This window comes from Rattus norvegicus, chromosome 1, assembly GCF_021556685.1.
Source record: "Rattus norvegicus strain SHRSP/BbbUtx chromosome 1, alternate assembly SHRSP_T2T, whole genome shotgun sequence".
Classification (NCBI taxonomy): domain Eukaryota; kingdom Metazoa; phylum Chordata; class Mammalia; order Rodentia; family Muridae; genus Rattus; species Rattus norvegicus.
Window position 1 is genome coordinate 208,628,228 of NC_141534.1, and position 72,089 is coordinate 208,700,316.

At 41.5% G+C, this 72,089-nt stretch overlaps 1 protein-coding gene, 1 long non-coding RNA gene, 1 other non-coding gene and 1 pseudogene across 3 annotated transcripts; 3 read left to right on the top strand and 1 right to left on the bottom strand.

The window, feature by feature from the left end:
- Positions 1,395-1,741, bottom strand: Olr314-ps (olfactory receptor pseudogene 314; annotated as a pseudogene).
- Positions 6,775-10,726, top strand: LOC148007844 (uncharacterized). Its single transcript, XR_015652704.1, has 2 exons — positions 6,775-7,034; positions 8,688-10,726. It is a non-coding gene; the product is annotated as an uncharacterized LOC148007844 (long non-coding RNA).
- Positions 10,727-18,287: 7,561 nt separating this feature from the next.
- Or13a26 (olfactory receptor family 13 subfamily A member 26) lies at positions 18,288-19,220 on the top strand. The gene is given in 1 exon segment (NM_001000243.1): positions 18,288-19,220. A coding segment is annotated over 1 exon segment (933 nt).
- An 8,035-nt stretch (positions 19,221-27,255) lies between these two features.
- LOC120100392 (small nucleolar RNA SNORA51) lies at positions 27,256-27,384 on the top strand. The gene has a single exon (XR_015655900.1). It is a non-coding gene; the product is annotated as a small nucleolar RNA SNORA51 (small nucleolar RNA).
- The last annotated feature ends 44,705 nt before the right edge of the window (positions 27,385-72,089 follow it).

Genomic DNA, 72,089 nt, shown 5'->3' on the forward strand with positions numbered 1-72,089 from the left:
AAACATTTGCAGGAAGCCAGCCCTGGCAGGAGTCTTCTTTCTTGTTGGTTCTTCTTGGGGCAGGGAAGGTAGAAGAGTATCCACACAGGGTAAGACTTGTTCTTAGGAGATATTTAGGGTTGTTGTATAATAATAAAAAGTTTACATATGTAAGTCTAAGTTACTAAGTTACTGTAGCTTATTTACTGTCTACATCTAAGTTTACTGTGCTACTGTAGCTGACCTGCATTCTGTGTTCCTTTTAGGCCAGGAACTGCAATCTCTGGCATTTAGCATCTCTTCTTAAAACAGCAAAGGATTAAGTACATGGCCTTTGTACTATCTCAGCAGAAACTCTGAGCCTGCTAGTAGGAAGTCACAAGAAGAAAAAGGGACACTTTGAAAAGTGATTATAGAGTTTATTACTAAGTTGTAGAAAGTTTTCAGTGAAGGATATCTAAGGGGGAAAGCAGAGATCCTAAGTGGGGAAGGGCAAAAATTATTCTAAAGGGGAAAAAAGATTCTTCTCTCTTCTCTTTGTCCTCAGTACTTATACATCTTTCAGAATACATGATCACATGCTACAAAGTTTATCACAAGTTCACACAATCAAATCAAAAATTGAAATAGAAGTTTACAACAGAGAACATATATATGCATCTCCATTAGTAGTAATTATCTGGCTAACCATCCATCACCTGTCACAGCTCCACAGGTTCACAGCAGGTTTAAAAACAAAGCTAAGTTATTAGTGAAGTTTTGTATATATAAACCCAGTCAATATTTTATCTTCTGTCCTAGTGCCTATATTAAATCATTAGTTCCATTTTTATGACCTTTGGCTAATCATTCTACAACCTCTTGGAATGTGCTCTGAGTAGGAGAAAATCTGGTTACTATCTAAGAGCAATTAACTGGTGACTCTTGGGAGACTGGCAGAGTTCTCATTGCAGTTTTGCAGAAAAGGACCAAATAGCATTCCCACTCTAAAGGAGCTTGATAATCACTGATATAATTTTAGGAATTCTTATAGGATCATCATTAAGACTTAAGAAGGCATCTATTTGTCTATATAGCATCACTATGAGACAGCACATCTTTGCAGATCTGAAGAGATCTGCTCCAAAGAGGTAGGCTATTACTTAGTGATTGTTATATATTTTTAATAATAACAGGAAAAGCATATGAATAACAAGAATCTTTCCTTAGGTTTTGTCTAATAAGGGTAAACCTGTCTCAGATTATATAAAAATCTGAAGCAGGTCATCTCAGGGAGATCACCTGCAAGATATTAGCTTGTCGCATTATGCTTCTTACAGACCTTGGTCTGAGGTGATGCCTTAGCCTATGTAATCAATGGCATTGGATAGATAAATGAACTCTCTTCCTTCTGCTACCAGAGTTTCTCTCTAATCTTAGTTATCTACAAGGAGAAATAGTTTCTTGAGAAATATTTTGAATTCCTCATTTCTCAGGCAGTAAATGAATGGTTTGATGGGATCACTGTGGTATACTAAATGGTTATGGCCTTGTCAAGGATACCACTAGTTCCCACAGTGACCTAGATGTGGGAATAGAGCACTGTGGAGTAATAGAGGTTGACCACCACCAGGTAGGCAGAGTAGGTAGAAAAGACATAACAATATGTAGGGAGCTGCGCGGTAAAACAAAGATGGCGCCGACATCCGGCACCCTCCTGTGGTAAACAACAGTACTGTGCATGCGCGGGTTTGCCCCTGGCATCAATCTGGCCAGGGCAGTACTATGCTAGTGGGGTGATTCGTGCCCCACCAATCCCTGAAGGACAAGTAGCACGACCACAGCCTGTTGTGTATATAAGGCGAGCGCCTTTGCCACTCGAGGTCCCCGTATCAGCAATGAGGTGGTCCTGCAATAAAGGCTGTTGAGAAGAATCCGACCATGTTGCGTCTTCCTTGCTGGCCGAGGTGGGCGCGACAACTATTTACTTGTTTATTTATTTATTTTTCCTTTATTTACATTAATTTAGTTTCTACCTTGATCACACCTTTCCCTCACCACTCTCCTCCCAATTCCTCCCTCTTACATCAATTCCCACCTTCCATTCTCCTCAGGTAAGGGAGGCCTCCCATGGATATCAACCCACCTTGGTATATCAAGTTCCAGTAGGACTAGGGACATCTTTTATTGATGCTAGATTTGGCAGACCAGTTAGGGGAAAAGGATCCAAAGACAGGCAATAGAGTCAGAGATAGTCCTTGCTTCCTGCTGCTAGGAGTCCCAAATAAAGACTGAGCTGCACATCTATTACATATGTATAGGGAACCTTGGTCTATCCCAAGATTGGTCTCTGGCTGGTGTTTCACTGGCCATGGGTCCCTATGAGCCCAGGCGTGTTGATTCTGTAGGTTTTCTGGTGGTATCCTTTAGCTCTATGGATATTTCAGTCCTTCCTCCCATTTTCCAAAAGATTACATGAGCTCCACCTAATATTTTGGCTGTGGGTATCCATTACTACTAGGTGAAGCTTCTCTGATGAAAATTATGCTAGACTCCTAAATGCAAGTATAGCAGAATACCGTTAATAGTGTCAGGGATGGGCACCCTCTTGTGGCATGGGTCTAAAGTTGGAGAGTCATTGGTTGACCATGCCTTCAATTCTAGATCCTTCTTTATCCCTGCACATCTTGTAGGCAGGGAAAAATGTGGGCCAGAGGTTTTATGGTTGCATTGGTATCCCCATCCCTTCCCTGGAAGTCTTGCCTGGCTACAGGAGTTGGAAATCTCCATTTCTGTATCTCCTATTGCTGAGAAGGCACATTTCTTGTCCTCATCTGAGCAGATTACATGATGTTTACAATGATGAAGCCATAGAACAGTATGGTCATTAAGAAGTTTAAAACACTAAGGAACAGCTCTGAAACTGCTTTCATGATATCATTGATGAAAGTAGGGCTATAGGATACCAACAATATCAATAAGATCTTCCAAATAATTGTGAGCCCAGAAAAGAATCATAGAAGGACAGTGGCACGCTGAAGTAGCTGAGCAGCTCTGAGTCAGGCAAAAGTTGCCAGAGAAAACAAATGCCATTCCAGGTTACTGTACCCTGCAAAACCCTCAGTTAACATAGATGGAGAAACCAAGATATTCCATGACAAAACCAAATTTACACAATATATTTCTACAAATCCAGCCCTATAAAGGATAATAAATGGTAAAGCCCAACATAAGGAGGCAAGCCACACGCTAGGAAAAGCAAGAAACTAATCGACTTGGCAACAAAACAAAGAGAAGAAAAGTACACAAACATAAACGTACATCCAAATATGAATATAAAAGGAAGCAATAATCACTATTCCTTAATATCTCTCAATATCAATGGTCTCAACTCCCCAATAAAAAGACATAGATTAAAAACTGGACACACAATGAGGACCCTGCATTCTGCTGCCTACAGGAAACACACCTCAGAGACAAAGGCAGACACTACCTCAGAGTGAAAGGCTGGAAAACAACTTTCTAAGCAAATGGTTGGAAGAAGCAAGATGGACTAGCCATTCTACTATCGAATAAATTCAATTTTCAACCAAATGTTATCAAAAAAATATAAGGAAGGACACTTCACATTCATCAAAGGAAAAATCCACCAAGATGAACTCTCAATCCTAAATATTTATGCTCCAAATACAAGGGCAACTACATGTGTAAAAGAAACCTTACTAAAGCTCAAAACACACATAGCACCTCACACAATAATAGTAGGAGATTTCAACACCCCACTCTCATCAATGGACAGCTCATGGAAACAGAAATTAAACAGAGACGTAGACAGACTAAGAGAAGTCATGAGCCAAATGGACTTAACAGATATTTATAGAACATTCTATCCTAAAGCAAAACGATATACATTCTTCTCACAACCTCATGGTACTTTCTCCAAAATTGACCATAGAATTGGTCAAAATACAGACCTCAACAGATACAGAAAGATATAAATAATCCCATGTGTCCTATCAGACCACCACGGGCTACAGCTGGTCTTCAATAACAATAAGGAAAGAACGCCCACATATACATGGAAGTTGAGCAATGCTCTACTCAACGATAACCTGGTCGAGGAAGGAATAAAGAAAGAATTAAAGACTTCTTAGAATTTAATGAAAATGAAGGTACAACATACCCAAACTTATGGGACACAATGAAAGCTGTGCTAAGAGGAAAACTCATACCTCTGAGTGCCTGTAGAAAGAAACAAGAGAGAGCATATGTCACCAGCTTGACAACACACCTAAAAGCTCTAGAACAAAAAGAAGTAAATACACCCAGGAGGAGTAGAAGGCAGGAAATAATGAAACTCAGAGCTGAAATCAACCAAGTAGAAACAAAAAGGACCATAGAAAGAATCAACAGAACCAAAAGTTTGTTCTTTGAAAAAATCAATAAGAGAGATAAACCCTTAGCCAGACTAACAAGAGGACACAGAGAGTGTTTCCAATTAACAAAAATCAGAAACGAAAAGGGAGACATAACTGCAGAATCAGAGGAAATTCAAAAAATCAGCAGATCCTACTACAAAAGCCTATATTCAACAAAACTTGAAAATCTGCAGGAAATGGACAATTTCCTAGACAGATTCCAGGTACCGAAGTTAAATCAGGAACAGATAAACCAGTTAAACAACCCCATAACTCCTAACGAAATAGAAGCAGTCATTAAAGGACTCCCAATAGTGATAAAAACTGCATGGTATTGGTACAGAGACAGACAGATAGACCAATGGAATAGAATTGAAGACCCAGAAATGAACCCACACACCTATGGTCACTTGATTTTTGACAAAGGAGCCAAAACCATCCAATGGAAAAAACATAGCATTTTCAGCAAATGGTGCTGGTTCAACTGGAGGGCAACATGTAGAAGAATGCAGATCGATCCATTCTTATCACCCTGTACAAAGCTTAAGTCCAAGTGGATCAAGGACCTCCACATCAAACCAGATACACTCAAACTAATAGAAGAAAAACTAGGGCAGCATCTGGAACACATGGGCACTGGAAAAAATTTCCTGAACAAAACACCAATGGCTTATGCTCTAAGATCAAGAATCGACAAATGGGATCTCATAAAACTGCAAAGCTTCTGTAAGGCAAAGGACACTGTGGTTAGGACAAAACGGCAACCAACAGATTGGGAAAAGGTCTTTACCAATCCTACAACAGATAGAGGCCTTATATCCAAAATATACAAAGAACTCAAGAAGTTAGACCGCAGGGAGACAAATAACCCTATTAAAAAAATGGGGTTCAGAGCTAAACAAAGAATTCACAGCTGAGGAATGCCGAATGGCTGAGAAACACCTAAAGAAATGTTCAACATCTTTAGTCATAAGGGAAATGCAAATCAAAACAACCCTGAGATTTCACCTCACACCAGTCAGAATGGCTAAGATCAAAAACTCAGGTGACAGCAAATGCTGGCAAGGATGCGGAGAAAGAGGAACATTCCTCCATTGTTAGTGGGATTGCAGACTGGTACAACCATTCTGGAAATCAGTCTGGAGATTCCTCAGAAAATTGGACATTGCACTACGTGAGGATCCAGCTATACCTCTCTTGGGCATATACCCAAAAGATGCCTCAACATATAAAAAAGACACGTGCTCCACTATGTTCATCGCAGCCTTATTTATAATAGCCAGAAGCTGGAAAGAACCCGGATGGCCTTCAACAGAGGAATGGATACAGAAAATGTGGTACATCTACACAATGGAATATTACTCAGCTATCAAAAACAATGACTTTATGAAATTCGTAGGCAAATGGTTGGAACTGGAAAATATCATCCTGAGTGAGCTAACCCAATCACAGAAAAACACACATGATATGCACTCATTGATAAGTGGCTATTAGCCCAAATGCTTGAATTACCCTAGATGCCTAGAACAAATGAAACTCAAGACAGATGATCAAAATGTGAATGCTTCACTCCTTCTTTAAAAGGGGAACAAGAATACCCTTGGCAGGGAAGAGAGAGGCAAAGATTAAAACAGAGACTGAAGGAACACCCATTCAGAGCCTGCCCCACATGTGGCCCATACATATACAGCCATCCAATTAGACAAGATGGATGAAGCAAAGAAGTGCAGGCCGACAGGAGCCGGATGTGGATCGCTCCTGAGAGACACAGCCAGAATACAGCAAACACAGAGGCGAATGCCAGCAGCAAACCACTGAACTGAGAATAGGACCCCCGTTGAAGGAATCAGAGAAAGAACTGGAAGAGCTTGAAGGGGCTCGAGACCCCATATGTACAATGCCAAGCAACCAGAGCTTCCAGGGACTAAGCCACTACCTAAAGACTATACATGGACTGACCCTGGACTCTGACCTCATAGGTAGCAATGAATATCCTAGTAACACCAGTGGAAGGGGAGGCCCTGGGTCCTGCTAAGACTGAACCCCCAGTGAACTAGATTGTTGGGGGGAGGGCGGCAATGGGGGGAGGATGGGGAGGGGAACACCCATAAGGAAGGGGAGGGATTAGGGGGATGTTTGCCCGGAAACCGGGAAAGGGAATAACACTCTGTGAGGAGCTGTCCGAGGAGCTGTCCTCACAGAGATGTGAGGAGCTGTCCGAGGAGCTGTCCTCACATATGTGAGGAGCTGTCCTCACAAACTCCATTACAAGATGGCACCGGCATCCGGCAGAACGCACCTAGTAAAAAGGGCAATACGCAGGCGCCTGGTAACGTCCCTACTCAAAGGGACACGTACGTTTTGGTACGTCATCTGGCATAATTGGCAGCGACCAGTCAGAGAGTGACACGTCCTAGGCGAGGATAGTTTCCTATATAAGGGACTGTTATTCCTCACTCTCCGTCTCCGCATTGTAAGCTTATGCTCTCCCTCTCAAGACGCATTAAAGCTTTTCTGTAGTAGGATCCTGTGTGTGCCGCGTCGTTCCTGCTGGCGAGACGTAGCGCGGGACATCTGGTGCCGAAAACCCGGGAAAGACCTCACCATCGTCAGCACCTTCGGAGATCCCTTGGCGACAAGGAGGATTCAGAACTGCAGGTAGATACGTTCGGAGAGGCAGCCCTCTCTTGGACTTTGGTCTGGGGTTGTCACCGCCTTGGGAAGGATTTGTTGAGGCTATAGTATTTGTCCTGGGAGCCACACTATTCTTTATGTTCTGTTTTCACCGTTTTCGCTGTTAAAAGGACGATCACAGCAGCTGAAGGCGCGTCTCAGTCTCTCGTATATAAGTGAGCTTCGCGCAGCTCCCTTTTACCTTCGATTTTGACTGTTGAGGAACGAGGACGCGATAAGGCCGACGTAGATAAGCGGCACCGTCCGGGGAGGCGCGTGTAAGACTCCCGTACATAAGAGAGCAGCGTGTCCGTCTCTACCCTTTCACCTCACGCCTTGTCAGACGGACGTAGATAAGCCGCCGGCGTTCCTGGCCCATCATGGGATCCTCACAGTCTGTGGTCACGGCCTTGGAAACAGTGTTAAAGCAGAGGAACATCAAAATTGGAGGAGGAACACTTAAAAACTTTGTGAAGGAGGTGGAGAGGGTGGCGCCTTGGTTTGCCTGTTCAGGCTCGTTTACGATTGCCTCATGGAACAAACTTGGAAAAGACCTTGACAGAAAATTGGCGGAAGATGATCTGCGCCTAGGGACCAAAGCTATATGGAAGCTGGTTAAGAATTGTTTAAAGGATGAAACGTGTAAGGCAGCAGTAGTAGAAGGACAGGCCACTCTCGAGGTAGTCCGGGAAAGTCTGTCAGAAACCGAACGTAGTGAGAGGTTGGGCGCGCGCAAGAAAAAAGACGTCCAAAGAAAGAAAAGGTGCCCTCCCGGTAAGTCCAAAGACAAGGGAGCGTTGAAATTTTCAGATTCCAGCACTTCCTCCTCTACACATAAACCAGGAGGGGGAGCCAGCCTATACCCTGTGAAAGAGCTAGAAGCGCTGAACCTCGACAGTTCTGAAAGCTCTGAAAATAAAACCTTAGACTCAGAGGAGGAGGCTGAGTTAGATGAGGAAGCAGCTAAATATGAGGAGGAAAGATATTACCCAGATGAATGTAGGGGAAGTAATAGAAGCCTTCTAGCGCGGCCGCCACCAACGGCGCCTCCTCCATATGAGACACGCTCACGCGCCTTCTCACTAGTCCCCGAGAGGGTGAGAAGAAAGCTGAGTATGAAATTTCCTATCTTTGAGACTCCGGAGGGAGGACGGGTCCATGCCCCTGTTGAATATAATCAGATTAAGGAATTAGCGGAATCAGTTAGAAAGTATGGAGTCACGGCCAACTTTACTCTAACACAACTCGACAGGTTGGCCATGACAGCATTGACACCAGCTGATTGGCAGATGATTGCTAAGGCAGCCCTTGCCAGCATGGGCCAATACATGGAATGGAAAGCGCTCTGGTATGAGGCAGCCCAAACACAGGCCAGAGCAAATGCTACGGCCTTAATACCTGAGCAACAGGAATGGACTTTCGAACTCTTAAAAAGGGTTTAAGGCCACTGCTCTGGCCCTTTTTACCTTAAATTTTTTAAATCTTGATGAAGCTGGACAAACAGCGGCTGAGCGACATTGCTCAGAGCCCAAGAGGACAAAAGAATTAGTCAAATGGAAGGATGTATTAACAAATGAATGGAAAGGCCCGGATCCTGTTTTAATAAGATCCAGGGGAGCTGTCTGTGTTTTTCCACAGGACAATGAAAATCCCATATGGATCCCAGGACGACTTACTAGGAGCATCACAGCAAGTGATCAAGAAGGGACTGGGACTCCTGCACCTCCTCACTCTTCTTCCATGGATGCCAGCAACGGTGCAGGGCAAGCTACGATGGGGAATAATGTCAACCTTTCCACTCCCGATGCCGGTGATGTACCACTAACAGGGATTTAGGGTTGGCCTATTTACCTAAGGATCCACAGGTTGAACGACTAAAAGAAAATAGGACTATTCCCCTTAAGGGCAGCCTTTGTTTTGGCATATTCAACAAAACATCTTTTGATCTCCCTTGCATTATGTTATATAATCAATCTTCTGCTTGGTTAAGGGAGGCCACATGGGGAACTGGTGAGGAGGACATTGTGGCTAACGCCACAGTTCTCTATGGTGGTGGCCTTACATTGGGTTAATGGTAGCTGCACTGATCTTACGCCCATAGCGATGCTACTTGGAGGAAAGGGCGAAAAGGGACGGTTGTCATTTTCCTGGACGGGGAACATCAAACCTGCTGCCTCTGTCTGGACAGCTACTCATATAAAATATCGCAGTAGTTACCCGCATGCCTCGCTTTATCCCGATCCCTGTTGATGCCCCGGGGACCATGACCTTATTTAGAGGAAAAAGAGATTTTGGTACTTCTGCAATTATTGCTGGCATTATTGCTACGACAGCAGTCGCTCCCTCGGTTACTGCCTCGGCATTGGCCTTGTCAAATTCAGTACAGACAACCCAAACTATCAACGATTTATCGGCCACCATCTCTGTGGCTCGGGACAGACAGGCCTCAGCCAATACTCAGATATAGGGAGGCCTTATGCTTGTCAACCAACGTATAGATCTGGTCCGAGAGCAATTAGACATTCTATGGCAACTGGCCCAGCTTGGCTGTGAGCAAAAACTCCCAGGCCTTTGTGTCACCTCCATATAATATGACAAATTTACCCGATCTGCTAATCAGTCTAAGAGTCTTTCACAGCATCTGTTACAGAATTGGACCTCGGAGTTTGAACAGACACTTCGGGAGCTGAGAGCGACCATCATTCAAATAAATTCTACCCGACTGGACCTGTCTTTGACGGAGGGATTGTCGTCCTGGATCACCTCAGCAGTCTCTTATTTCAAGGAATGGGTGGGAGTGGGACTTTTTGGAGTGATCCTCTGCTGTGGATTAGTGTTACTCCTCTGGTTGCTTTGCAAATTGAGATCTCAAACAAGAAAGGACAAAGTAGTGATCGCCCAGGCGCTTGTAGCCCTTGAACAAGGAGCGTCAGCCGATATCTGGTTGACCATGCTCAAGCAACAGGTCGCCGGCTGGACAGCTCTTGCACTCCTAGAACCTCGGTTCATTGCACAGGATTAGAGTGTCCGGCTTGAGCAGCCCATGAGGGGTGACGAGCTTAGCATCGCACAGGGAAGTTCTACCAAATATGCTCCCTGGAAGGCATGTCATATTACATGAGGGTTTCTGCCCCAGTTTTCCCTCCCTCGAAAAATGGCAGTGCGACGGGTCGGGAGTGCCCTGGGTCCCAACAACAGCCTAAGGGTATCTCTCTTGTACAGGTTCGCCAGCTTCGTACGAGGATATGACCTCTGTCTTCACCCTCCTATATCTGGGTGTCCTGTTTGCTTAAAAAAAAAAAAAACAGAAAGGGGGGAGATGTGAGGAGCTGTCCGAGGAGCTGTCCTCACAGAGATGTGAGGAGCTGTCCGAGGAGCTGTCCTCACATATGTGAGGAGCTGTCCTCACAAACTCCATTACAAGATGGCACCGGCATCCGGCAGAACGCACCTAGTAAAAAGGGCAATACGCAGGCGCCTGGTAACGTCCCTACTCAAAGGGACACGTACGTTTTGGTACGTCATCTGGCATAATTGGCAGCGACCAGTCAGAGAGTGACACGTCCTAGGCGAGGATAGTTTCCTATATAAGGGACTGTTATTCCTCACTCTCCGTCTCCGCATTGTAAGCTTATGCTCTCCCTCTCAAGACGCATTAAAGCTTTTCTGTAGTAGGATCCTGTGTGTGCCGCGTCGTTCCTGCTGGCGAGACGTAGCGCGGGACAACACTCGAAATGTATATAAGAAATACTCACGTTAATAAAAAAGAAAAGAAAGAAAGAAAGAAAAAGAGAAAACTGTGCAATAAAATATGGTTATTGGTTTAATATTTAAAAAAACAAAATCAATAATATTTCAGAAGAGGTTTTCTCTCGTATTTGTTTGTGTAGCTATTTTTGTCTTACTGACCTTGTACATTATGGTTTCTGATTTTGTCTTGGATTTGGAATATCTGTCCTTATTTCTTTTATTTCTTCGTTTTTGTTCATGTATTTGTATTTTGTTTGCTTTTATGGGTTTTTTTTTCTTAAACAGACCAAAAGAATGGTCATGGAATGAGGTGGGTGGGTAGGGAGGATCTAAAAGAAGTTCACTGAGGAAAAAGCCATAATCACAATACAATGTGTGGAAAAATTAAGTTGCATTTAGAACTTGCAATTGAATTGGTTTTCTTAATAAAGTGTTAAATTTTATATTTATCTTTATTTTGAAATTAATCTTTGGTCATAACCTTTATGCCTTGCCTCCCACTGTGAAAACCTTCTATACAATGTTCTGTCACTCTTTTCCCATTTCATGGCTACTATCTATATTCTAGTTGTTACTGCGTGCATATAAGTATACATAAATGTATGCATTTTCCTAAATATAAATTCTTCTGTCTGCATATGATAACTGTATAGAGAATCTAACGGCTGAATAAATATTTTTAAGGTTTAAAATTGAAGCAAACAATGCAAGTGCTGAGGCAACATTAATTCTTTTTTTTTCTTTTTTTTTTCTTTTTTTTTTTTTTTGTTTTATTAACTTGAGTATTTCTTATATACATTTCGAGTGTTATTCCCTTTCCCGGTTTCCGGGCAAACATCCCCCTAATCCCTCCCCCTCCCTTTCTCTATGGGTGTTCCCCTCCCCATCCTCCCCCCATTGCCGCCCTCCCCCCAACAATCTAGTTCACTGGGGGTTCAGTCTTAGGGGAACATTAATTCTTAACAATATATAGACAGGACTGAGTGTAGGGAGAGGAAGGGAGAGGTAGACCATGCAAGATTCTTAGAATAAACCCGCCGTGTGTATTTCTGAGTCAGATGAAGATATCTCAGCAGAAGACAGAGTAGTCAATTTGTATCCTGGTGAGACCTTCCATACAGGACATGGTAACACCAATGCACACACAGGGTTGGTGGCAGGGAGAGTGTACAGCAGGAGCAGTTCCTACCAACGTAGGACCCACAGTATATGACTCCCCTGACCATTGTCCTCCACACAAGTCTGCAGGGAGCTTGGGTCATTAAGTCATGAGTCTCCTTTAATTGATCCTAAGAGCTTTCTCCTTCAGTTTCTATCCCAGGAGGCACCAGGACAAGCACCTGCCCCTGGTCTCAGGAACGACAGGTATTCCTGAAGGTCAGTGACCTCTATACAAAGGAAGACAGAGTTTCAGGGGGACGCTAAAGGCTTGCAGCTTGCAGAAAAGAGAGCTTGTGCTCAGCATAGTGTGCACCTTTGTTGGAGTCATCTGTCACCTGAATTCGCTGTGACAGAAAAAGGTGAGTTAAATCCTAAGTTCCATTATGTGTCTCTTCTGTCCAACAATAGAGCTCCAAAACAAAAGACTCATGAACCTTAGGACTAACTTTAGTCCTAGTGTTTGCATGTCACCATTAAGGGACAACAACTTATTTTCTTAGTGAGTCTCCAGTTTGAAAAGAGTGCTGGTTCAGGTGTCGGAAAACAGAATATGATTTTTAAAAAAAACTGATTTTTGTATCCTGCCCACCGGAAAACCAGCAGAATGTCTAGCATCTAATCATAATCAGAGAGTTTATTCACACCTGTTACTTTTGTCTTATGTTCCTGTCTATTCATTTATCACCCACAGTGCTCACACTAATTTTAAAAAGTAACCAGCATATTTAGATGGAACCTAAGATATATACAGATGAGTAGACTGGACTTGGACATTGTCTTGTTGGTCTGTGATATCCACAGAGAATGGTGAGAAATGCCACAGAAGAGATATTTCTTACCCTGTTGTCCAGAGTCCACTGTTCAGGGACAGAAAATGACCTGCAGCTTCCATGGAATTAAAAACACCAGAAAATGCCTGATGGTGTTAGCCTCGTTCTGTCTGCCGCAGGATAGGGCTGGCATGACTGGGAGTCACCTAAAGAAAAAAATTACAACTATCTAATATTAAGTATAAAGAATGGCCAGATGAAGGGGTGAGGTCTGTGATAACAGTGATTGAAGTGTAGATGCTTTCTCTGCCTGTTTTTGTCCTGACCTATGTCTGCAGACACCAGTTCATGACCCTAGTGAGGATCCTAAGCAGCTTTGCTCCTGGTTGAGGCTAAATATGTTTCTGAATATTTTCAAGTCAACCTTGCTGAGACTGGCTTACATGTAGTCATGAGAGGCTGTCATGAATTTGCTCCAACAAACTCCCCATTTGGATACTAGATTTTCCCATGTCCTCTTAGCCTCAAATGGTCACACAATAAATTTAAATAACCAGGAAGGAATTATGATAAGAGAGCTTGGGTAGACAGAGCTCATCTTTCTGATTTACAGTGTATATGGTTGAGCATTTGGAAAGTATACTAATTTTTTCCTTTGTGTAAAAGAATCACATCTGACTAAGATAATAGTGTCTGCTAGACCCATAGAAATTACAAACATCAAAATATTGCTTGATAAACACAGGGCATAGGAAAAGACTAATTATTGATTCATAGTTTTACAGAAATGTCATTCTCTCCCATGTTGTGCATGCAAATTATCCCACAGAAAATCTGTGCATTTGGTGGTTGGAGACTCCAGTATATAGCATGACATAGGTGACCAGTCCCAGCAAAATGGCCGCCATTGTCCAGCAAAGTAATCTCCCACCAATGTCTTCTCTCTGAAGTTTATTTTCTATGATAGTACAAGTCCCAAGGCTCCTCTGTGAAACTGCAGGGAATGCCTGGTTTTACCCAAATAAGAAGCACCAAGACTGAAAATCCAATGTTTAATCTAACTTTTGCCCATCACAGACTCATGGTCCTGATTTTATAATTTCCTCCTATTTTTATTTCTTCAAGGAAAAAAAACCCTCAAGTTTGCTAGTCAGTATCAATATTCACTTGGAAATCCCAGAATCGGGCCCCTGTCTAATTTCACTCGTTGGTCCAATTTTAGAAGCTTCAAGGTTCATGAACAAGAGCCCTAGTGGTGTCTCTGTCTGTTAGAGCAGGGGACCCTTATTTATGAGTACATAACGGTGTCTCTGTCTGTTAGAGCAGGGGACCCTTATTTATGAGTACACATGCATCATGTCACTGCAGACTCTTACAGGTTGTCACCTCTCTGTCAATGCCAAGGACATGAACCAACCTTAGTCCTTTTGCAGGTTTCTCAGGCTTCGGACATTAATTGCAGTTGTTCTGTTCTTCCTTCTACGTGTTCTCAGTGGACTGGAACACGGTATTTTTCAATGTGCTTTTTACAATTATAGTCAGAAATTTTGGCACACCTGCTACAGAATCAGTGGGGTTTTCTTGTGTTTAGTTCAGACCTGTCTGGTGCTGTACACACTCTCATGACTTCTCTAGCTGTTGTAAAGTGAATGCAGGAGTGTGCGTGCTGCCATTGGATCACTCATGTGGCAAAGGTGCTGTGTCTCACTGTCCAGAAGACATGTCTCCTCCAACCTCTCCAGTAACAATCCTACTCCACAGAGGTCGCACTCTCTCCCCTTGTCATTGGGGTCTCCTCTCTTCACCGTAACACACCTGCCTCCAATTACACTGGACATACATTTCATTTGCTCTAACACACTTAAAACACTTTGAAGGTAGAAGCCAAGCCAAGGCTTCAATTAAGGTAAAATAAATTTACAGTTTCAGTGTACAGTTAAGGAAGTGATTTGAACTCTTTTTTGACCATGTGATGTGCTTTATAGAATCCTTCCTTTCATGTAACCCAGTTCAATGAAGATGCAGAACATATTCATGATCCCAAAAGTCCTCTACAACTTCTCGTTCAGGTCACAATAATTTAGAGGCATCATGATATGCATTTTCTGCTGCAGGTCAGGTCTCTAAGTGCATTTCCCTCTACACAAAATCATACAAGTTCATTGTAATCATTTAATCTTTGGGCACTATCTATATTGTTGTCTGTTTATATTTGGCTTTTCTCTGATATATTTCTATGACTTGGTACATGAATAAAGCTACCATGAGTGGTGTTGATCAATGTTATTATTTGTAAGAGAACATCACTGTATGTGTTGATAGGAGATGGGTTGATATTTAAATATGTTTGTGTGTATTCCAAGTAAATGTTTATGTTTCTGTAACTTTGTCATCTCTGTCTCCTCTAGGTTTGATCTCCTCTCTTCTTGTTGTCTCTACATACATAAAAGATGACTGCGGAGTGTTGTCACTCCACCATGCAGAGCCCTAGAACTTACTTTTTTCTGTTTAAATGGACTGATTACCATTGTCTTATCTTGCTTAACACTTTCACATCTTTGACATTTATTATCTTATTAATCATTATTCTTCTAAGATAGAGTTTTCTAGTTTCCACATGTGAGGGATAAATGTGATATCTGCCTTTCTATACCTGGCTTGTTTTACTTCATACATTTTTCTCCATTCCCTTCCATTGTATTGTATATAAAAGGATATCATGCATTTTATGGTTAAATAAGATTCCACTGTGCATCTTTATTACCATTTCTTCATCCCCTTATTGCAAGATGCATGCCTAGGCTTATTCTGTTTATTTGCTAATGTGACCTATTCTCCACAGGGTGTATTGATGCTGTTCTGGAACACTGATTTTATTCCCTGAATACATTTTCTGCTTTTTGAAAGTGTCTCATTATGTAGCTCTGGCTAGTCTGAACCTTTTTTATGTAGATGATTCGGGCTTTCAACAATCTCTTTCTCCCAAGAGCTGGGATAAAAGGTACATTGTAAACATGCACACCAATTTGGAAATGATGTGATTTTTAAAATATTTTCATAAATTTTTAAGATGTTCATACAATACACTTTGATAAGGCTCATTTCCCCTCTTAAACTCTTCCCACACACATCCTCACCACCCTACTCACCCAACTTTTTCTATCTTCTGATTTAAAACACACCAAGTTCAATCTCTGTGGGAGACCTACCCATTTTAATTTACATCTCAAACATTGTCCCTCCTCATAGTCCTCCCCTCCCAGAGTCCCTCCATCCATCCCTCCTCCCCTGAGTGGGTCAGTCCCACCCTGGGTATACCCCCATACACATGAAAACTGCAAGGTTAGGTGCATCCTCTACCACTGTGGCTAGACAAGGGAGCCCTACTTGCTGGGAGCTTTGGTCCAGCCCATCTATGATGCTCTTCAGTTGGTAGCTCAGTCTCTGAGAGCTGCTAATAGTCCACGATATTTTATTCTGTTGGTCTTCCTGTAGATATCCTATCCCCTTCTGGGCCTTCTATCCTTTCCCCCAACTCTTTCATAAGAGTCCCCAACCTCTGTCCAATGTTTGCTGTGAATATCTTCATCTGTTTCAGTCATCTGCTGGGTATTGCCTCTCAGAGGACATTTATGCTAGGCTCCTGTCTACAAGCATAAGAGAGTATCATTAATAGTGTCAGAATTGGTGTTTGTCAATGAGATGGATCTCAAGTTGGGTTAGTTATTGGTTGGCCATTCCTTCAGTTTCCTCTCCATCATTGTCCTTGCATTGCTTCTAGACAGGATAAATTTGGGAATTGAAAGTTTTCTGGGTGGGTTAGTGTCCTAATTCCCCCACTGTGGGTCCTGCCTAGTTACAGAAGGTTGGCCAACTACTCTCAAGTATAGAGTCTACTTTGGAGTATGGTCTATAAATAGAGATCACATCAATAAACAAAACTGTCTCTGCTTTTGCTACCAAATGTTGACAGCTCCTCAGGTAAGGTTAGGAGTATGTGTCTAACTCCTCATGCCATGATGTTGTATGTCTTGCACAGATCTTTTGTTTGCTGTAAAATCTCTGTGAGTGCATGTGTGCATCTCCCTCATTGTTTCCACACATCCTTTGTTTGCTGTCCTCTACCACCTCTGGCTCTTATAATCTTATTTCCTTCACATCTTCCATGAAGATGTGAAGGAACTACACTTTGAGAAATGGGTTGCGGTCTAAACCTCCCATTTAAGTCTGAGCACGTTGACGTTCCTTTTTCTGTGCACAATGGCCAATTATAGGCCTTTGTGTTAATTGTCCTCTACTGCAAGAAGAGGGTTCTCCGATGAGAGTTAAATGATGGACTGATCTATGGGCATCGCAATACATTGTGAGGAGTCATTTTAATGCTATGTACATTTAGTAGAAAAACAGTAGTAGGTTTTCTTCTGAGGGCTATGATACATCTAGTCACAGGTTCTTGGCCTTGTTAACCGTACCACATATGGGTTCTACCTGCTGAGGTGGGCTAGAAATTTAGGAAAAGAAAGAAAGAAAGGAAGGGAGGGAGGAAGGAGTAAGGAAAGAAAGAAAGAAAGAAAGAAAGAAAGAAAGAAAGAAAGAAAGAAAGGAAGGAAGGAAGAAGAAAAAGAAAAAATAACTGGTTAGTTCATAACATTTGTGCACTACTTCAGCAGCAGCCACATATTACAACTGTTGTCGCTCACAGGATTCAAATTTTTCAAGAGGCTTTTAGTGTTGCTCATCTCTCCACATATTCCCTACCTTAGCCTTCCTCCTAACTTTCACCCCCTTCATCATTCTTATTTAATGTTCTCCTTCCCATGTGTGAAACATTGCACATCATCTTCTGTTCTTCCTCCCCACAGTGACTTTGGGATTACTGGGCTGGGTTTTGAAAAACATTCACTTGGTGACAGATTTAATGTGGGTTAGAGTCAAGACAGTTTCAAGCATAGGAGAAGCCACAGATAGGTAAAATTCCAGAAACACATGACTACTGGGCCATGGGGATGCCATTATCAAGTTGAGATTACCCGTAGAGCAACCTCTCCAGAGATCAGAAGAGACAAAATGACTCAGAAGCTAGGAGGCCAGGTGTGAACCAGCATACAAGAGTTATCTCAGTGTGTCCATGTAAAACTGTCCTCCTGTGGAGAATGCCTGGTGTGGAGATAAGGGGTACAGCTGTGCTGACAAGCACAGTTTAGTAGTGACAGAGAAATAAAGCAAAGGCAGATCCTGAATGAAGGATGCTTCCACTCATTGAACTTGAGCTCTTTCCACACATTAAAGAAGATGAGGGAGGAGCAGATTCAAATCTTGATTCAAATCTACATGGAGAAAATGTCTAGGGGGTAATCAAAAGGAAATGAAATATATGGGGTTTTTCAATGGTGTTATACACAGACCACAAAAAGACCAGAGGCTCCCATGAAGGAAATACATTCACTCCTTCCCTTCCTGACAGCAGAAAGTTCGGAACGAGACTTTGAAGTGGTAAACGGTGATACTTTCTCAGAACCTGACAGACACAACGGTGGACTGCGTTCTCTCCATGATGATGTTGAGTCTCAACCAGACAGTAGTGACAGAGTTCATCCTTCAGGGGTTCTCAGAGCACCCTGGTCTAAGATTGTTCCTCATAGGCTGCTTCCTGTCCCTCTATACAATGGCTCTAATGGGCAACATTGTGATCATTGCTTTGGTCACCTCCAGCACTGGGCTCCACAGTCCCATGTACTTTTTCCTGTGCAACCTGGCCACCATGGATATCGTGTGCACCTCCTCTGTGATTCCCAAGGCCCTGGTTGGTCTACTGTCTGAGGAAAACACCATCTCCTTCCAGGGATGCATGGCCCAGCTCTTCTTCCTTGTGTGGTCAGCATCTTCTGAGCTGCTGCTGCTCACAGTCATGGCCTATGACCGTTATGTGGCCATCTGCTTTCCACTGCACTACAGCTCTAGGATGAGCCCACAGCTATGTGGGGTCCTGGCCATGGGTGTATGGTCCATCTGTGCTGTGAATGCATCTGTGCACACTGGTCTGATGACACGGCTGTCATTCTGTGGCCCCAGGGTCATTACCCACTTTTTTTGTGAGATTCCCCCACTCCTCCTGCTCTCCTGTAGCCCCACATATGTGAATAGCATTATGACTCTTGTGGCAGATGCCTTTTATGGAGGCATCAACTTTGTGCTAACTCTGTTATCCTATGGCTACATCATTGCCAGCATCCTGCGCATGCGTTCTGCTGAGGGCAAGAGGAAAGCCTTTTCTACCTGCTCATCCCACCTCATCGTGGTCTCTGTGTATTATTCATCTGTGTTCTGTGCCTATGTCAGTCCTGCTTCCAGCTACAGCCCAGAAAGAAGCAAAGTTTCCTCAGTGCTATACTCAATCCTCAGCCCAACCCTAAACCCCCTCATCTATACACTGAGGAACAAGGATGTCAAGCTCGCCCTAGGCAGACTCTTACCCTCTTTCTCACATTAAGCAGAGATGTAAAGACTATTCTCTTGGCCTGGGTTATTTCTAAACATGCTTTCCTGAGGGCAGCCTCATGAAGCAAGGCACACCTATCACTGTTTTAGAAAACCTTTGTATGATGCAAGGACTGGACAGTTCCACTTACTCTAACCTCAAAACAAAATTCTTAGTGACGGTGTAAACAAAACACTCAAGTTTCACTTCCTGATAAATACAAACCATTTCAAAAGTAATTAAAGTTTATATAAATAGAGATTCCATGTTCCTGGACTGGAAGATTTCAGTGTGTGATAATGGTGATTGTCACAGAATAAATCTCTTTCATCCAGTACCTTCCTACAACCATCACAGGGCCTAGTTTTAGAACTAGGACTTAGAATCCAAACCTCACAAGGAAGGTGGAGAGGCCATCATGGATACTCTGTCTCTGAAAGGACCAAGTTAGTGACTTGGCTTCTCCATTTCACAGCTTCCTACTGAGCCATGGAAGTCTAAGCTGGCGTGGAGAAAGAGGTAATCTATAGAACACAAGTTTAAGTGTCAAAAGTGAAGTCACATATGTCTCACATCATACTTATAAATATGATGACAATCAAACTCATGGGAAAGATTAATTATTTCCAACAAAAAGTTTTGGGGAATCTAGATGAATGCCTGCACACAAAGGGTAAAGTGGAAGCTCGTCATAATCTCAGTGAAAAGGACCATTTGCATAGACAAAAACACTGGGCCTGAAACCCTTCTTTTGCACAAACTACTTTAATCATCTTCTTTCTCCTCCCATAACTCCCAGATCCTACTTACTTACTCACCCAATATCTCTTCTTTCTTTCTCAAACAAAACTTAAAAACACAAAACAAATGCAAGCCGGTAAGAAAAACAAAACAAACAAAAGGAGTTCATTTTGCATTAACTTATTACTCCTGACTAAGCTTCTTAAAACACTCCAAGAATATCAGGGAGGCAAAGGAGGAGGAAGCTCATCTGTGGCCACTGCTAAGACACTCTGGGACAACAGTGCAGTAGAGAAAAGAGCATCTGCAGCAACTGCTGCTGGAAGGAGGCTTTATCCCTTCCAGACTAAGTTCTTCACGGACTTCCTTCTTCTTCCTGAAGGCTGCACCATGCCAGGGCTTGTGACGCACATTAGCTATGCTGCAATACTTAGTGCTTCATCCTTGTGGCCAAAATAGCTCTTCAAAATAGCTCTGTCTCGTGGTTTCAGAGGACTCGGTCCATGGACACTTGGCTGTTTTGACCTATAGTAAGACAGGGCATATGTGGTGGAGAAACATCTTCCCATCATGGCAGCCCAGAACCCATAGAAGAGAAACCAGTGTTCCACTGGCTTTCTCCTTTTCCCTTCAACCCAAGCTTCCTAGTCCCCAGTCCTTGGGGTGCTGGTGCTCACATGAACACTAATCTCCCCCTTCAATAAATCCTTTCTGAGAACACCTTTACTAGCTGACAGGCTAGCTTCTGTTGTGGTAGGAACAGTGGGGGTGCTGGAAGAATACAATCTGAATTGAGGCTGCACAGTTTACCAGGCAGTATGAAGGGTTTGCTTTGATACCTGCTTTCTGGCTTTAGAGTCTGGGGAATAACATGCAGGTTCTTCTGCAGATGACAGACTCAACAGACAGATCCAAGTGTGACCTCTGTGACAATATGGCCCTTCACCTACATAATAAAAAAGGAGTTCTGAAAACTAGGTAAGATTGATGAAGCTAAAAAAATGCATGCTGAAAGGGACCAGATATAGATCTCTCCTGAGAGACACATCCAGAGCATGTCCAATACAGAGGTCAGTGCTAACAGCAAACCACTGACCTGAGAACAGGACCCCCTTTGGAGGAATTAGACAAAGGACTGAAAGAGTTGAAGGAGCTTGCAACCCCATAAGAACAACAATGCCAACCAACCAGAGCTTCCAGGGACTAAACCACTACCCAAAGACTATACATGGAATGACCCAGGCCTCCAACTTCATATGTAGCAGAAAATAGCCTTGTTGGGACACCAGTGGAAGGGGAAGCCCTTGGTTCTGCCAAGGTTGGACCCCCAGTGCAGGGGAATATGGGGGGGGCAGTAAGGGGGATAGATGGGGGCAATACCCATATGAGGGAGGAGGAGGGGAAGGGTGACTTATGGACAAGAAACCGGGAAAGGGAATAACATTTGAAATGTAAGTAAAGAAATATATCTAATAAAAAATATGGGAGGCAGGGTGGGAAGGAGTTCTGGACGTTCCCTTAGTTTCTACTCTATTGACTCACAAGTTGAATAAAAGAGCAAGCCAGGGACATAGTCTATAGAAATAGCTTTTGGACATGGATTGATATTGTGTGTTAAGTCCCTGAGAAAATTTTGTATGCATCAAAGACTTGACTTTTCATGGAGTCAGAGTTGGTGTCGCTTCAGCAAACTGACGTGGTGATGCTAGAAATGAAAGTAAAATCAGGAAAAGGCTGTGTGAAAGGGCAGCGAGGGGCTCTGCTTTGATGCAACTGTTGACCCAGAATGTAAAATATAGCATTCAGATCCTGAAGCCAATGACAGACTCTCCAGAGACAGACTCAGTGTGTTCACTCTGACTGAATCTTTTTGTATAACCTTTTTGTATAATCTTTTTGAATAAGACGCATAAACTCCATTGGGGTTGGGAATGCTTCAATACCCAAACACTGAAAAAGTCACAAGCATGAACTTATCTGCATGGATATGGATACAGGCTTGAGGATGGACGTACAGTAGCTAATAAACAGAAATCAGAGAGAGAGAGAGAGAGAGAGAGAGAGAGAGAGAGAGAGAACAAACCTGTGACTTCCTCAGAAGTATTTACAGGGGGTTGGGGATTTAGCTCAGTGGTAGAGCGCTTGCCTAGGAAGCGCAAGGCCCTGGGTTCGGTCCCCAGCTCCAAAAAAAAAGAACCAAAAAAAAAAAAAAAAGAAGTATTTACAGATATGCATCCATATTTTCCTGACACAGGAGAACCTCATGATCTTAAGTGACCCAAACTCTGGAAATACATACATACATACACACACATATATATATGTATATATATATATATATATATATATAGCCAGCCTATATCACAAAGCAAAATTCTGTCCCTCCCCCCAGATAATTACATCCTGTACTAAGTATTACAGACCTTCTTCTTATTATCATAATTTCCTTAAACTTCAACATGAAAACAATTTTATGGCATACATATTGTATTAGGTATTACAAATAATAATTTCCCCTTTGTCAACCTTCGGCCCACAGAAGGTAGGAGGAAGGGATTCTGCCTAGGACCATAGGAAGCAGGATGAGCCCTTTCTGGTTTAGTTGCTTACCTCAAAGGCAGTTTTGTTCTTTTCTTCTTTCTTGGTGAAGTTTTACATTTTAACATTTCAGTTTCCCAAGGTTCTCCACCCCACTGGTTTTACTACTTAATGAGCAGAGACTTTCTGGAATGATTATCTGAAGTGCACCTGCAGCTAACCTACAACTGCTCTGCATAGAACAAGACGTGCCCAGGAGAACTGCAGTTTGGTGATGAAATGCTCGCTTCTAGGAAACACACTCTGCTCTCCCCACGGCCCTCTGAAACTGGGAAATTTTCTAGTTGAATTCCTAAGTGCGTCTTCAGTATTCTGCAGATGCTCAGATGCTGGGATAAAAGCCGGCTGAGTCTAAGGTCCCTTGGGGTCACACTACACAATTCAGTCTGAAAGGCTTCTGTCTTGCTGGTCAGAGTTCAGAGATATCAGTAGTAAGCATTATGTTATGTTTTTGTTTTAATCCCAAATGTGAGACACGGCGCTACTTTGGATCATTCACAGCAGCTAACTGATTTGTCTCGGGCTCTGGTAGGGATGTTCTGCCAGCTGAAGATAGTTTACATTTGGAGTTCTGGGGATTCTTGAGAGGGTTATAAAGTGCCAGAGTCCCGATGGGCTTTGGCAGCTGTTCCTCCCTCTGCTGCTGCTGGATCCTCTTGCAGCTTTTGATGCTTGCTGGGTTGCTGGTTGGAGATAGCTGAACAATGAAAATTGGACTTGCCCCAAGGAACTCGATGCCCCTAATCATCAGGAAGTAGTTTAAAGAGACCCATGTCCCCTTTCCCCTCTAACTTTTCTCATCTACCTAGCATTGGGGGTTGGAAGGGATTAGGGTGGAGAAGAGAGAACCCTATCAAATAGCCAAAAAGTCCGGCTACAGTTATCTGCCACCATCAAGAAGTACTAACTTGTACCTGGACAGCCTTGGCTGTATGATGCAACCCAAGACAACCTCAGCCCCATGGGAGGTCTTCTCCAAGCACCGGGTCCTGTGTCCTTGTACCTGACAGCCAAGACCACAGTGAAGATTATTCAGAAGATTATTCCCAGGATAGATAAGACGCAGGTGTTCTTCTGTGTTCCTGTTGTCTGTGGCCAGAAGCCAGGTGCTGGCCCAGACCTGCTCAGTTGTTTGTATCCAAGTCTCAAGTAGAGTTACAGCAGAGGAGGATTCACGGTCACGTTACTCGCAGGTTCTAGTTCACCAGGAAAGGAAAGTTTTCTCTAGCTACATGAGTCCACCGTGAGGAAATCTGCTGCTTGTGTTTGGGACTGTGGTAACAAGTATCATGGGTGGGAAAAGGTCATCTACACTCTGCATCTCAACAGAGGCAGGTACACAGCTGGATTCCTGCAGGATTTCTGGGAAGAGTCTGAGCTGCAGTTTCACATGCCCGAGCCCTTCAGAAGTTGGGTGGCTCTGTGCACTTCTCCAGGCTGAAGCTGTGAGAGTCCAGCTCCCTCAAATACTGTGGTCCTGTGCCCTTAAATATACCTACTCCTCGACCAGTGTGGTGTCTCTTAATCCTCAGGGAACAAGTTTCAGGAGAGCAAATGTCTTCACCATCACGAAATGCTGATGGAGAAACAAAGTAAAGCTGTAACTTATATCCTCAGTGTTGGAAATTGTTTATTTAAATTTAAAATGAGGGGCAATGTTTATTTTTTTAATTAAACCTATATTCAAATGTAAAACCTTTCTCAAGAATGATAACATTTTCACCTTTGTTTTTCTTTCACCTCCACCTTTGTGCAATGTCCCTTCCAGTCTGAGCTGCCAAAAGCATTTATCCAGCCTCAAAGAACAATATAAAATAATGTCATGGGTAGAGAGGAGCTGAAAAAATAATGAAAGATTTCCCCCACCCATTGTGTATTTCCCCACATGCCTGGGAGAAAGAGTGACTGCAATGGTCAGAGTCTATTTAAGATTTACTATGTTTTCCAATGAGGCCCTTTCTCTCTCTTCTTGACCCTTCACCGTTGTACCTCTCACTCTCTTTCTTCCTTCCCTGTCTGTAATTAGTCTGACACATTCCATGACTAATATTTGCAGATGATACAGCATTTCCTCACAGTTGATTGTGGATAAGAATCATGGAAGGTCACTGAGGTAATATGCCATCTCAGCATACTGCTCCAGGGATCCATCCCGTCACATTCATAGGTCTGTCACAGTAACCTGACCCTAGCCTACCTCCATATTGGCATTTCAGGAACATTTAATTGATTTTCTGTTTTGTAAATCCCACTGTTGCATACACAAAACATCTTGCTTTATATGGCCAGTTGCTCATTTATACCCAAGTTGTGTATTTCCTATTATTAGGTCCATGAAAGACTCTAAGTAAATTATTTAGCCAGCTTTCAGTGCAGAATAACTGACTTTTGCGAAAGCAGGTAGATGCCTTCTAAGAAAAGTAAAGATGACAGAACCTGTCACTCATCGCTATGGCTCCTAGGGTTTCCCAGCCAGAGCAGGGTGCCCCTGCTCTTTGCTGCTGAATGGCAAAGTGTCTATAACATGGACCTTTTCTTAGGAGGTCACACATATGTCACTTCCACAAAGGAAACCCCCAAAGCTGGGGCAGCTGCTGATCAATTTATTATTATTCACACAACTAAACACTTACACATCATTTAACAAAACCACCATCCACCTATCTATTATTCACTTAACCACCATCCAGCCATCTATTATTCACTTATCCACCATCCAGCCATCCCTTCCCCTCTTACCCACCTGCTCGTGTATCACATGCATTTAGAGTGTCCACCTGTCTATTTCCAGAACTATTGCTGGATTTGGTTGTAAAGTGCATTGGACTATAAATTACTATGTGAAAATTAAAATCCAGAGTATATTGAGTCTCCACATGCATGAACATACCATATTTCCACTATTTGGGTTTTTTTAATTTCAGGAATGTTTCTGAGTCTTGGTGAACATTTGCACAAGTAGTACCAAAGTATTTCCTGTTATACTCTATTGTAAATGGAATTTAAGCACTTGAATCTCCAATTATTATTGTTGTTATTATTGTTGTTATCATTATTCACAAGTACAAAGATATTAAAGTATTTATTTCACACATTTGCTTTCCCTTCTTTCGCATCAGTGAACCCATCGACTTCTTTTTAAATTTGTATTTATTTTATCTTATATGTGTGTACCTGAGCATACATATGCACATCACGTGCACGCATGAGCCAGCAGAGGTTAGAAGATGGTGTCAGATCCAATGGAACTGGAGTTATAGTTGGTTTTGAGCTGAACTCATGCTAAGACCTGGTCCCATGTCCTCTACAAGATCAAAAAGGGTTCTTAACCTCAGGGCTGTCTCTCCGGCCCTCATTTGCTTCTTTTAAGAGACATTTTGTAGTGGAATCACAAAGTATTCCACATGACTGATGTTGCACGGAGATTAAAAACAGACTCGTTTCTTCCCTTGCTCTCCAGCCTCCTTCACATCTTTGCAGCCTGTGGGAGTGACATCAGTTTCTAGAACAATGCTGAAAAGGAGCGGTGAGAGGGAGAATTGCTAGTTTGACATTCTAGGGAAGCAGGATGTATAGTTAGTTTCACCACCAGGGATCACAGTGGCTCCTAATTTTTATGTATCCTTTATGGGGATGAGGAATGGCTGTGATGTTTCTTATTTTGCTGAGAAGTCTTCATAAAAGAAGAATTTTAAAAGCTAAGTAAATTTGATTAAAACAAAAAACTGGGGTGGGGGATAAGCTCATCAATGAACTCTGTAAACCTGCTTTAGAGAGTCTCAAGTGTAGCAAAAAGGATGGAGTGCAGACACACCAGCATATGAACAATGTGCCAAATGTAGGGGAAAGGTGATGCAGAGTACAAAAGACTCAGGTAAACACCTTTTCCATGTGTGTCCATTTCAGATGAAGTGGTCAGAGGGACAGAGGCTGAGCTGAAACCTTCTGCAGGGGGTGTTTTTAAAAACCAGTGACCCTCAGAAAGTGTGAGCAGAGGCTCTGCTGAATGAGGGCACAGTTCCCACTCACAGTATGAGGATACCCTGCCCACCTCTGCCACACCACTCTGCAGGGAGGTTAAGTCCTGAAGCTTTAAGTCACTTTAATTGTTCCTGAGAGCTTTTTCCTTCAGCTTCTGCTGTGAGGAGCCTCAGGACAAATGTCTGGCCCTGATCTCTTGAAAGCACAGGCTTTGATATAGCTGTCTCCTGAGAGGCTCTGCCAGAACCTGACAAATATAGAGGTAGATGCTTGCAGCCAACCATTGAACTGAGAATGAGGGTCCCCAATGGAGGAGTTAGAGAAAGGACTGAAGGAGCTGAAAGGATTTGCAACACCATAAGATGAACAATAATATTGATATTGTTAACGAACACCCCCAGAGCTCCCAGGAACTAAACCACCATCCCAAGAAAACACAGGGATGGACTTAAGAACTTAGCTAGAGCTAAGGCTCTAGCTATATAAGTAGCAGAGGATGGCCTTGTTGGGCATCCATGGGAAGAGAGGCTCTTGGTCCTGTCAAGGCTCGATGCCCAGTGTAGTGGAATATCAGAGTGGGGAGGTGGGAGGGAGTGGGTGGGTGGGTGAGGGAGCACACTCATAGAAACAAGGGGAGGAGGGATGGAATAGCAAGTTTCTAGAGGGGAAGCCAGGAAAGGGGACCACATTTAAAATGTAAATAAAAGGTCCAATAAAAGGAAAAATAGGCCTCCTTGTGCTTACCACAGGCTGTGTTCCTACACTGTGTGGAAAGAGGAGAAAGAATAAACCTACCCTGTGTACACCTCAGCCTTGGCCACTGTACCTGGTCTGTATTGTGAATGGGTAGACATGGATAAAAGAAAGAAAGAAAGAGAGAGAGGAAGAAGGGAAGAAAGAAAGAAAGAAAGAAAGAAAGAAAGAAAGAAAGAAAGAAAGAAAGAAAGAAAGAAAGAAAGTCTTTCAACAAAGTGCTCTGTGTACTTCAAGACTTCAGACCAGGTTTGGGGGGCTGCTACAGACATTCCAGGACATGAGCATGGTAAAGACCCTTAGCAACCTTCTTCTTGGTTGAAAGCTCAGCTCCTATAAGATGGGAAATCAACCTTGCTGAGATCTGGGTCAGTTGCTACAGCATGGAGTTATTTGTGATGCTTCTTGAAGCTTTTCACATACTCCCTAGTACCCAGATTTCACATACTCCCTCCCATACCGAGATTCAGCCATGCTCTTTGAGGTACAGATTAGCCATCGATGCTACAGTCCCAGAAGAGTATTATAGTCTCGCTATATAGATATGTGCTGTTGAAAACATATTCATTGACTTTTTTCCACTCCAGATATTCCACATCTGAAAAAAGACAAAAATATGATCGATTGAGGAAGCAGGGATGAGCAGCATCAAAAATTCACTTGCTAAAGCCAGGACTAGGTTAAACATTGATTCAGCATTTTTCATTCTGTGAAGGACCATTCTCATCTTTGTCATGCATGCAAAATATCCCACAGAAATTCTGCATCCCAGATGATGGAAAAGCTCTGCATACCAGTGCATGGTAGCTCCCCAAAGTTGGCAGATAAGCCATAAATACTGTCATTGGCCACTAGTGTGTGAGCTTCTACACTTACCTTTCCCTCTGTAGACAACTTCCACTCCAATACAATAAGCATTGAGTTGAAGACCCATGCTAATACCCTTCAGGAAATGACTGTTGCAACTGGGTTGAGGTCTTTAACATGAAGTTTCTACTTTTCCTTCTAAAGGCATTACAAAAGCATTACATAGTTTGTGGTGAGCTAAGACTGTGTCCGTCATATGTCTAATTCAGCCTTTGCCCAGCTATTAACACCTAGCTATGATGCTCTTTCCGTTGTGATCTACAGAAATAAGTTCTCTTCCTCTTCCTTCCAATTATCTGTAGTCTAAATGTGGGTTCCAGCATCCTAGATCACAGACTACCAGCTGCTTTCATTGGTTATTTTGTATCTCATTGGTTTGGGGATTGCAGACAGTATCTTTGTCTCCTTTTGCATAGACTTATTGGACATAAGTAGTTCCTTCTACCACAGATCAAACCAATATTCAATACTGGTGGTTTTCTTCCTAAGCCTCAGCCTTGAACCAACCCTGGTTCCCACTAATTCAGAACTGTTTATAAGGATTTGAATGTTCATGTTGATAGTTCTGTTCTTGCTTCAAAGTGTTCTTACAGTGTGGTGATTTGGTGTATCCATAAAGTCTTATTTTCCTTATTTTTTCTTTTTATCTGTTCTTTTAGTGAGTTTACATGTTTTCATGAAAGTAGTCTTATTTGCTTCTGAGTGTGGAACTCCTTGACAAATACTTTCTAAGCTGGCCTAGTGGTTATGAGCTTCTTCAGTTTTTGCTTACCTTGGAAAGTCCCTTCATCAACATTGTTTCTGAAGAGTATCTGCTTGATATTGTATCATTTACTTCTTCCTGGTTCTTTTATAAATAATATTTTTGTTAATCCTTTGAGCATTTTATACTACCTATCTTGTTCATATTCACTCTGTACTTCTCCTCACAGCTCCTCTCGGATCCACTCTTTCTCCCTACCCACTTCACTCAGTCTCCTCTTTGCAGCAGCAGCAAATGTCCTCTGACTCTTACAATCTTTCCACCCCCTCTTCCATGATGTTCTCTGAGCCGTCAGTGTAGGGTTATTGTTGTAAATGTATTAATTAGAAATGGAAGCCCCAACAGTTAAGTTGATCTCTGCATTTTAACTAGTGATGGTTTTCCATATATATGGATAAGTATTCAGATTACAGTTAGAAATTATATTAGTTTAGAAAATGTGGCAGTAATACTTCTCACCAGCCAGAAGTAATTAACTAGCTTATAGTACCAAGCATATATAGTGTGCTTAAGTCCAGTTAGGTGTTGTTATTACACCTTTACAGATCTTTTTGCTGGCCATTGCTGTAGTTCACAGGCTTGCAGCTCACTGGAAATGTAGATTATTTTCTCCACTAGCAGATACATTGATCCTTTGGCAAGTGAGAGCTAGTCTTCAGAGACAAAGCTTCCTGGTCAGACTTAGATTGAGTCCTCCAAGTCCTATGTCTGGAACATGTGAAGTCTTCAGCAATGGGCTCTTACCTTCTTTCTTGAAAAGGCACCAAGGGCAATGGCAATAAACTATATTATTATAGAAGTCTTGTTTTTAGGGATCTGCTTAAATTTGAGTCTGTTTACATGTTTAGGGTAGTGAGGATGGGTTATGAAAGGCATCTGCAGTGTCCTCCTTGATATCTACTTTGGGGAAGCTCATTGATGCTTTCAGATACAATTCAGGGTTAATTTCCTCTGTTCGGTTTAGTGGTGGGGATTCATCTGCCAGTTCAGATGTGTAGTGGCACTTAACAAAGAAAATCCAACCTATCAGAATCCAATTTCTCAACCCACCCAATACCTGATCATATGCTCCTCTTCCCTATCCCTTTTCCCTCACAGGTCCCTCCCTCCTTCCCCTCCCCTATGATTGCTTTCTTCTCCCTCCAAATTGGAACCGAGGCATCCTCACTTGGGCCCTTTGGCTTGTTAACTTTTTTAAGTTCTGTGGACTGTATCATGGGTATTCTGTACTTATTTTGGCTAATACCCACTTATTAGTGAGAACACACCATGCATTTCCTTTGGGGTCTGAGTTACCTCACTCAAGATGATATTTTCTAGTTACATCTATTTGCCTGCAAATCTCAGGGTGTCCTTGTTCTTAATAGCTGAGTAGTATTCCATTGTGTAAATGAACCACATTTTCTGTATCCATTCTTCTGTTGTGGGACATCTGGGGTGTTTCCAGCTTCTCTCTATCACAAACAAGGCCACTATGAACATAGTAGAACAAGTGCCCCTGTGACCTGGTGGGGCATCTTTTGGGTATATTCCCCCAGACTGTACCAGAGATCTGGGAGGGAAGAGAAATGCCCTACAGTAGGGAGAAGGAACTTGTAGAGTCTACCTCTAGCAGAAAGACAGGACATCAAGTGAGAGATGTGCCATCCCACAGTCAAAAACTCTGACCCATAATTGTTCCTGTCTGAAAGAACTGCAGGGACAAAAATTTTTTAAAAAGCCTGAGGAAAAGGAGATCCAACAACAGGCCCAAAGTGAGATCCAGCTCAAGAGGAGGCCCCAAGACCTGACCCTATTACTAAGGTTATGGGTTGCTCACAAAAAGGGACCTATCATGACTGCCCCCAAAAGACCCAACAAGCAGCTGAAAGAGTCAGATGCAGATATTTACACCCAACCAATGAACAGAAACTGCTGGTCCCTGTGGTTGAATTAGGAAAAAGCTGGAAGAAGCTGAGGAGGAAGGCAACCCTGTAGGAGGACCAGCAGTTTCAATTAACCTAGACTCCCAAGATTTCTCAGTCACTGGACCACCAACCAGGCAGCACATGCCAGCTGATATGGAGGCCTCCAACACATGTACAGCAGAGGAGTCCTGGGTCTGGGTTCAGTCAGAGAAGATGCACCTAACCTCTCAAGAGACTAGAGGCCCCAGGGAGTGTAGAGGTCTGGTGGGGTGGGGGATGTGGGGTGGGGGATGTGGGGTGGGGGATGTGGGGTGGGGGATGTGGGGTGGGGACATCCTTGTGGAGATGGAGATGCTGGTTGGGGAGGAGGTATGGGATATGGAACAGTCAGAGAGTGGACCAGGAGGGGGATAAAATCTGGAGTATTAAAATAAAGATTAAATAAATTTATTTTAAAAAACCAACACAAAATAATTGCTCTATAATGGGAAAAAAAACAAAACAAAACGAACAGAATCCAATTTCTCAATATTCACAGCCTCAGAGACTTCCCATATGTCTTCACACCAGGTTACAGGATCCTGGTCTCTTCCAATCATTCCCTAACTTTAACTGTAATGCCCTTCAAGGCTAAGGCTTAGACTTCCAGTGTCAGTCACTCGATCATGGGACAAGGACTTCTGTTTTATTTCTGGCAACCCAGCCCTATGACTATAAGAAAGATGATTCTCTCTCAAAACACACATAGAAGCCTTAGGTTGTTTATATCTGAAGCTGAGAAATCACCTCTGGTCTCTTTCTTTTCATTTTTTACTTTATCAAGAATGTTCAAGACAATAATCTAGCATTATTGTACTCCTCAGATTTTAAATGTTCAAAAGTGTTGAGTATTGTGCCCCTGAATTCCTGGATTCTCACAAGCAGTGACAGAGATGAAATGAATCTATCTGGCCCCATTATTTAAAAAGTTCGCATGAATGTGTTAGCAATGATTTCCTTATTACCCAGGTCTTTATCTACTTGAACTGTAGTCGCGTTAGAGAACTTGTCCCAGAAACCACCCCATTAAAGGCACTTATTACTCTGTTTCCCTAGAAGTACAAAACCATTCTCTGTATTACCCAGAGTTATCTAAGGGAACAGAACCAACAGATTATGTATGTACATGTAGGTATGCATGTATGTGTTTTCTAAAAGGGGATTATTATTGCTGGGAGGCCTGCTCTTTTCTGAAGGAAAACACGGGAGCAGTGGATCTGGGGAGAGGGGAGATATAGAGGAGACCGGGAAGAAGAAAGGCTGAGGTGAGGATGTACTGCTTGAGAGAAAGAATAAAATTAAACATTATTTTAAAATCAGCTTACAGCATAGGTGGTGGGCACTCAAACAATAGCTGTCTATGCTGGAGAAGCAGAGCCAAATCGTTGGTCAGTACAAAAACAGTTACCTCAGCAACCCGATCTGGCATTAAAAGCCTGGATTCTGTCTGGGAAGTTCCTAGCATTGAGTCCCTGTTGGAAGGTAGAAGCATCTAGAATCTGATAGAGTCAATGGAGGCTCCCAGCAGCAGCAGCATGAACAGCATCAGTGATAGACACATGTGCTCAGAAAGAAGACACAAACGCAGGCACATGTGCTGCTTTTTCCTTTAAAACCCTGTTTAATGAACCACCTATTCCGAAGTGCCACTCACATTGAGGGTGTGACCCCTTCGCTCACTTAATCCCTTCTGGAAATGTTCTTACAAACACACTGAAAAGTGTGTCTGGTAGGTGACCCTAAATCCCAACATACTGAAAGTCAGTATCAGCCATCACAGAGCCCATTCCTTTTTGTCTCTCTATGCATCCTTAAGGGTAACACGAGCCTTGTAGGCAGCTCTGTGTAGCTCTTATCTCTTTTTTGTATCTTTCTGCCACTAAATAATACTTTGGAGAATTTTATTTATAGCCAGAGTAATTATGCATACTAACTGCTGTCTTTTGTGAATTGGTCAGAATCTTTTTTATTATCTAGAGTTCTTATTATAACATAGGACCCGCCAATGAAATGTTGGAATCACCCACAAGGTAGACGCATCTCACCAGTTCTATAACAGCAAAGGAAGCATAATCAGCCCTCGCACCATCAGCATCTTTTCCTAGGACAAATTTTATAGCTGGATCTCTCCAGTTCGGAATAGGGGACAGGAAGGTGCCCTATAGAAACGGTGGCTATATTTAACTAGTCCAACGTTCATTTATGAGCTTGAGAGAAATCGGGTCATGAGTCCTGTTCTGGAAATGATTTTCAAAATTAAAGTAATAATAATAAAAAGGAAATGTTATAGGAGCAGAGATGGAGGCTTACAGAGGACAAGGCCGTGTAGGGGAAAGTACAGAAGTGGTGAGTTTTACTGTGTTAGCTAGAGCCAGGGAATAACCTCAGTGACCAACTCATCATGGATGTGCTACATTTCGAGGGATCAGGCAAAAGAGAGCAAAAGATGAGTGAACAGTGAAGAGCATTTTTATATAAATAGTACCACAAAGGATTGTCAAATACAGGTTCATTGGTAGGAATTGCACGTGCGTGCGTGCGTGTAAAGGCCAGTGGATGCTCTCAGGTCATGGCACAGGTATTTCCTGGAGGCTATTATTGGTAGAGACTAAAAATAAGATCATCAGAGAAGTTGAACCATGCCCTGAAGAACAACCACCATCTCCTCCCTCACACCCTGATGACTGGAGTGAGCTGCGTGCTAACAGTGCATACAAAATCCCACAGAAAAGGCTCCAGAAAGTGGTGATGCCATGAGCCACAGGCTTTTGAGTTTAGGGTGGCCATCAGCCACAAACACTCTTATCTGTAAGCACAATAGAGTATCATTAATAATGTCAGGAATTTGTGCTGGCGTATGGGATGGGTAGGCTGGTTATTGGTTGGACTTTCCTTTGGTCTCTGCTCCACCCCTGCATTTCTTTTAGACAGGATAAATTTGGGGTTGAAAATTTTGGGGAATGAGTTGGTTTTCTTATCCTTCCACTGGGACTTCTTGCCTGGCTACAGGAGGTGACCTCTTCAGATTCTCTGACCCCATTGTTAGGTATCTCGGCTAAAGGTACCCACAGTGACTCCTGAGAGACTCCCCTATCCCAGGTCTCTGGAACTTCCTAGAGATTTTCCTTTCCCCACAACCCTCCCAACAGCTTCAGATTTCAATTCATTCTCCTGGCCTCTCACCTGTTGTTCCCACCACCTGCTTCTTTGTCCCTATTCCCCTCTAGCACTCTTCCCTCAGTTCCCTCCATCTGTCTGCCTTCTACGACCATTTTGTTTTCCCTTCTAAGTGAGATTTAAGGATCTTTACTTGAGCCTTCCTTCATATTTATTTTCTTTGCACCTATGTGGTGTACCATGGGTTTACTGTACTATATGGCTAAAGTAACTCAGGTGACAGCAGATGCTGGCAAGGATGTGGAGAAAGAGGAACACTCCTCCATTGTTGGTGGGATTGGAAGCTATTACAACCACTCTGAAAATCAGTCTGGTTGTTCCTCAGAAAATTGGACATAGTACTACCCAGCTATACCACTCCTGGCATACACCCAAAAGATGCTTTAACATATAACAAGGACACATGCTCCACTATGTTCATAGTGAAAGAGCTGCCCCTAAATTTGGGGAGCCTCTCATTCTAGTCTCGGGATGGGGTTCCCCAGGAAACACGAGTAGCCAGTCTTGATGTAACAGCAAGAGGTAGCGTTTATTAACGAGATCTCGGGCCGAAACGTGTCTCACGAAGGAGACAGAGGAATCGACCACGAGGCTCCTCAGGCAGGGGTTTATATAGGGAAAGCCAGGGAATTTCGCGCGGTTACACAGGATTGGCTAATTCAAATGGTGCACAGTTACTTTTGGCACGGGATTACATCAGCAAAGGGTGCATGCAATCTAGCTGCTCAGCAATGTGGGTAGGGTAACTTATCTCACTCTGCAGGGGGATGACGCATTCCTAGGGAGTGAAGGAAGGGGAGGGGATGACTCCAGATGGTCAGTGTCCTTGGGACTGATAGCTAGTCCGGCAAGCCCTATCTCAAACTCTCCCTCAGGCACGTCCAGACCTATCTCAAACTCTCCCTCAGGCACGTCCGGGCCTTGTTTGTGACTATCCTTTTAAAATTTAACTCTTCAATAGCAGCCTTATTTATAATAGCCAGAAGCTGGAAAGAACCCAAATGTCCTTCAACAAAGGAATGGATACAAAAATGTGGTACATTTACACAGTGGAGTACTACTCAGTTATTAAAAACAATGACTGCATGAAATTCTTATGCAAATAGATGGAACTAGAAAATGTCATCCTGAGTGAGGTAACCCAGTCACAAAACACACGCATGATATTCATTCACTGATAAGTACCTGTTAGCCCAAAAGCTTGGAATACCTAAGAAACCATTTACAGACCATTTGAAGCCCAAGAAGAAGAAAGACCAAAATGTGGATGCTTCAGTCCTTCTTAGAAGGGTGAACAAAATATTCACAGGAGGAAATACAGTGACAAAGAGTGAAGCAGGGACTGAAGAAAAAGTCATCCAGAGACTGCCCCACATGGGGATCCATCCATATGCAGTTAACAAACTCAGTCACTATTATTGATGCCAAAAAGTGCTTGCTGACAGAAACCTAATATGGATGTCATGAGAGGCTCTGCCAGAGCCTTACTGATACAGATGAGGATGCTTGTAGCTAACCATCGGACTGAGCACAGGGACCCCAATGGAAGAGTTAGAGAAATGAGTAAAAGAGCTGAAGGAGTTTGCAACCCCATAGGAAGAACAATATCAACCAACCAGATCCCTCAGAACTCCCCAGGGACTAGACCACCAACCAAAATGTACAAATGGAGGGACCCATGGCTCTAGCCACATATGTAGCAGAGGGTGGCATTGCCTGGCATCAATAGGAGGAGAAGCCCTTGGTCCTGTGAAGACTCGTTTTCCCAGTGTAGGGGAATGACAGGGTGTTGAGATGGGAGTAAGTGGGTGGGAGTGGGAGCATCTTCACAGAAGCAGAGGGAAGGGAAGGAGGAATGGGAGAGAGGGGAAAGGGAATAACATTTGAAATATAAATACATAAAATATACAATAAAAAATAAATTTTAAAATATCAAATAATAATAATATCCACTTATCAATGAGTGTGTCACACCAACCCCAGTAGATTCTGTGTGACAAGTTCCAAAGACTGAGGCATTAGAGGAGGAGGTCTCCTGGAACTGGTTGTGGAACTCTCTAGCCAGAGAAAAATATTGAGCCATATTTCCCATGGCAGTTTGTCTGCTTTATCTTCCTCTTCTCTTCTTCTGTATTTATGAGGTGTTCCTGTTATCCTGGGCTGAAATTTTAAGTGAGAAAATTGGATAAGAAGCCAAACCTTGAGAAGGGGTCATTGGTCATGGCCTTTCCTCCAAGAGATCCAGTGCCTTGCCTCATAATCATTTACATAATTACAAAATAGCACTTCAATGAAAACCCTACCAACAATATATGAACTTGTATGGCGATGTGTGTGTAATTGAGGTGGGCTCTGACATTTTGATATAGAAAATATTTTTTTATTAACTTGAGTATTTCTTATATACATATCGAGTGTTATTCCCTTTCCCGGTTTCCGGGCAAACATCCCCCTCCCCCTTCCCCTTTCTTATCGGTGTTCCCCTCCCTATCGCCCCATTGCCGCCCTCCCCCCAACAATCTAGTTCACTGGGGGTTCAGTCTTCGCAGGACCCAGGGCTTCCCCTTCCACTGGTGCTCTTACTAAGATATTCATTGCTACCTATGAGGTCAGAGTCCACAGTCAGTACATGTATACACTTTAGGAAGTGGCTTAGTCCCTGGAAGCTCTGGTGGCTTGACAATGTTGTTCATAAGGGGTCTCGAGCCCCTTGAAGCTCTTCCAGTTCTTTCTCTGATTCCTTCAACGGGGGTCCTATTCTCAGTTCAGTGGTTTCCTGCTGGCATTCGCCTCTGTATTTGCTGTATTCTGGCTGTGTCTCTCAGGAGCGATCTACATCCGGCTCCTGTCGGTCTGCATTTCTTTGCTTCATCCATCTTGTCTAATTGGATGGCTGTATATGTATGGACCACATGTGGGGCAGGCTCTGAATGAGTGTTCCTTCTGTGTCTGTTTTAATCTTTGCCGCGCTATTCCCTGCCAAGGGTATTCTTGTTCCCCTTTTAAAGAAGGAGTGAAGCATTCACATTTTGATCATCCATCTTGAGTTTCATTTGTTCTAGGCATCTAGGGTAATTCAAGCATTTGGGCTAATAGCCACTTATCAATGAGTGCATATCATGTGTGTTTTTCTGTGATTGGGTTAGCTCACTCAGGATGATATTTTCCAGTTCCAACCATTTGCCTACGAATTTCATAGTCATTGTTTTTGATAGCTGAGTAATAATCCATTGTGTAGATGTACCACATTTTCTGTATCCATTCCTCTGTTGAAGGGCATCCGGGTTCTTTCCAGCTTCTGGCTATTATAAATAAGGCTGCAATGAACATAGTGGAGCACGTGTCTTTCTTATATGTTGGAGCATCTTTTGGGTATATACCCAAGAGAGGTATAGCTGGATCCTCAGGCAGTACAATGTCCAAATTTCTGAGGAACCTCCAGACTGATTTCCAGAATGGTTGTACCACTCTGCAATCCCACCAACAATGCAGGAGTGTTCCTCTTTCTCTACATCCTCGCCAGCATTTGCTGTCACCTGAGTTTTTGATCTTAGCCATTCTCACTGGTGTGAGGTGAAATCTCAGGGTTGTTTTGATTTGCATTTCCCTTATGACTAAAGATGTTGAACATTTCTTTAGGTGTTTCTCAGCCATTCAGCATTCCTCAGCTGTGAATTCTTTGTTTAGCTCTGAACCCCATTTTTTAATAGGGTTATTTGTCTCCCTGCGATCTAACTTCTTGAGTTCTTTGTATATTTTGGATATAAGGCCTCTATCTGTTGTAGGATTGGTAAAGATCTTTTCCCAATCTGTTGGTTGCCATTTTGTCCTAACCACAGTGTCCTTTGCCTTACAGAAGCTTTGCAGTTTTATGAGATCCCATTTGTCGATTCTTGATCTTAGAGCATAAGCCATTGGTGTTTTGTTCAGGAAATTTTTTCCAGTGCCCATGTGTTTGAGATGCTGCCCTAGTTTTTCTTCTATTAGTTTGAGTGTATGTGGTTTGATGTGGAGGTCCTTGATCCACTTGGACTTAAGCTTTGTACAGGGTGATAAGAATGGATCGATCTGCATTCTTCTACATGCTGACCTCCAGTTGAACCAGCACCATTTGCTGAAAATGCTATCTTTTTTCCATTGGATGGTTTTGGCTCCTTTGTCAAAAATCAAGTGACCATAGGTGTGTGCGTTCATTTCTGGGTCTTCAATTCTATTCCATTGGTCTATCTGTCTGTCTCTGTACCAATACCATGCAGTTTTTATCACTATTGCTCTGTAATTCTGCTTGAGTTCAGGGATAGTGATTCCCCCTGAAGTCCTTTTATTGTTGAGGATAGTTTTAGCTATCCTGGGTTTTTTCTTATTCCAGATGAATTTGCAAATTGTTTTGTCTAACTCTTTGAAGAATTGGATTGGTATTTTGATGGGGATTGCATTGAATCTGTAGATCGCTTTTGGTAAAATGGCCATTTTTACTATATTAATCCTGCCAATCCATGAGCATGGGAGATCTTTCCATCTTCTGAGGTCTTCTTCAATTTCTTTCTTCAGTGTCTTGAAGTTCTTATTGTACAGATCTTTTACTTGCTTGGTTAAAGTCACACCGAGGTACTTTATATTATTTGGGTCTATTATGAAGGGTGTCATTTCCCTTATTTCTTTCTCGGCTTGTTTCTCTTTTGTGTAGAGGAAGGCTACTGATTTATTTGAGTTAATTTTATACCCAGCCACTTTGCTGAAGTTGTTTATCAGCTTTAGTAGTTCTCTGGTGGAACTTTTGGGATCACTTAAATATACTATCATATCATCTGCAAATAGAGATATTTTGACTTCTTCTTTTCCGATCTGTATCCCCTTGACCTCCTTTTGTTGTCTGATTGCTCTGGCTAGAACTTCAAGAACTATATTGAATAAGTAGGAAGAGAGTGGGCAGCCTTGTCTAGTCCCTGATTTTAGTGGGATTGCTTCAAGTTTCTCTCCATTTAGTTTAATGTTAGCAACTGGTTTGCTCTATATGGCTTTTACTATGTTTAGGTATGGGCCCTGAATTCCTATTCTTTCCAGGACTTTTATCATGAAGGGGTGTTGAATTTTGTCAAATGCTTTCTCAGCATCTAATGAAATGATCATGTGGTTTTGTTCTTTCAGTTTGTTTATATAATGGATCACGTTGATGGTTTTCCATATATTAAACCATCCCTGCATGCCTGGGATGAAGCCTACTTGATCATGGTGGATGATTGTTTTGATGTGCTCTTGGATTCAGTTTGCCAGAAGTTTATGGAGTATTTTTGCGTCGATATTCATAAGGGCAATTGGTCTGAAGTTCTCTTTCTTTGTTGGGTCTTTGTGTGGTTTAGGTATAAGAGTAATTGTGGCTTCATAGAAGGAATTCGGGAGTGATCCATCTGTTTCAATTTTGTGGAATAGTTTGGATAATATTGGTATGAGGTCTTCTATGAAGGTCTGATAGAATTCTGCACTAAACCCGTCTGGACCTGGGCTCTTTTTGGTTGGGAGACCTTTAATGACTGCTTCTATTTCCTTAGGAGTTATGGGGTTGTTTAACTGGTTTATCTGTTCCTGATTTAACTTCAGTACCTGGTATCTGTCTAGGAAATTGTCCATTTCCTGCACATTTTCAAGTTTTGTTGAATATAAGCTTTAATAGCAAGATCTGATGATTTTTTGAATTTCCTCTGAATCTGTAGTTATGTCTCCCTTTTCATTTCTGATTTTGTTAATTTGGACACACTCTCTGTGTCCTCTCATTAGTCTGGCTAAGGGTTTATCTATCTTGTTGATTTTCTCAAAGAACCAACTTTTGGTTCTGTTGATTCTTTCTATGGTCCTTTTTGTTTCTACTTGGTTGATTTCAGCTCTGAGTTTGATTATTTCCTGCCTTCTACTCCTCCTGGGTGTATTTGCTTCTTTTTGTTCTAGAGCTTTTAGGTGTGCTGTCAAGCTGCTGACATATGCTCTTTCCTGTTTCTTTCTGCAGGCACTCAGCGCTATGAGTTTTCCTCTTAGCACAGCTTTCATTGTGTCCCATAAGTTTGGGTATGTTGTACCTTCATTTTCATTAAATTCTAAAAAGTCTTTAATTTCTTTCTTTATTTCTTCCTTGACCAGGTTATCATTGAGTAGAGCATTGTTCAATTTCCACGTATCTGTGGGCATTCTTCCCTTATTGTTATTGAAGACCAGTTTTAGGCCGTGGTGTTCTGATAGCATGCATGGGATTATTTCTATCTTTCTGTACCTGTTGAGGCCCATTTTTTGACCAATTATATGGTCAATTTTGGAGAAAGTACCATGAGGAGCTGAGAAGAAGGTATATCCTTTTGCTTTAGGATAGAATGTCCTATAAATATCTGTTAAGTCCATTTGGCTCATGACTTCTCTTAGTCTGTCTACGTCTCTGTTTAATTTCTGTTTCCATGATCTGTCTATTGATGAGAGTGGGGTGTTGAAATCTCCTACTATTATTGTGTGAGGTGCAATGTGTGTTTTGAGCTTTAGTAAGGTTTCTTTTACATATGTAGGTGCCCTTGTATTTGGGGCATAGATATTTAGGATTGAGAGTTCATCTTGGTGGATTTTTCCTTTGATGAATATGAAATGTCCTTCCTTATCTTTTTTGATGACTTTTAGTTGAAAATTGATTTTATTTGATATTAGAATGGCTACTCCAGCTTGCTTCTTCCCACCATTTGCTTGGAAAGTTGTTTTCCAGCCTTTCACTCTGAGGTAGTGTCTGTCTTTGTCTCTGAGGTGCGTTTCCTGTAGGCAGTAGAATGCAGGGTCCTCGTTGCATATCCAGTTTGTTAATCTATGTCTTTTTATTGGGGAGTTGAGGCCATTGATGTTGAGAGATATTAAGGAATAGTGATTATTGCTTCCTGTTATATTCATATTTGGATGTGAGGTTATTTTTGTGTGCTTTTCTTCTCTTTGTTTTGTTGCCAAGACGATTAGTTTCTTGCTTCTTCTAGGGTATAGCTTGCCTCCTTATGTTGGGCTTTACCATTTATTATCCTTTGTAGTGCTGGATTTGTAGAAAGATATTGTGTGAATTTGGTTTTGTCATGGAATATCTATGGTCCTTTTTGTTTCTACTTGGTTGATTTCAGCTCAGAGTTTGATTATTTCCTGCCTTCTACTCCTCCTGTCCAATTTTCTGAGGAACCACAAGACTGATTTTCAGAGTGGTTGTACCAGCTTGCGATCCCACCAACAATGGAGGAGTGTTCCTCTTTCTTCACATCCTCACCAGCATCTGCTGTCACCTGAGTTTTTTATCTTAGCCATTCTGACTGGTGTGAGGTGGAATCTCAGGGTCATTTTGATTTGCATTTCCCTGATGACTAAAGATATTGAACATTTCTTTAGGTGCTTCTAGACCATTCGAGATTCCTTAGTTGAGAATTCTTTGTTTAGCTCTGTACCCCATTTTTAATAGAGTTATTGGGTTCTCCAGAGTCTCACGTCTTGAGTTCTTTGTATATATTATATATTGTAGCCACTAGAAAGTCACAGATGCCATGAAAGCAAGAAGCTCCCAGGACCCAACAGTGATGACGTTTGCTGAAATACCCTACAAAGTGGAGATGGAACCTGTAGAGACTAAATCCAGAGGTTAGGCATGGCCCCAGGTTGAGAAATGGTGCCACTCACCCATCTCAAGAATATTAACCCAGAATTGCCCTTGTCTAAAAGAAATGCAGGGACAAAGAGTGGAGCAGAGACTGAAGGAAAGGCCATACAAAGACTGTCCCACCTGGGGATCCATCCCATATGCAGGTACCAAACCCAGACACTATTGCTGATGCCAAGAAGCACGTGCTGACAGGAGCCTGGTATAGCTGTCGTCTGAGAGGCTCTGCCAGCACCTGACTAATACAGATGCAGATGTCCATAGCCAACCATTGGACCGAACAGGGAGGCCCCAATGGAGGAGTTAGAGAAAGGACTGAAGGGGCTGAAGGGGTTTGCAAACCCACAGAAAGAACAACAATATCAACCAACTAGAGCCCCCAGATCTACCTGGGACTAAACCACCAACCAAATTGTACACATGGAGGGACCCATGGCTCCAGCTGCATGTTAAGCAGAGGATTGCCTTACCTTGCATCAATAGGAGAGGAGGTCCTTTGTTCCTATGAAGGCTCAATGCCAGTGAGGTGGGAGTGAGTGAGTGGGTGTGGGAGCACCCTCATAGAAGCAGAAGGGAGGTGGGTAGGATAAGGGGTTTGTGGAGGGGAAAACAGAAAGGGTAATAACATTGGAAATGTAAATAAATAAAAATAACCAATAACAAAATAAAGTCTATATTTAAAAAAAGAATTGTTACATTATCCTAGACCTAGCCTCAGTGAGGGGCCCTTAACAGCATGGGATTCATTTATCAACCATGTCAGAAAGACAAGCAAAAGTTGTGTAACAAATTCCAGGTCAGTCCAGGTCATTGTTAAACAGTGTTTGCAGGATGCTTGGCATCACCATAAGGAGACAGGAGAAAAACCCACAGTAACAGAAAAATTAGGAAAAGCTACAGTGTAATGCTGCAGCTCTGTGGGGCTGGTATCCCTGAGAAGGATGTTAATCCCGGTTATGGGCCCTTGTCCTTGGAGGAGGCACCACAAAACCATGGGAAGAGTGTTCCATCCTTAGTCACTCTGCAATCTGCATATCTAACCCATGACTGAGTCCCTTAGTGTCAGTTGGTTGTAACTTGGATTTCAGTTGTCCAGGTGTCTGGAGAGGACCAGGATCAGTACCATTTACAAAGGAGTTTGTGATTCTGCACTGAACTTCTCTTTCATGCGCACTCGTTCCTTTTCCCCTTTGTTGGCTTCCTCTTCCTAATTTCCCATGTCAAGGTTGACACTCAGTCATCCTCATCGGCAGCCTGGAATCTATGCCCAGTATAGCCTTAGATTTACCTTGTTCCTCTCTGTTCCCACTAAACTGTTCCCTCGGGGAGTCCAATCCTAAAACAGCCAGCCACCAGCTTACTCATTGTAGACATGCTGAAAGGTTCCTGTATTTAACTGAGCTCTCTGCATCACTATTCCAGAATGCCAGACACAGATAATGAGGATTTATTAAGTTGCCAGTTTTGGAGGTTTAATAAGAGCATGGCATCATTTCTGATGAGAACATCCTGGAGAATGATTGGTAAATGACAGTGTTTGAAGTGTGTGTGTGTGTGTGTGTGTGTGTGTGTGTGTGTGTGTCAGGAAAGGCAGTCACAACTACAGTTAATCAGCAGAAAAGAAGCTAGATGGGGTTAAACTCGGACTTTTAAAATAATCAGCTTGGAAAAAAAATAACAAGGAGCCTCTAACAATTATCTTCCAAGGGCTCCTCCTTGTAGCCTCCTGCTGAGCCCTATCCTTAGGTTCTGCCTTCTCTCAGGGGCCCTAATCTTTAAACCACACTTACACTATAGCACCTGCTATTGTTTAAATGCTGACCTCACCCTCTGATTTCCAGATGCCTCCAAAGTACTCCAAACGCCTACATCCAAGTTTACTTCCCACAAATTCCCAACAAAAACCCTCAGTTTTAGCTCTTCTTGTTTCTTCATGAATCATGTTTCCATCCAGGTATGACCTGTCCTGGGGCCCCCAACATGTGTCACAGGGCCAGTGTCTAGGGGAATGTGATCATGTTTGGGGATATAGGTCTTTTGAACATTACCAGTTAAAATAAAATCATTAGTGTGGGCTCTATAGAAGAGATACAGATTCACAGGAAAGATGCTAATTGGGATCCAAGGCACAGCCTGCAGTGGCATGTCTACAGCCTACAGATCAATGTTGGCAGCAACATCATGTTTGAGAAAAGGCAACAAAGGATTCTTTCCTGCAGACTTCACATTCAGCAGGGCTCCGCTGACACTGAGTTTTGTAGTGTGTTCCCTGCACTATGAAAAAATTAGGATTCTGTGATTTAAGCCTTCCAGTCTCTGGCATATGATAAGAGGAATGTTAAACAAAATATTTTTTTACTTCTTTTTATTTTTGAGACTATAATATAATCACAACATTTCTCCCCTTTCTCTCCTCCCTTCAAAATTCTCATATGCTCCTCCTTGCTCCTTTTTAAATTCATGGCCTCAATTGTCATGAGTTGCTATTACATACACACACACACACACACACACACACACACACACACACACACATACACACACTCCTAAATAGAACCTACTTTGTCTATATAATGCTACTTATATGTACATTTTCAGGGCTAAACACTGAGTTCAATACTCAGTTGGTGTGCTCTTCCCTGGGGAAGACTGTTTCTCCTACCCCCAGTATTCCTTGGTTGCTTGTAGTATTTTTAGAGTTGAGGTCTCGTGAGCTTTTCTCTGCCCACTTTGGCATATCTATTGGTGTTGTCCTTGTTTAGCTCACATTTGGGTGGTCACGTTGGTAAAACTTGACGGATATAGCTTCTGGCATGACTAGAAGATACACTCTCATAGCAAACTCACTGCTCTCCTACAATCTTGCCATCCCCTCTTCCACAATGTTCCTTGAGCCTTGGGTGCGGGATTGTTTCGTAGGTGTATCCATTGGGACTGGGCTCCACAACTCGGCATTTTGATTGTTTATAGTTTTCTGTTGTAAAGATAAATGAAATAGTAAACTTTGCAGGTAAACAGATTAATTAGAAAAGATCATACTGGGTGAAGTAACTTAGACCCAGAAAGACAAAGGTCACGTGTTCTCTCTCATTGAAGGCTCCTAGCTCCAAATCTTCAAATGTTAGCACATAGCCTAGCAATTGTGAAACAAGGAAATTAATATTTCTTTTTAAAAATCTAATAAGATGACTTTATTCATGACCATCAATAGAAACCTTTGCAATGGACCTACAGCAAGGAATTTGATTCTTTTTTTTTAATCATACAAAGAGTAATTTATAGACAGCAGAGAGGATAAGGATCAGGCTGGAATATTATTGAACATCAGTGGGTGAGAGTTCAGAACAAACAGACCTAATCTCACATATGGTGCTAAGATTCCCATAGTTTGGCTCTCATTCAGTTTTAGGAATGAAGTGTACTAGCCATATTTGATACTCTCTACTACAGAACAAAGTGATCAGGGCAGAGGAAACCCCAAAGCTCCATTTTTGTTTTCTGAAAACAAGCATACCCTTTCAACACTTAATGGTGGGTAAACTTCTAGCTATTCTATATCAGAACATTAACTGGAGATAAAATAAGAGCTTATCACCTCCTGAGACTATTCTTTTTGTTGCCACCAGTGCTATACACACAGAAATTCCTTCTGAAAATATTTTGTTCATTCATTGAGTTTCCACCCAAGGGTCAAAATATGCAAAATCACCTAATTCTACCAGCTGGAGGGATGCAGCATTCTCTAGTATCCTCAGCTCATAGTGAGCAAAATGTTGTAAATGGCTTCCAGGATTTAAATGCATCCCCAGGATAAGTGCCAAGAAACTAATAAAATGTCCTCCTGGCTGCTCCTCAGAAGGGGTTTACCATTGCATTTGTCTCACTGCTGTGTAAGGATCAGGTTCCTATCCGTCTTGGAACTGGGAGCCAAAAGGGCAAACAAACATAGACTTGCCAACACTGAAGGGAAATTTGGGTTCTGCAAATATTTTCTCCTAACTTTCTATCAATAAATCTAACCCTGTAGGTTCTCCCTGGAGGGAGTCATCCGCACAGCATAGCTGTTACAGATCCCATCTGAGGCACTGCCTCCCTAAACTGAGCTGGAGGAATTAATGAGTTGCACCATATCAATGATATGGACATGTACTGGAATCACAGTTTACAGGTTCCTCCTCAACATTAGTGCAAGGATCACACTAAAAGCTCAGATAACTGCCCCATCTGCTTACTCTGAAACAGCTCTGAGACAGTGGAAGACAAATCTCCACCTTCGGCTTTTCCTGTGCTAGGGACTAGGGCATACCCTGAACACTCCAGTCTCCCCAGCAGCATCTAAAATGTGTTTTCTATCTCACATGTCTCAGGACGCCGACAGGACTTGGCAAATCCTAATATACTCCAGACCACTAAAAACAGACAGCATGTTGAACAGACACAATTCAAATGTTATAGAGGCCCCTTTTATATAACAAGTCACATACAAACAGGCCAGACTAGTTGCTAAGGTCTTTCTACACAAAGCCTTCTAGATAGCATTGAGAGAGATAGATGTCTGAAATAATTGAAAGAATGAGAAAATGAAGATGAGTTTTAGATAAAAAGACAGATAGGTTTCCACAAACCAACTCTACTGAAGTGAACATATGTGACTTGGTTCACAGAATTAAAAATAGTGTCTATAGAGATGCTCAGTAATGTCTACAAAACAATTTGTTTACAAACAAAACTGTAACAAAGTCATTTTAGAGATACCTAGAGTAAGTGTAGGGCCACCTACTAGAATATGGATAGCCTCTAGACACATTATATGCATGTAGAAAATCTCTCAATTAAAATATTAAAAAGAAAACCCAAATGAACTGACTTAATCAAAATTTTTAAAAAACATACATAAAATACATCATGGAAATGAAGATATAATAACTAAACTGAAAATTTCAACAAAATTCAACACAGGCTTGTGACTTTGAATACCCCTCACTGTAAAGCATCCAAACTCAGGAGCAAAAAGAAAAAACATAAGGGATTTACCACACATCAAACAGAATCATGTCTGTGGTGACTGTACCAGAAGAAGTAGGAAAGGAATAAAAAGCACAGTTTTAAAAAGTGGGAGAAAACTTCTCTAGCTTGGGATAGAACATTGAAATCAACATTCAAGAAGCCCAAAGAGACACACACCAAGACAATATAATTAAATTGTCAAATTTTAATGGCAACTACTTTTAAAAGCAATAAGGAAAAGTAATAAGACAATGCTAATTTTCAGCAACACACTGCAGTCAGAAGGGAATGGGTTGAAATATTCAAAAATGCAAATTATCCCCATTAAGAATACTATACACATGAACATTATTAATATTATCTTTCCTTCTTTCTTTCTTCTCCTCCTTCTTCCTTCCTCTTCTTTTTAATTTTCTTGTATGTTTGTCTGTTTGTTTTGAGACAGAGTCTTACTATGTAGCTCTGGATGTCCTGGAACTCACTCTGTAAGTCAGGCTGACCTCAACTCACAGATCCATCTGCCTCTGTCTTCTATATTCTGGGATCAAAGCTGTGCACCTCTATACCTAGACCTAATGTTATCTTTCAATGTAAGGTTTTTGTAGGTAAACAAAAGCTGAGGGAGAGAACTGTCATTAGATCATAAGGAAAAGATGTTGACACTAGATCATAAGGAAAAGATGTTGTAACAAAAACTTATACTCTACCACTGGCTAAAAAATTATTTGCCAAAGTTAAAGCACCAATATTGTAATAGTGGTTTTAATTAGTTCTATCTCTCAAATAGTTTTAAAAGAGAAAGCTACATAGAGCTCATATGAATTCACAGAGAATGACACAACATGAACAGGGGCTTCATGGCTCTGCATCAAATTCTCTGAATATATTATGGCTACATATACATATATATGTGTGTGTGTGTGTGTGTGTATGTGTGTGTGTATGTATGTATATGTATATGTATATATTTTCCCTAAGTGTGTAAACAAGTGGGTCTCTGATTCTTGTGCCTTCTTTTGGACTCTTTTCCTCTTGTCTGTTTATGATAGTTTCCTCCAAGAAGGAAAAAACTTCAGTCAGATATAGCAAGGCCAGTTAACACCAGACATAACCAGATGGTGAGAGGAGGCAAGCACAAGAATATGGCAACAGAAAACAATGCTACTTGGCACCATCAGAACCTAGTTCTCCCACCACAGAATGCCCTGAATACCCTAACACATCTGAAAAGCAAGATTCTGACCTAAAAGCCCATCTCATGAAGATGATAGAAGACTTTAAGGAAGACATAAACAAATTCCTTAAAGAAATACAGGAGAACACAGGTAAATAGGCAGAACCCCTTAAAGAGGAAACATATAAATACTGAAAAGAAATACCTGAAAATACAATCAAGTGAAGAAACTGAACAAGACCATCCAGGATCTAAAAATGGAATTAGAAACATGAAGAAATAAAAAATGGAGGCAAGTGTAGAGATGGAAAAATCTAGGAAAGAGATCAGGAGATACGGACTCAAGCATCACCAACAAAATACAAGAGATAGAAGAGAAAATCTCAGGCATAGAAGATACCATAGGAGATATTGACACACAGCCAAAGAAAATAGAAAATGCAAAAAGTGCCTAACCCAACATCCAGGAAATTCAGAAATAATGAAAAGACATAATGATAAGAATGGAAGAAAGTGGATTCAAAGGGACAGAAATTCAAAGGGATAAAAAAAACATCTTCAACAAAATCATAGAAGGAAACTTCTCCAACCTAAAGAAAGAGATGGCCATATATGTAAAAGACACATACAGAACACCAAATAGATTGGACTAGAAAAGAAAATCCTCTCATAACATAGTAATTGAAGCCTTAAATATACAGACAAAGAAAGAATATTAAAAGCACTAAGGGGAAATGCCAAGTAACATATAAAGACAGATCTAACAGAATTATGCCAGACTTCTCAACAAATACTCTAAAAGCAAGATGATATTGGGCAGATGACAAGCAGGCCCTAAGAGAACACAAATGCCAGCCTAGGCTACTAAACCAAGAAAAACTTTTAATCACCATAAATGGAGAAAACAAAATACTCCATGATAAAACCAAATTTATACAGTATCTCTCCACTAATTTAGACCTACAAAAGATATTAGAAGGAAAACTCCAATACAAGGAAGGTATCTACACCAAAGACAAAGTAAGAAATGAACCATCCAACAACAAACCCAATGGAAGAGAACAACACAAGCATAATACCACCTCTAACAACAAAATAATAGGAACCAACAGTCATTGGTCTTTAATATCTCTCAACATCAATGGACTCAAGTCCTCAATAAAAACACATAGGCTAATCCAATTAGACAAGATGGATGAAGCAAAGAAGTGCAGGCCGACAGGAGCCAGATGTAGATCGCTCCTGAGAGACACAGCCAGAATACAACAAACACAGAGGCGAATGCCAGCAGCAAACCACTGAACTGAGAATAGGACCCCCGTTGAAGGAATCAGAGAAAGAACTGGAAGAGCTTGAAGGGGCTCGAGACCCCATATGTACAACAATGCCAAGAAACCAGAGCTTCCAGGGACTAAGCCACTACCTAAAGACTATACATGGACTGACCCTGGACTCTGACCTCATAGGTAGCAGTGAATATCCTAGTAAGAGCACCAGTAGAAGGGGAAGCCCTGGGTCCTGCTAAGACTGAACCCCCAATGAACTAGATTGTTGGGGGGAGGGCGGCAATGGGGGGAGGATGGGGAGGGGAACACCCATAAGGAAAGGGAGGGGGGAGGGGGATGTTTGCCCAGAAACCGGGAAAGGGAATAACACTCGAAATGTATATAAGAAATACTCAAGTTAAAAAAAAAAAAAACACATAGGCTAACAAACTGGTTATGTAAACAGAACCCAGCATTTTGCTGCATACAGGAAACACACCTTAGTGACAAAGATAGACAATACCTCAGAGTAAAATGTTAGAAAAAGTTTTCCAAGCAAATGGTCCCAAGAAACAAGCTGGAGTAGCCATTCAAAACCAAACAAAATTGATTTTCAACCAAAAGTTATCAAAAGAGATAAGAAAAGACACTTCATGCTCATCAAAAACAAATCCACAATGATGAACTCTCAATTTTGTATATCTATGCTCCAAATACAAGGGCCCCCACATATGTAAAAGAAATGCTACTAGCCTTAAAACACACTTGGAACCCCAAACAATAACTATGGGATAGTTTAACACTCCACTCTCACCAAAAGACAGGTCATGGAAACAGAAACTAAAGAGAGACACAGTGAAATTCACAAAAGTTATGAACTAAGTGGATTTATCAGATACCTATAGAACATTTCACCCTCAAACAAAAGAATATACCTTCTTCTCAGCAACCATAAAATGGGAAAAAACAATTCTCCACAGATACCAGAAGATTGAAATAATCACATGCATTCTATCACATCACCGTGAACTAAGGCTGGTCTTCAGTAACAACAAAAACAACAGAAACTCCACAAGCTCATGAAAATTGAACTCTTTACTCAATGATAACTTGGTCTGAGAAGATATGTAGAAAATGAAGACTCCCAACTTAAGGGGCCAGTAAATATCTTTCAACAAAATTATAGAAGAAAACTTCCCTAACCTAAAGAAAGAGATGCCCATAAACATACAAGAGGTCTACAAAACTCCAAATAGATTGGACCAGAAAAGAAATTCCTCCTGACACATAATAGTCAAAACATCAAACACACAAAATAAAGAAATAATAATAAAAGCAGTGAGGGAAAAAATTCAAGTAACATATAAAGGCAGACCTATCAGAATTATACCAGACTTCTCACCAGAGACTATGAACGCCAGAAGATCCTGTGCAGATGTCATACAGACTCTAAGAGAAGACAAATGCCAGCCCAGGCTACTATTTCCAGCAAAACCCTCAATTAACATAGATGGAGAAAGTGAGGTACTCCATGACAAAACCAAATTTACATGATATCTTTCCACAAATATAGACCTACAAAGGGTAATAGATGGAGAACTCCAACACAAGAAGGGAAACTATAACCTAAAAAACTCAAGAAAGCAATCTTCTTGCAACAAACCCAAAAGAAGATAGCCACACAAATATAATTCCACATCTAACAACAAAAATAACAAGAAACAATCACTATTCCTTAATATCTCTTAACATAAATAGACTCTTTTCCCAATAAAAAGACATAGACTATCAGACTGGATATGTAAAGAGGACCCAGCATTTTCCTACATACACGAAACACACCTCAGTGACAAAGACAGACACTACCTTAGAGTAAAATGCTGGGTAAATTTTTCCAAACAAATGGCCCCAAGAAACAAGCTGGAGTAACCATTCTAATATTAAATAAAATCAACTTTCAACCAAAAGTTATCATGAAAGTTAAGGAAAAACATTTCATATTCATCAAAGGAAAAATCTACCAAGATGAAGTCTCAATTCTAAATGTCTATGGTTTAATGCAAAAGGACTCACATTTATAGAAGAAACTTTGCTAACGCTCAAAGCACACATAGGACCTCACACAATAATAATGGTTGACTTCAACCCCAAACTCTCAATAACAGACAGATCGTGGAAAAAGAAACTAAACAGAGATGCAGTGAAACTAACAGAAGTTATAAAACAAATGTACTTAACAGACATCTATAGAACATTTCATCATAAAACAAAAGAATATACCTTCTTCTCAGCACCTCATGGTACCTTCTCCAAAACTGACCATACGATATGTCTCAAAATAGGCCTCAGTTGATAAAAGGAGATTGAAATAATTCCAAGTGTTCCATCAGATCACCGTGGACAAAGGCTGATCTTTAATAACAACAAACAGGACAGAAAGCCCACATACACAAGGAAGCTGTGCAACACTCTACTCAATGACAACTTGGTCAAGGAAAAAAGAAATAAATTAAAGACTTTGTAGAATTTAATGAAATTTAGGCACAATATACCCAAACTTATGGGATACAATGAAAGAAGTGCTAAGAGGAAAACTCATAGCTCTGAGTGCCTGCAAAAGGAAATTGCAGAGAGCATACGTTAATCACTTGACAGCACACCTGAAAGCTCTAAAGCAAAATGAAGCAAATTCACCCAATAGTTGTAGACAGCAGGAAATAATCAAACTTAGAGTTGAATCAAACAAATAGAAACAAAAAAAAAACTATACACAGAATCATCAAAACCAGGAGCTGGTTCTTTGAGAAAATCAACAAGATAGGTAAACCTTTAACCTGACTAAGCAGAGGGCACAGAGAGGGTATCCAAATCAGCAAAATTGGAAATGAAAAGAGAGAGATAACAACAGAAAACGAGTAAATTCTAAAAATTATCAGATCCTACAATGAAAGCCTGTACTCAAAAAAACTGGAAAATCTGGAGGCAATAGACAATTTTCTAGAGAGATACCAGGTGCCAAAGTTAAATCAGGATCAGATAAACTATCTAACAGTCCCATAACCCCTAAAGAAATAGAAGTAGTCATTAAACATCTACTAACCAAAAAAAGCCCAGGATCAGATGGATTTAGGTCAGAATTCTATCAGACCTTCAAAGATGATGAAATGCCAAGACTCTTCAAACTATTCCACAAAATAGAAACAGAAGGAACACTACCAAATTTGTTCTTTGAAGCCACAATTATGCTTATACCTAAACCACACAAAGACCCTAAAAAGAAAGAGAACATTGGACCAATTTCCCTCATGAATATCAATGCAAAAATACTCAATAAAATTCTGGCAAGCCAAATCCAAGAACACATCAAAATGAGCACTCACCATGATCAAGTAGGCTTCATCCCAGAGACGCAAGGATGGCTCAATATGAGAAAATCCATCAAGATATGATAATATAAAAGTTCCACCGGAGAACTACTAAGCCTAATAAACAACTTCAGCAAAGTGGCTGGATATAAAATTAACTCAAACAAATCAGTAGCCTTTCTCTACTCAAAGAATAAATAGGCTGAGAAGGAAATTAGGAAAACGACACCCTTCATAATAGTCCCAAATAATATAAAATACCTCGGTGTGACTTTAACCAATCAAGTAAAAGATCTGTATGATAAGAACTTCAAGTCTCTGAAGAAAGAAATTGAGGAAGATCTCAGAAGATTGAAAGATCTCTCATGTTCATGGATTGGAAGGATTAATATCATAAAAATGGCCATTTTACCAAAAGCTATTTACAGATTCAGAGCAATTCCCATCAAAATTCCAATCCAATTCTTCATTGAGTTAGACAGAACAATTTGCAAATTCATTTGGAATAACAAAAAATCCATGATAGCTAAAACTATCCTCAACAATAAAAGGACTTCCAGGGGAATCACCATCCCTGAGCTCAAGCAGGATTACAGAACAATAGTGAAGAGCTAAACAAAGAAGTCACAGCTGAGGAATATTGAACGGCTGAGAAGCACCTGAAGAAATGTTCAACATCCTTAGTCATCAGGGAAATGCAAATCAAAACAACCCTGAGATTCCACCTCACACCAGTCAGGCTAAGATCAATAACTCAGGTGACAGCAGATGCTGGCGAGGATGTGGAGAAAGAGGAACACTCCTCCATTGTTGGTAGGATTGCAGACTGGTACAATCATTCTAGAAATCAGTCTGGAGATTCCTCAGAAAATTGGACATTGCACTGCCTGAGGACCCAGCTATACCTCTCTTGGGCATACACCCAAAAGATGCTCCAACATACAACAAAAACACATGTTCCACTATGTTCAAAGCAGCCTTATTTATAATAGCCAGAAGCTGGAAAGAATCCAGATGCCCTTCAACAGAGGAATGGATACAGAAAATGTGGTACATCTACACAATGGAATATTACTCAGCTATCAAAAACAATGACTTTATGAAATTCGTAGGCAAGTGGTTGGAACTAGAAAATATCCTGAGTGAGGTAACCCAATCACAGAAAAACCCACATGGTACGTATTCATTAATAAGTGGATATTAGCCCAAATGCTCAAATTACCCAAGATGCATAGACGACATGAAACTCAAGAAAGATGACCAAAGTGTGGATGCTTCACTTCTTCTTTAAAAGGGGAATAAAAATACCCATAGGAGGTGGTAGGGAGGCAAAGTTTAGAATAGAAACTGAAGGAACGGCCATTCAGAGCCTGCCCCACATGTGGCCCATACATATACAGCCACCAAAACTAGATAAGATGAATGAAGCTAAGAAGTGCAGGCTGACAGGAACCAGATATAGATCTCTCCTGAGAGACACAACCAGAATATGGTTAATACAGAGGCAAATGCCAGCAGCAAACCACTGAACTGAGAACGGGACCCCCGTTGAAGGAATCAGAGAAAGGACTGGAAGAGCTTGAAGGGGCTCAAGACCCCATATGAACAGCAATGCCAACCAACCAGAGCTTCCAGGGACTAAGTCACTACCCAAAGACTATACATGGACTGACCCTGGGCTCCAACCTCATAGGTAGCAATGAATATCCCTGTAGGGACACCAGTGGAAGGGGAAGCCCTTGGTTCTGCCAAGGCTGGACCCCCAGTGTATGGGATTGTTGGGGGAGGGTAGTAATGGGGGGAGGATGGGGAGGGCAACACCGTATAGAAGCAGAAGGGGAGGGGTTAGGGGGCTGATGGTCTGGAAACTGGAAAAGGGAATAGCATTTGAAACATAAATAAGAAATACCCAATTTTTAAAAAATGGAAGAAAAAATAAAAATACCTCTGGTTTTTTGGATCTAGAGACCCTAACATCTGTAAACCAAACCAGGATACTTTTGAAATTAATGGTGGTGCTATTAATCACTTTGAATAACAAGAAGACAAAATCACCCCAATCAGGCCAGGAGAATTTGAGCAGCTTCTTCAAAATAAAAATAAAAAATAAAAATGGGGTGCAGAGCTAAACATAGAATTCTCAACTGAGGAATCTCTAATGGCTAAGAAACACCTAAAGAAATACTCAACATCCTTAGTCATCAGGGAAAATCAAATCAAAATGAAACTGAGATTCTACCTTACACCAAATTGAATTAGCTAAGATCAAAAACTCAGGTGACAGCAGATCCAGGTGAGTATGTGGAGAAAGAACACTCCTCCATTCCTGGTGGAATTGCAAGCTGGTACGACCACTTTGGAAATCAATCTGGCAGTTCCTCAGAAATTTGGAAGTAGTTCTACCTAAGGACCCAGCTATACCACTCCTGGGCATATACCCAAAAGATCCTCCAACATATACCAAAGACACGTGCTCCACTATGTTCATAGCAGCCTTATTTATAATAGGCAGAAGCTGGAAAGAACCCAGATGTCCCTCAAGAGAAGAATAAATACAGAAAATGTATTACATTTACACAATGGAGTACTACTCAGCTATTAAAAACAATGACTTCGGGGGTTGAGGATTTAGCTCAGTGGTAGAGCACTTGCCTAGCAAGCGCAAGGCCCTGGGTTCAGTCCCCAGGTCTGAAAAAAAGAAAAAAAGGAGCTAAGGATATGGCTTGGCAGTAGAATACCTGCCTCACATATACAAGACCCTGAGTTTGAGCCCCAGCACTGAAAAAAACAATGACTTCATGAAATTCACAGGCAAATGGGTGGAACTAGTAAATTCCATCTTGAGTGAGGTAACCCAGTCACAAAAGAACACACGTGGTATACACTCACTGATAAGTGGGTATTAGTCCAAAAGCTCAGAATACCCACAATACAACTCACAGACCATATGAAGTTCAAGAAAGAGGAAGACCAAAGTGTGGATGCCTCAGTCCTACTTAGATGGGGGAACAAAATAATTATGGAATGCAGAGGAAAGGAGGGATCTAGGAGGGAAAAGGAGGGGGAGTAAAAAGGGGATATAGGATCAGGTGTGGGAGGAGACGTATAGAGGGTCAGGAATTTGAACAGAGATATGTGGCAGTGGGGGATGGGTAACTGGAAGTAGCCACTAGACAGTCCCAGATGCCAGGAAAGCAAGAGGCTCCCAGGACCCAAGGGGATGGCATTAGGTGAAATACCCTACAGCGGGGAGATAGAACCTGTAGAGATCATATCCAGTGGATAGGCACAGCCTGGTTGACAGATGGAGCCACCTACTCATATCAAAATTTTTAATCCAGAATTGTTCCTGTCTAAGGAAAATACAGGGACAAAGAGTGGACCAGAGACTGATGGAAAGATCATCCAGAGATTTCCTCACGTAGGAATCCACTCCATCCACAAACACCAAACCCAGACACTATAGCTGATATGCCAAGAAGCGCTTTCTAACAGGAGTCTGGTAGAGTGGTCTCCCGAGAGGCTCTAATTATGGAATGCAGAGGAAAGGAGGGATCCGGGAAGGAAATGAAGCAATTCTAATGTCTACATTAGAATGTAGACAATCTTACTTCAGTTTCAGTGTACTTTTAAACATAAATGTGTCAAAGAAAGCAATAATCCAAGGAAGGTCATTTGAGTTCAGAAAAAAAATTGATCAGAAAAACAAGTAAATAAACTCCAGTAAGCACATACTAAATATTAACAGAACAGCCTTTTCCCAGAACTTCCTAGAAAAAAAATAATAAACACTACTTCCTGGCTTGTATTATAAATTATATCAGAAAAAACACGAAATCAAGGCAGAAGGCAGATATCTTCTCATCAAATTGGGTTCAATAGTTATGTCCTGACATCTAGCAAGAACATATCTTATAAACTGAATGTAAATGCTTAACACAGGAGACACAAAATCACTTCCAAGAGCAATCCAAGAAACACAATGAGGTGAAAGGCCCTCTGCCTGTTTTTCCTGGAGACTCTTTCACAGATCCCCAGGACATCGCTCACCAGGCATCATTCTTTTGACCATGTTCTGATGATGCAGCACATGTGTATAAGTCAGAGAACAGTGTTTAGAACTTGGTCTTTCTAGTATGGATTCTGGAGATTGACTTGAACAGCAAGGACCCTTAACCACTAGGACATCTCATCATCCAGGAAATCCAGCTTTCCCAGCTACATCTGTTATTAAGACTTTCTGTTCTGCAGTGCTTTTGAAGCCTTGTTTTAAAAAAAAGTAAGTGGCTGTGGTTGTGTGTGTTTATGCCTGGATGATCCATTCTATTCTATTGGCTAAGATATCTCCACATCAAAAAGATTAACCAATAAGATCAAGTAGGCTTCATTTCAAAGATGTAGAGATGGTTCAACATACATAAATTTAATCTACTATAATGAATAGCCTCAGGAACAGAAACCACATAATCATCTTATTTGATGAAGAAAAAAACCCTTGACGAAATTAAACATTCTTTCATGATAAAGGCCCTAGAGAATTTAGGCATACAAGATACATTATCTCAGCATAAGAAAGACAATGTCATTGTTTGGGTTTTACTGCAGTAAACAGACACCATGACCAAGGCAACTCTTATAAAGAACATTTAATTGGTGCTAGCTTACAGTTTCAAAGGTTCAGTCCATTATTGTCATGGCAGGAAACACAGCAGCATCTAGGCAGGCATGGTGCTGGAGGAGCTGAGAGCTCTGCATCTTCATTCAAAGGAAGCCAGGAGCAGACTGTCTTCCATGTGGCTAGGAGAAGGATGCCAAAGCCCACCCCCACAGTGACACACTTACTCCCACATGGCCACACCTACTCCAACAAGGTCACACCTCCTAGTAGTGCCACTCCCTGGACTAAGCTTATTCATATCATCATAGGCAATATAAGGCAAGCCTATAGCCAATACCTTGTAAAATAAAGAAAGCCTCAAAGTATTCTCAGTAAAATCAGGAACAGTATAGGTTATGTCCACTCTCTTACCTTCTGTTCAATATAGCACCTGAATTCTTAGTTAGAGCAACAAGACAACTAAAGGAGATAAGAGGATACAAATAGGAAAGTGGAAAGTTAAGGGTCCTTCTTTGCAGATGATATGATTTTATACATAAAAGATTCCAAATACTTCACCAGGAAACTTCTACATCTGATAAACACCTTCGACAAAGCATCAAGATATGAAATGAACACATAAAAATTCAAATAACATTTGCATCTTGCTACATACAAATAGCAATTACAAATAGCAAAAAGAAAGAAACCATGGAAACAATTCCATTAACAATCACCTAAAATATCTTGGAGTAAAACTAACCAAGGAAGTTAGAAAACTTTAAAAAACGGAAAAGAAATTGAAGATGCCAAAAGATAGGAAGCCCTACCATGCTCGTGGACTGGCAAGATTAATACTGTGAAAATGGCCATACTGCCAGAAGCAATCTACAGATTCAATGTAATCCCTTTTAAATTCCAATGCAGTTTTTCATAGAAATAGAAAAATAATCTTAAATTTTATACAGAAACACAAACAACTAAGTATAGCCAAAACAACCTTAAGCAATAAAAATAATATATCAACATCCCAGATTATACTACAAAGATGTAATACTAAAAACAGCATGGCACTGGCATAAAACAGACTCATTCAGTAGATTAGAATCTAGGATTCACACAGAAACTCACACTCCTACAGCCACTTGATTTTGACAAAGAAATCAATAACGCGAACTTGAGAAAAGGTCACATCTTCAAGAACTGGTCTTATTAAATGGTTCACCTCCATAGCTACATGGAAGAATGGAATTTGACTCTTATCTCTCAGCCAGAATAAAACTCAACTCCAAATGCATCAAGGACAACAATGTAAGACCCAACATCTTGAATATGTTAGAGAAGAAAGTAGTCAATACACTTGAGCTCATTGACATAGGAAAGGACTTTCTAAAAGGCATTAAGACCAAGATTCAATAAATGTGTCCCTATGAAACTAAAATGTCCTATACAGCAAAGAATGCCATCACTTGAGTGAAGAGCAGACCACAAAATGGAGAAGAAGCTATACATTTGACAGAGGATTTGACTCTAGAATTCATAAAGACCTAAATAACTAACCATCAAGAATTTTGGTTAAATTCCAAACAGTCTAATTTTTAAAATATGGAATGATAAAAAGTTCTCCAGAGAGGAAATACAAATGTCTAAGAAACACTTTTAAAAAAACATTTGACATCCTTTACCATCAAGGAACTCCAAATTAAAGCTAATTTGAGATTTCATCTTACCCTAGTCAAATGGCTATGAAAAAAAATGATGACAAATGCTGTCAAGAATGTGGGAAAGGTAAACCCTTATTCACTGTTGGTGGGAGTGCCAATTTGTGTGTCTATTATACAAATCAGTGTTGAAATTCCTCACACACACACACACACACGCACACACACACACACACTAAAAATGCATCTAGCATGTGATCGGTCAGCAGTGCTCTTAAGCCTACTGTCGTAGCCATTGTTCTATTACTGTGAAGAGACATCATAGTCAAGGTAATTCTAGTTTAAATAAATAAATACATAAATACATAAATAAATACATAAATGTACTTAACTGGGGCTTGCTTATATTTTTGAAAGTTTAATCCATTATCATCATGGCAGAAAACATAGTGGTAGGCAGATGTGGTGCTGGAGAAGTAGGTAAGAGTTAAATACTGAGTCACAAGCAGAAAGAGAAACACTGGGCCTGGCATGGGCTTCTGAAACCTCAAAGCCCACACTTAGTGACCACCTCCTCCAACAAGGCCAAACCTTTTTTTTCCCCATCTTTATTAACTTGGGTATTTTTCATTTACATTTCGATTGTTATTCCCTTTCCCGGTTTCTGGGTCAACATCCCCCTAACCCCTCCCCCTTCCCTTCTATATGGGTGTTCCCCTCCCCATCCTCCCCCCATTACCGCCCTCCCCCCAACAATCACATTCACTGGGGGTTCAGTCTTAGCAGGACCAAGAGCTTCCCCTTCCACTGGTGCTCTTACTAGGATATTCAATGCTACCTATGAGGTCAGAGTCCAGGGTCAGTCCATGTATAGTCTTTGGGTAGTGGCTTAGTCCCTGGAAGCTCTGGTTGCTTGGCATTGCTGTTCATATGGGGTCTCGAGCCCCTTCAAGCTCTTCCAGTCCTTTCTCTGATTCCTTCAATGGGGGTCCCGTTCTCAGTGCAGTGGTTTAATGATGGCATTTGCCTATGTATTTGCTGTATTCTGGCTGTGTCTCTCAGGAAAGATCTACATCCAGTTCCTGTCGGCCTGCACTTCTTGGTTCATCCATAACCTTCTAATCCTTCCAAATAGTGACATTCATTCAAATAGAGTCATTGAGTGTTGTCCCATCATAGGATAACATTCATATTATTTAAATTACATATATGTTTGCATGGGGCCATTTTTATTCAAACCACTATACCTACTATAGAGATACCTACTTATCCATGTTTATTGCTGTTCTATTTACAATAGTCAGGAAATGAAAACCCTCTACATGTCTATCAACTGATGAGCGGAAAGTAAAAATGTGGTATATTTACACAATGAAAATTGTGGATATTGCAGTTAAAATAACAAAGCTGGAAACAGTCATTCTGTGTGAAGTAATCCAGACCCAGAAAGACGAATGTCACATATTATTTCTCGTTTTTTGTTATCTGTGATCCTCAGATGTGTATGCTCATGGAGCCATGTGAAGTAGAGTTCAAGGAACAGGAGAGAGAAAGTGATGGTATAAAAGCTTAAAGGGAATTAATGAATGAGGAAGGTAAAATTGGGGTGAGGGATGTAGAGAAGGATGCATAACTCCACAGATCCTTTGAAAAACTCACATGGAAACCTTCTGTTACTGAAGAAAAAAAATATATATATATATATTCCATGTATATTATGTATATATATACATATATAATAAAAATGGTATGTATAATGAAAATAATATAAAATTATATATACATACACACACATATATATATGTATATGTATATGTACATATATATATGTGTGTGTAGTTACCCTATAATAAGATAACAATGACCCTACTAGAGAGCAAAGGAAAAACAGGAAAAGAAAAGCCTAGTGTGAAACAGGAATGGGCTTCATCTTTTGGAGATGTTTATTAAATACAGTCTTATAGATCCCCAAACATTATAGGCAACTGCCAATGATACTGGTTACCTTCCAGAACTTGACATTAAGACCCTATTGCTGAGGACACTGTATAAATCATAGAGAACAAACTTTGAAGTTTTATATCTACTGGATAGCTTTTATTGTGCTGGAAGATGCTGTCCACATAAGGTGAAAAGAAGTAATTATCTGTGAACTCTGAAAACTACAATAATGTCCTGTCTGGCAACTCGTGCCCCACTGGTGCATGAGCATTATGGGGGTGACCAATCACTTTATCATTAGACTTAGTCCCACTCCACAAGATGAAACTTATACCTGGCACCATTTTGTGACTACACAGGTCAGAGTCCCCAGGAGAGACCCTACTGCTGTCATTTTGCTAAGTAGATGTGATATTAAATGGTCTCCTAATGATTTATTTTTATGCCCATAACCCTCATCAAAGAAGCTTTTATTTTCTATAGGCGATGATTAACATAGAGACTCACAACTAGCCAAAGTACAAAGAATGAAAGCCTATGGAGTGCTCAGCCCTACAAGGACCATCTATACTATACTCCTTCCTCCCATGGTTTGTGGATCACTAGAGAAGAGGGGGCAGAAATAGTGTAAGAGCCATGGACAATAAATGAATACAAGAGAACAATGTCCTCCTGACACAACAGGAAGATGCACATATAAACTCACAATGATTGTGTAGCATGTCCAAGCCCATGCATGCACAAAACAGACCAAATCCCAGCACAGAGGGGAGAAGTAGCCATGAAGTCCCACGCACAGCCAAAGGGCTGTTTGGTAAAAGAGAATCCATTTTCTTTAAGAACATTGCCACTGGTGGGTAGTTTGACCACACTTCGGTGGAAGGCTGCACATTAATATATAAGCAGCACATATTAGAATTTATGGATTCTTTAAGGATGCAAAATGCATGAGAAAGGAAGGAGTGTACCTGAGAGGAGCAGGGGGAGGAGTAAATATACATTGCTGTCTGTATGCAGAGGAGGGCAGGTGAAAGATAAGGCTAGAGCCTGTGATTGGGCAGTGGGAAAAGAAGGCGGGCTGAGAGTTTTAGGGAGGGGTAAAGAGAGACAGAGAGACAGAGAGGAGAGACGGAGATGAGGAAACAAGATGGAACCTATAGGAGAGGAAGAGGAACCTGATGCAAGTGGCTTGAAAGAATCACAGGTAGCTATGGATATTACAGAACAATAAAGTAATGTTGGGTACATTTGCCCCATCTAAGTATGCAGCTTGTGTTTTTTTTTTCAAGTTCGTTACTCTTTTATTCTTTTTTTTTCTTTTATTAACTTGAGTATTTCTTTTTTTTTGTAGACTAGAGAGTAAAAATTTGCTTATTTTATGTCATACTGAAAGACAGGGAGTAAAATCTTCTGTAGGGAAGAGGGGCACGCAAGTCACTAGCACACAGTACATGATACTGGCTCTGTCTGAGACACTGCAGCAAGTTTCCTTTGCTGTATTTCAAGTTTTCTGATAGCTCTTAGATGCTATCACCCAGGACAGGATACTTCAGGAGCAACACAAAACTATGTGAACTTTTATAAAATTAAAGGATATTGGCTTCTATTTTTTCATTGAAATTTTCATGAGAATAAATACATATTTAAATTGTTTAACTTCAGGCCTTAGCATTATACTTTTTCAGTTATACTACACTTCATCCAGTAAGTGAACAAGAATACAACAGACAGATATATGTTGTCTTCAGGAGAGAATGTCACCTGAACTTAAAACCAATATCCAGAGAATCCATGTCTCTTAACATTTTCCAGCTGTCAGGAAACAATTTATATTTACATTCTTTAAATTTAACATAACATCTTAAACAAAAGGACATACAAAGAAAGAGCTCAAGTTACATTCTCAATAGAAAGGTTGGGTTGTGGTTTAAGTATTCTGGAAAGTCCTCTTGTCTGTCAACCAAGAAAATGTTCTTTTACAGTTAGAAACTGTACTTTATACTATCTCAAAGGTGCTCAAAACAATATGACAGTGGCACTCTAATGACTCAACATCTTTTTTTTTCTTTTTTTTTTTTTTATTATTAACTTGAGTATTTCGTATATACATTTCGAGTGTTATTCCCTTTCCCGGTTTCCGGGCAAACATCCCCCTCCCCCCTCCCCTTCCTTATGGGTGTTCCCCTCCCAACCCTCCCCCCATTGCCGCCCTCCCCCCACCAGTCTAGTTCACTGGGGGTTCAGTCTTAGCAGGACCCAGGGCTTCCCCTTCCACTGGTGCTCTTACTAGGATATTCATTGCTACCTATGAGGTCAGAGTCCAGGGTCAGTCCATGTATAGTCTTTAGTTAGTGGCTTTAGTTAGTTAGTCACTGGAAGCTCTGGTTGCTTGGCATTGTTGTACATATGGGGTCTCGAGCCCCTTCAAGCTCTTCCAGTTCTTTCTCTGATTCCTTCAACGGGGGTTCTATTCTCAGTTCAGTGGTTTGCTGCTGGTATTCGCCTCTGTATTTGCTGTATTCTGGCTGTGTCTCTCAGGAGCGATCTACAGCCGGCTCCTGTCGGTCTGCACTTCTTTGCTTCATCCATCTTGTCTAATTGGGTGGCTGTATATGTATGGGCCACATGTGGGGCAGGCTCTGAATGGGTGTTCCTTCAGTCTCTGTTTTAATCTTTGCCTTGCTTTTCCCTGCCAAGGGTATTCTTGTTCCCCTTTTAAAGAAGGAGTGAAGCATTCACATTTTGATCATCCATCTTGAGTTTCATTTGTTCTAGGCATCTAGGGTAATTCAACCATTTGGGCTAATAGCCACTTATCAATGAGTGCATACCATGTATGTCTTTCTGTGATTGGGTTAGCTCACTCAGGATGATGTTTTCCAGTTCCAACCATTTGCCTACGAATTTCATAAACTCGTTGTTTTTGATAGCTGAGTAATATTCCATTGTGTAGATGTACCACATTTTCTGTATCCATTCCTCTGTTGAAGGGCATCTGGGTTCTTTCCAGCTTCTGGCTATTATAAATAAGGCTGCAATGAACATAGTGGAGCACGTGTCTCTTTTATATGTTGGGGCATCTTTTGGGTATATGCCCAAGAGAGGTATAGCTGGATCCTCAGGCAGTTCAATGTCCAATTTTCTGAGGAACCTCCAGACTGATTTCCAGAATGGCTGTACCAGTTTGCAATCCCACCAACAATGGAGGAGTGTTCCTCTTTCTCCACATCCTCGCCAGCATCTGCTGTCCCCTGAGTTTTTGATCTTAGCCATTCTCACTGGTGTGAGGTGAAATCTCAGGGTTGTTTTGATTTGCATTTCCCTTATGACTAAAGATGTTAAAGTCTTTAGGTGTTTCTCAGCCATTCGGCATTCCTCAGCTGTGAATTCTTTGTTTAGCTCTGAGCCCCATTTTTTAATAGGGTTATTTGTTTCCCTGCGGTCTAACTTCTTGAGTTCTTTGTATATTTTGGATATAAGGCCTCTATCTGTTGTAGGATTGGTAAAGATCTTTTCCCAATCTGTTGGTTGCCGTTTTGTCCTAACCACAGTGTCCTTTGCCTTACAGAAGCTTTGCAGTTTTATGAGATCCCATTTGTCGATTCTTGATCTTAGAGCATAAGCCATTGGTGTTTTGTTCAGGAAATTTTTTCCAGTGCCCATGTGTTCCAGATGCTTCCCTAGTTTTTCTTCTATTAGTTTGAGTGTGTCTGGTTTGATGTGGAGGTCCTTGATCCACTTGGACTTAAGCTTTGTACAGGGTGATAAGCATGGATCAATCTGCATTCTTCTACATGTTGACCTCCAGTTGAACCAGCACCATTTGCTGAAAATGCTATCTTTTTTCCATTGGATGGTTTTGGCTCCTTTGTCAAAAATCAAGTGACCATAGGTGTGTGCGTTCATTTCTGGGTCTTCAATTCTATTCCATTGGTCTATCTGTCTGTCTCTGTACCAATACCATGCAGTTTTTATCACTATTGCTCTGTAATACTGCTTGAGTTCAGGGATAGTGATTCCCCCTGAAGTCCTTTTATTGTTGAGGATAGCTTTAGCTATCCTGGGTTTTTTGTTATTCCAGATGAATTTGCAAATTGTTCTGTCTAACTCTTTGAAGAATTGGATTGGTATTTTGATGGGGATTGCATTGAATCTGTAGATTGCTTTTGGTAAAATGGCCATTTTTACTATATTAATCCTGCCAATCCATGAGCATGGGAGATCTTTCCATCTTCTGAGGTCTTCTTCAATTTCCTTCTTCAGTGTCTTGAAGTTCTTATTGTACAGATCTTTTACTTGCTTTGTTAAAGTCACACCGAGGTACTTTATATTATTTGGGTCTATTATGAAGGGTGTCGTTTCCCTTATTTCTTTCTCGGCTTGTTTCTCTTTTGTATAGAGGAAGGCAACTGATTTGTTTGAGTTAATTTTATACCCAGCCACTTTGCTGAAGTTGTTTATCAGCTTTAGTAGTTCTCTGGTGGAACTTTTGGAATCACTTAAATATACTATCATATCATCTGCAAATAGTGATATTTTGACTTCTTCTTTTCCGATCTGTATCCCCTTGACCTCCTTTTGTTGTCTGATTGCTCTGGCTAGAACTTCAAGAACTATATTGAATAAGTAGGGAGAGAGTGGGCAGCAGCTTGTGTTTGTATCAGTTGAGTTATGAGTTCCTGTGTGGGCATTTTGGGGGTTGAGAATTTACTGTTACAAATCTGACTGATAAATTATAAGCCTCTGGAACTTTCTTTCTACTGGGCTCAGGTTTAGAGCCAGTCTTGGCAGACTAGATGCAGGAGTCATGCGGGAAATTGAGCAGCTTGGGAATAGCCATGGGGTTGGGAATATTGGGGGAAAGGGGAGAAGACCTCTGTTGCTGGCGAGTAGCTGGCATTAGTGTGGATTGTTTTTTAATAATTATATACTACAAGTAAATATAGTCAAAACTCATTGTACAAAATCCTCAAGAAAATATAAAAATTATTTTCAAAATCCACATGATCCTACAATTCTTCCTTACCTTCTTCCAAAGGGCTCCCTGAGTTCTGCCTAATGTTTGACTGCAGAAGGACAATAGGAGCAAGAAGGGACAAGGACACCAGAGAGAACATAGCCCACAGAATCTACTAAGCATGGCTCACAGGGGCTCACAGAGACTGAAGTGACAGTCAAAGAGCCTTGATCTGAACAAGATCCTCAGAATATATGATATGGTTGCATAGCTTGATCTTCTTGTGGGACTCCTAAGAGTGGGAATGTGGTGGGGTACCTCTGACACTCCTGCCTGCTCTTGGAACCTTCTTAGTCCTACTGAGTTGTCTTGTCTAGTCTTGATAAGAGGGTTTGTACCTAGTCTTATTGTGACTTTTTAATGCTATGTTCAGTTGATATCTCTGGGAGCCCTGCTCTTTTCTGAAGGAATACAGAGGAGGAATCGATCCAGGGGAGAATGGAGAGGGTGAGAGACTAGCAGGAGTGGAGAGAGGGGAAACCACGGTTAGGATCTAATCTGTGAGAGAAGAATAAGCAAAATGAATTAAATAAAATAAAATTGGGTCCTTCAATTAAAAAAAAACAAGCCACACGCTCAAGAATCAAGCTTGTTTACATGCATAGTCCTGGTTTTTATCAACCTTTGTTCCATCTGGGCTCAGAGCCTGTTGGACAGAGTTGTCCCCATTCAAGGCAGACTTCCCATTTCAGTTACTTAACACATACACACATGTCACAGGTCATTGGAAACACAATAAAGTATAATTTATTTATTTTCTTGGCATCTCTCAAACCAACTGTGTTAATGAACAAAAACATACCTCACATTTTGTTAAGGTATAATACATTGTAAAATATTAAGTTAGGAACATCAAAAATATTTTTAAGATGAAGAAGAAATATATATTTCTTTATGGAACAAAGGTTAATTGTATTAGCTTAAAATACTTTTATAAGTACAAATGTTTTACACTGGTACTGATGGACTGAAACGCTGAAGTCTGTAATACATATACCAAGGTTAAGAAGAGAAGACTTCAGATGCCCTTCAACAGACGAATGGGTTCAAAAAATGCGGTACTTCTACACAATGAATTACTACGCAGCTATCAAAAACAATGACTTCATGAAATTCATAGGCAAATGGAATGAACAGGAAAATATCATCCTGAGTGAGGTAACTCAATCACAGAAAAACACACTTGGTATGCACTCATTGATAAGTGGCTATTAGCCCAAATGCTCTAGATGCACAGAACACATGAAACTCAAGAGGGATGACCAAAATGCAAACGCTTCATTCCTTCTTTAAAAGGGGAACAAGAATACCCTTGGCAGGGAATAGGGAGGCAAAGTTTAGAACAGAGGCAGAAGGAACACCCATTCAGAGCCTACCCCACATGTGGCCCATACATATACAGTCACCCAATTAGACAAGATGGATGAAGCAAAGAAGTACAGGCTGACAGGAACTGGATGTAGATCTCTCCTGAGAGACACAGCCAGAATTCAGAAAATACATAGGCGAATGCCAGCAGCAAACCACTGAACTGAGAAGGGACCCCCGTTGAAGGAATCAGAAAAGACTGGGAGAGCTTGAAGGGGCTCGAGACCCCATATGAACAACAATGCCAAGCAACCAGAGCTTCCAGGGACTAAGCCACTACCCAAAGACTATACATGGACTGACCCTGGGCTCCAGCCCCATAGGTAGCAATGAATAGCCTAGTAAGATCACCAGTGGAAGGGGAAGCCCCTGGTCCTGCTAAGACTGAACCCCCAGTGAAAGTGATTGTTGGGGGGAGGGCAGTAATGGGGGGAGGATGGGGAGGGGAACACCAGTATAGAAGGGGAGGGGGAGGGGCTAGGGGATGTTGACCAGGAAAGGGAATAACAATCAAAATGTAAATAAGAAATACTCAAGTTAATAAAGAAAAAAAACATCTTTCTAATATAAAAACAAAAAACAAAAAAATGAATGCTGAAAGGGACCAGATATAGATTTCTCCTGAGAGACACATCCAGAGCATGTCAAATACAGCAGACAATGCTAGCAGCAAACCACTGAACTGAGAACAAGACCCCCTTGGGGGAATTAGAGAAAGGATTGAAAGAGTTGAAGGAGCTTACAACCCCATAAGAACAACAATGCCAACCAACCAGAGCTTCCAAGTACTAAACCACTACCAAAAGACTATACATGGACTGACCCAGGGCTCCAACTGCATATGTAACAGAGAATAGCCTTGTTGGGGCACCAGTGGAAGGAGAAGCCCTTGGTCCTGCCAAGGTTGGACCCCCCAGTGCAGGGGAATATGGGGGGAGCAGTAAGGGAGATATATGGGGGGAATCCCCATATGGGGGAGGGGGAGGGGAAGGGATGGGGGCTTATGGACAGGAAACCAGGAAGGGGAATAACATTTGAAATATAAGTAAGGAAATATATCTAATAAAAAAAAAATTTTAAAAGAAGACTTAAAGCATACCACTATAGACACCATCTAACCCAAAGAAAGAAAAAATAATACTGGCAAATGTTAACCGAATGGCATTAGTTAGTCTGTACATGTTAACATTACAATGAGCAGAAGTTGTTTAAATTTGCTTATCCAAAAAAAAAAAAACCAAAAAACAGAATACTCCAATAAAATGGAGGAGACAGTACAACAGATCTCACAGAAGAGTTAAGCGGCTGATGAGAACAATTGCAAACAAAATGGACAGCCTGAAACTATGAGTACTTCATGGTTACAGAATCATGAAAGTGTTAGACATCAGAACAAAATAACTATGAGTAAGGAGATTGAACCCAAGACAAAACCTCTCTTGTTACAACAAAAACGAAGATCCCCTGAGTAACAAGAGTCATAATAAGGAGAGAGTGTGATCTGAGGAAAGAAAAAGAGAAAACACACAGAAATTGGGAAAGAAGTGACTGGGTATATAAAAAGAATGGAGAAACAGAAAATCAAGACTGAGGCCAGCAGGAACCATGCTCCGGCTACACCCCAATCCCCCACAGAGGATGGGATAGGATGGAGATGGAAATAGAAACTACAGCCCCAAGGTCACTGGAGCCTGGGGATGGCAGACAACCATCTATGTTTAAAAGAGAATGTGGCACTAATACACTCTATATAAATATAGAAAAATAACAAAAGTTTAGTCTATATATTAGCATTGATATATTTTCCTGATAGCTTTCTGCCATTACCAAAATGTTAATATTGTTTCTTTCAGTAAACCATTGTTACATGACAGCCTGGTCACTGAGTAGAAATAGAACTTTGAAACCAAGTTTCTTCTAACTGCTCACACTTACTCTATTATTTATATACTTTGTTTTAGAATCTGTTAGGATTTCTTTGTTGAAAAACATATTTAAATTTCTTCAGCAATTCGTTTATATTTTCCTTAGTAATATTTTTAAATTATTTACATAATTACAAACTTAAAATTTATACATTCACAAAAGTTCACATTGCAAATAAGTTATAAAATCCCCCAAAAGTGTGACATCTTGACCTCAGTGGCCACCAGCACATTCCATACTGTTGAAGCAACTCATAGAAGTAATAATGGCTGAAAAATCAGGCCTCTGGGAACAAAAATGTCATAAAATCGCATATTAAAATAAGGATAAAAATGAACAATAGCAAAGATGCAAGAAAACCTCAGAGACAAGAGTAACACTGGGGACAATTTTCAGCTCTGGGTGGGGCACAGGTACACGGCTGGATTAGGCCTAGGTGCTAATTAAGCTAGCATGCGCTACGATTTTTAGGAAGTGCAGCACCACCTTCCTTTAGACATCAAACACATTACTAAGGACACAGAAGTATTTGCTGCCTAGCTGCTTTCACCTTGTCCCCTGGCTTCACCTTCCCTCCTGCCCTCGGTAAGCTGTGCATGGCTGATAGGCAGTGCACCATCTCCACTAAGGTCTCAGGGTGCTGGAGCCCACTGGGAAGTCAGGAAATGGATGTTTCCTCCACCCCTCAGGCCTAGCTCTTTGCGCTGTTGGTAGGGAAACATTATTGGCTCCCAGGATGTTAAACAGAAGCTTAGACTTGGAGGCCCTCTGGAAGATGGACAACACAGTCACTCCAACTCTTTTGATGTGGGGACTCTGTCCCCAGGCCAGGCTAGCTTGTTTGTACTGATACCATGTATTTTATGTTTTTGTTTTACTTGGAAGAGACTTTTGGGCTTCAGTCAAGGCCACTGATCTAGTGAAGAATAGCGCTAAATAACAGCTACTCATTTTCAACAAATGTCTAGTTGGGGCCCTTTGCATTGGAAAGAAGAATTTAACAAGGGCCTGACATTTTACCACACAAAAACAAGAGACAATTTACAGGAAAGCCCTTGAGTCAACTCTCACCTTACTAGCTAGCTTTTTAGGTATCCAAAATGGCATATTTGACTACTATGTCTTAAGCCATTGTGGCCTAAGAATTTATGCCTGCTGAGTACCATTCTTCTCTGATTATAAAAGAACAGAAAGTCAGAGCACCAGGCCTGACATGTGACCTGTCCCAAATGGTGAAGCCAAGTGTACCCAGGAGGTGGGTACACCTCCTTCAGCACCTTTGTGGAGCTTGACTTGTCTTCATAAAAACTGGTCTGCTGTAGGAGAGTCCACGTGCCTGGGAACAGGAAAACCAGGACAGACTCTAAAATGGAACAGATATGACATAGGAGACAGGAAGAAGCCAATACAGTAAAAAGAATTACTGGAGAGGAACACTATAGATATTAGTATCATTACTAAAATTAATCTATAAAAGAAAAGAAAAATATCCAAACAAATTTTAAGATAATATTCTGAAATCCTGGTTTCTACATTCTGTTGAGAGTGGAGGAAAAAACCCCACTAAGCTCATAAATTAACGTATATAAGTTAATTAAAAACATAGCCTGACCATCCCACAGTTTGCACCCAAACACCAGGGGGAAGAGAGGTGAAGACCCAGAAGTGCAGACATCCTGAGACCGCAGGACAGACTGCCACTTCTGCACACCCCTTCCCACATCCCTGGTCCAAGAGGAAACTGCACAGTGCCTCTGGACACAGGAATATAGGAACAGTCAGGCGCTGATACCTGCGGTTCTGGTCTGCGCCCAGGACTGAACTGAACCGGCCAAACAGCTCCCTGCACCCAAATCCCGCAGGGGAAAGAGCTGGACCTTCAGAAGTGTGGACACTACTGAGACGTCAAAGGAGACTACTCTCTGTCCACAGTCCAGACCCAAGAGTTCCCTCTTGGGGAACACAAGCCTAGTGTCAACTGTGCCCGCTGGGTGCAAGGACGTCGGACCTGATTCCTGCCCGAGACTAAAGCTGAAAGACAGTCACCAGGAGCACCTACACACCTGAGATCAGAGCACCTGTTCTCACAAAAGGCTGAAAGAAAACAGGAAAACAGTTCTACAGGAGTGCTGACACAGAGGCCTACAGGAGGGTCAAGCCACTCTCAGAAACAGCAAGACAAGTAAACACCAGAGACGACCCAATGGCTAGAGGCAAGCGCAGGAACCTAAGCAACAGAAACCAAGACTACTTGGTATCATCAGAGCCACTAAAGAAAGTATTAGGTGAGAGAGACCCAACCGCCCGGTCAGGTGGGCACTCCTGAGGCTGCAGAGCGGAAGAGACCAACAACACTGCTCACCCCTGCCCACATCCCTGGCCCAAGAGGAAACTGTATAAGGCCTCTGGGCTCCCGTGGAGGAGGGCCCAGGAGCAGCAGGACACCTGCCTGAGACACCACCGGAACCGGAAAGAAACAGACTGGATAAACAGTTCTCTGCACCCAAATCCCGTGGGAGGGAGAGCTAAACCTTCAGAGAGGCAGACAAGCCTGGGAAACCAGAAGAGACTGCTCCCTGCACACACATCTCGGACGCCAGAGGAAAAAGCCAAAGACCGTCTGGAACCCTGGTGCACTGAAGCTCCCGGAAGGGGCGGCACAGGTCTTCCTGGTTGCTGCCGCTGCAAAGAGCCCCTAGGCAGCACCCCACGAGCGAACCTGAGCCTCGGGACCACAGGTAAGACCAAATTTTCTGCTGCAAGAAAGCTGCCTGGTGAACTCAAGACACAGGCCCACAGGAACAGCTGAAGACCTGTAGAGAGGAAAAACTACACGCCCGAAAGCAGAACACTCTGTCCCCATAACTGACTGAAAGAGAGGAAAACAGGTCTACAGCACTCCTGACACACAGGCTTATAGGACAGTCTAGCCACTGTCAGAAATAGCAGAACAAAGTAACACTAGAGATAATCTGATGGCGAGAGGCAAGTGCAGGAACCCAAGCAACAGAAACAAAGACTACATGCCATCATCGGAGCCCAATTCTCCCACCAAAACAAACATGGAATATCCAAAC